At 36.9% G+C, this 72089-nt stretch overlaps 1 protein-coding gene across 1 annotated transcript; it reads left to right on the top strand.

The window, feature by feature from the left end:
* The first annotated feature begins 15030 nt into the window (after nt 1-15030).
* Dhx15 (DEAH-box helicase 15) lies at nt 15031-59697 on the top strand. The gene is made up of 14 exons (XM_003467407.5): nt 15031-15262; nt 21068-21503; nt 25744-25937; nt 37922-38081; nt 39892-40110; nt 42411-42578; nt 47394-47480; nt 48169-48318; nt 48675-48783; nt 49395-49586; nt 52275-52397; nt 55809-55999; nt 57779-57948; nt 59131-59697. The coding sequence occupies exons 1-14, from the start codon at nt 15192-15194 to the stop codon at nt 59246-59248; spliced, it is 2388 nt and encodes a 795-aa protein (XP_003467455.1). The 5' UTR covers nt 15031-15191; the 3' UTR covers nt 59249-59697.
* Nucleotides 59698-72089: the final 12392 nt, after the last annotated feature.

Genomic DNA, 72089 nt, shown 5'->3' with positions numbered 1-72089 from the left:
AACCCCCCCCCCTCCTCCAGGAGTGGCTGTGAGGGTGGCAGGCTTCAGTGGTCCAGGACGGGAGCCATCGGCACTTACTGGAACCCATGCCATGTGCTGGGAGTGCTGGGAAACCAAGCAACCCCTCCCCCACCTGTTTTGTTTTGTTGAACTTCAATATGCATGAAAGTAAGGACAGCAATTTTGAAGAGAACAAGAGACTCTACCACAGCCATTAATGACTTCCTTATTGTCTGGTTCTGAAGACCTAAAATGCCTTCCTCATTCTGTTCAGATCAGTTTTATACTATGTCGTTTTGTATGAAATCTTTTTATGTGAAGACATGGACAACTATTTGGAAGAAAACAAGAGACAGTACGATAGATAGTGAAGATCTCAGGTCATTCAACTTTGAAATTTATATCTCTTACATTGCTTTCTTATGTCCTATTTTATTCTGTTTTGTTGTGTTTAATTTTACCCCCTTTAAATTAAAAAGCTAGGTATGTCAAAGAATATTGATGTAAGCAGGCAGAAGCAAAAGTGAAATCACCATAAAAAGACCATAAGATGTTACTATACCTCGATTATGTTAAAAAGTCAAGGAATAGAGTAAATGTGTGCCAAACTTATTCCTAGGGATTCTAGAGGCAAATTTCCCTGATGAGTTTGAATTAAACTCTACCAAATGGTGTCTCTAGGACCCATTTTCAGGCCACTTCTTCCTGAGCCCAAACAGTACTAGGATTATTACCAAAAAAAAAAAAGCACCTTTTACCTTTTCACAGATTGTTGATTAAAGTCACTTAATGTTGGAAAACGCAACTTAATAGGCTGTATGTGAGGATTAAATTAACATTTCCTATTCTTCAATATTTAGATATACCCAGGAAAAATACATAATTACATCATTTATGCTACAGTTAGAATCAGCTGTCATACCAAAGCAGGCTAGACTAATGTTTCCTTTCGGAAATGAAAGGAAAACTTCTGTGACTACCGATTCTGTTGTGGACTGGTAACTGGTGGTCAACTTAAACACCAGCTGAACTGAATGAGTGTGGAGCATGAATGGCCCACCTGACAACTGCTGCCAGCATAAAAAGGAGACCTGGAGAAGAAGAGTAGGGTTGTGGGTTTTCCTAAATGTTACTGTTGTTTGGAGCTGTTGGTTCCCCGGGAGGAGCTTGTCCTTCAGGCTTCCCTTATATGAACTTGGCTGTTATCATGGGAGGAAATCAGGACCTTGTTACTGAGAAGTGTTGCAGTTCACTTTGGGGAGCTCTGGTCCTTACTTTGAACATCGTTTCCTGGCTCCAGAGGGGAAGATATATGCTGTTTAATTTCCAGGAGAAGTTTGTTACACTGTCTTCCTGACATGTACTCAACTGTTCTCATCATTGGAGGAGCTTGGGACTTCATCATCACTGAGAATGGCTGTGGTACTTTTCAGGGGAGACCTGGTCCTAATTTTGAGCATCGCTTCTTGGCTGCAGTACAAAATCTTCTGCCTAATGGCACAGATCCTTCACCTTGCTGGCACAGAATTTCTAGCTTCCACCACTGACCTTTGGGCCTTCCCAGTGCAGACCATGAAACAGACTTACAGACCTCATTGTCATGGGCTCTAGATTACTGCCATGCAGGCTACTGTGATGGAACCAGGCCCTCAGCTGGATTTTGCAGGTCTTTAGTGTTATGGACTGATTTCCTGCACTCTTTGCATTTGATTCCTTGGGTGACCTTTATAAATAACACTATAAATTACGTGTCCTGTACATAATTGTTCTCTTTTCAACCCCTGACTTCAACAATTATTCTTCACACTGAAGGCCAAACCAGAGCTTCCTTTTAGAAGTCAGGTACTGGGAATCCTTGAGACAAGGATCCTCAAAATGAAGGCCAGATTAAAGGGAAGTAGAAATAGGAATCTGCTCACTTGTCCCAAAGTTAATCACAAGATAAGATGTCACTCAGACCCAGAAACCATTTCTTTATTGAAAAAGTGAAATTGTGCATGGTAAATTGGCCATCTTAAGGTGGGGAAAAACCCAGGGATAAGACCTGGAACAAGAGACTCAGGCAGCTGGAAGGATTTGTCTTCAGGCTCTCTCTAATGGCACAAACCACGGGGGGAAGGTCTGACTGGGTTTGCCTCTGGGCTGGTTCATCAAGCTGTTACCAAACCGGGCTCACAGTTTGGCAATCAGCGAGATGACAGATTTTGAAAAGGAGAGTTTATTTACAAGGTGGCCAAGCACAAGAAGATGAGAGACCCAGGTCTCAAATCAGCCTTGATAAGGATAGGGTTTGGGAGTTTTTATCTGATAAGAAATCAAGGCAGTATGAAGTGTGGAGAACGGTGATCAGAAGTGAAGTAATCAGTGGCCTGTGCATGTATAATTGGTCTTCATGGCTCTTTATGAGATGTACATTCAAAAAATAGCAGCATTGATATATTTTGATCAAAATATGTGAAAGCAAAGGAGCGAGGGGACAAAGTAGATCCTAGAGGAAAATGATTAGAGCATGTTAGTCATTTACAAATATGTTAAAATGAAGCCCACTAATCAGTAAAACCAACATGCATTTAAAAAGAAAAATAAAATGGCAGCATTAGTATGGTGTCAGGGTAGTGTAGCTCCTGAAGTCAAGGAGTTCACGCACTCGGTACTTTCAGAGACTCAAAGGAAGAATCAATAGTGATTTCTTCTCCTTCTTTTTCTTTTTCTTCTTCTTCTTCTTCTTCTTCTTCTTCTTCTTCTTCTTCTTCTTCTTCTTCACCTTTTCTTCTTTTTGTTTTGTTCATAACTTTTATTGGTACATGTCTTCCATACATAAAGATCACATTCATGATAGAGAATTTGTACGTGTACATAATAGATCTTCATTTTTATTTTTTCCCATTCTCTTTTCTTCCATTCAATCCCTCTTCTCCTCCTCATTTACAAAAGCTTTGTTTCCATTTTTCTTTCCATTCTCTCATTTTTGCCATCCCTTTTCTATTCCTCCCCTTCAACTTCCCTTTTCTTCATTTTAACATGTTCCTAATAATTATCCTCCATTTTGCCCTTTGTTTTCTCTTTAAGTAAAACAAGGAAATGACATGATACATAGATTTGTGTGCCAGTTTACTTCATTTAAAATTATTGTCTAGTGATGATTTAATTTACCTAAAAATGCCTCAATTTATCCTTCTTTATGGCAGACTAGTAAGACACAATAGTTTCAACAAAAGTAACCCTCAAGTCCCTGAAAAGAACCTTAGCCAACTGTTATCATCTTAACCTAGGGAGGAAAATCAATGGCACACGCGCTGCAGTGGGCTCTTTGCTATCATTGAAAGCTCTAAAAGGTCCACCATCACTGTCCTAACCCAGGTCAGAGATGTTACCTACAGCAAGGCTAATGGGACATTAATAATGTATTTGTCAGCTCTGGGACTTTCATAATTAGTAATTGTTAAAGTCAGCTAAAGTAAAAAACTGAAAGAGAGCAAAGCTAAAAAGTTTATTCAGGGATTCCCCCAATTTTAAATTGATACTTGCCTAAGTGGAGAGTTTAACTTTCTTTGGGAGTTCCACTTGGCCCCACCTGCTACTATATGCTTAAATCCTGGGATGGGTCGTCAGTTTTCTCTGCCTTTTGGCTACAGGAGCTAAAAACCTTTTGGTACTCTCAGAAGTACCTCTTGAAAGGGTTTTGGCCCAGACAGGACACCGTAGCCAGGAAAGCCTCAACCGGAAGCAGGAACCCCCTATCTCCCCCGCCCCTAGGAATTTACCTGTGACGCCATCTTCCCGCCTCTGGAAATTTACCTATGGCATGAAACCTAGGACCAATGGGCTACCTGTACATCCCTAATGCCCGCCTTAGGTTCCACCCCAAACCGTGGCTACTTACATACCCCCACGCCACATGTCTGCCGGAGAGATCACCAGACGCCAGTGGTGGGGGGGTGCCAGTCATCTCTTTCCGTGTTCTCAGAATAAAGGCCGCTTTTTGTTTTATACTTCTCATCTTTTGGAAATATTTTTCATCTTTTGGAAATAATCCTATCATTTGGTGTTGTGACTCGATCAGCAGGCGATTGACTCCTGGGACACACCCAGTTGAGTCCCCAGCTGATTCACAAGCCACATAACATCCTGGATTAATTCCGAGCTTTTTCCTCTCCAGAGACGTCCTTGTCGCCAGCCACCTACACTCACCATCGGCCAGATTGATTTCAGGTGAGCACTCTCCGGGGAACTTTTGGCACTGGGCAGCCCCAGTCCACTGTTCACCCCATTCACGTGGGTCTGTGCATTTTCACGTCCTTAGGACAGCCCAGAGCAGGGTTCTTTCTGGGCGAACCTGTGTCCACACTCTATAAAATCTCTCACATTCTTTGGGTTCAGATAGCCCAAAGCAGAGATTTTTGGGACCGCCCACACTGAAAGGCCGTCACTTCCCTTAAACCCTCGAGCTTTCACGGGCAAAACTGTTACTGACCCCACATGGACTCCACTCATAAATCTCTCAGTGACGACTGCAATATACAAGTTTTTGGAATCTTATCCGCCATGTGGTGCCACAAACAAGTGACAGCTTGTTCTGGACCACGGCTTATTTCTTGCCTGAATCAGTCATGGGAAATGTATTTTCTAACTCCCAAAAGACACCTTTACAATGCCTAATTTCCAATTTATGTACTCTAAAAATTAAAACTACCATAAAAACTAAACAATTAACTTTTTACTGCCAGGAGGTCTGGCCAACCTACCCACTTATCAGCAAGCATTGGCCCAAAGAAGGAACATTTGACCCCTGCATTCTCAGGAATTTGTATGATTTCTGGTGACAAGTTATTAGAACTCCCTTATATTCAGGCCTTTCTTATTCTGAGAACATGCCCGTCTCTCATTAAGTCTTGTGCTCCCGCTCAGATACTTCTAGCTACCTCTACCACACTGCAAACTTTTCTGTCCTGTCCTTTGATGCTTTCCCGGCCGCCACCTCCCTACCCCCAAAAGGGTTCCTCGCCGTTATCTCCTGCTGTGGGATCATCTTCCCCTTTGTCTCCTGGGACCCATAACTCTCCCAAAGGCTCTAACCCCTATGTTAGCGCTTCCTCACAGTCTCCGACGACTTCTTCTCCTGAGAACTCTCTATCCCCTACAGCATTCTCACCGCCCGCCCACCATACTAGGTCTCGTTTGCTATGTCCTTCCAGCAGGTCTCATGATTGTTCCAGCTTGCGCCAGGAAGAGTCGTCATGTTGCAACCCTCTGCCACGTGGCATGGTGCCACCATGTTCAGGAGGGTCACATGGCAACAGGGCGCCTCCATGTTTGGGGCCACGTGACAAGGTGCCGCCATGTTCCCAGGACCCTCACTGTCAACGGGCGTCCCCTTGTGGCTCCTCTTGTGAACTGCAACAGCCTCCCTGTTGTAGTGCACATGATTCTTCATTGTGCTGCCGACAGCAGTCCTCTCGCTGCAGAGCACACAGTGAGACACCATCTGCCTGTGTTTCCCAGGGTGATCGGCAGCAGCTCTGTAGCCTCTCTACAGATGATTGCTCACATGCGCCTACGGGATGGATGGCTGCCCAATGGCCCTCTGCTCCAGAATCTTCTCCTCAGGCTCTGCTACCACTTCGGGACCAAGCTGGCCCCGAGGGACTTGTTAACATCCATGTGCCTTTTTCCCTTTCTGATCTATCTCAGATTACCCATAAGTTAGGTAGCTTCTCTGTTGACCCACAGAATTATATCAGCAATTTGAATTTATTACTAATCAGTATGATTTACATTTTAAGGATGTTTATGTGATTCTAAATACCACTCTCAGCTCACAAGAATGGAATCAGCTGTGGCAAGCAGCTTGAGAACAAGCTGATCACAGACATAAGGTAAACACCGCTGATAATGCCCCTGGGCCTATAGCTGTGCCAGAGCAGGATAAGCATAGTAACAATAACAAACTTTTAAAACAGGTCCAGGAGGCTAATGAAAACCCAGCTGTGTTCCTAAATTGGCTTTCTAATCCTCGCGCCCTGTGAGCAATTCCAGCTTCTCGTGCTGCATCAGGCCGCCTCCCTGCTCCTCCTCCATGCACCCTCATCTCTGCCGCCTTACACGTTTCCGGGGGCAGTCCCAGCCCACCCCTGGGCATCACGTCCCGACGCTCACCCCACCCCCACGCTGGGCGTGCTCGGCCAGTGTGCCGCAAAATAGCAGCTCTGTTGCTCCACTCAGGCATGCTTTTTTTTTTTACAGCTCCACTCAAAAGATGCTATTTTTTATTACAATTCTCAAACCATTTAATGAAGGTTATTGGCCACCTGATAATTTTACCAGCCTTGTTTATCATTCAAAGCCTTCACCAATCTCCTGTTTAACAACTAAGGTTATAAATTCCTTTTTGCTGGAAACCACTAGCTCTGTTCCAAGACAAGGGTTTTGCTAAAATTTTATTTGTCTTGGTTCATACTACTGCAAATAACAGGTTTAAAAAAAGTAAATGTGTTCAAAATTTGACAGTATTAGATCAGTTTTCATAGATTTATTCATAAGATTAGTAAACCTTTACTGCAAAATGTTTCCATTAAAATGAGATTATACTCCAAAAGGGGGAGGGCAGACTAAAGCCTTTTTTTGTTAATTCCATGCAACACCCTAAAAGCGATATGCCATCCAGATAAAGCCTGCTCTCTGATCTAAAATGCCAATATTAAATTCCTGCATACTTACTTAATTCTATAGTCCAAATCCCAAACAAAAAGGCAAAACTTGACCTTCAAACCTTAGAGAGATCTTAATATGGTTTTTCATATTTTTAACACTTTTGACACTTGGAGTTCTGAGGCAGGTAAACCTACACAAGGTGGAGCTGCCTGCCCCCCTCCCCCTCCCCATGGACCACACTCAAATGCAGCAGAAGACATTGGGCAAGAAAATGCCCCATCTTGGCGTTCTTTGAGACCTTACTCCAGGGCTGCTGGACTGTCCTAGCCACCAGAGTGTGGGTAAGCCATCCTAACGTCTAGCCCTCACAGGAAATGTCGACACCGCCAGATTCATCACCAACAGAAAATTGCTGCTGAAGACTGAGGGGGCTCAGGGCCAGCAGCCCCCTTTGTGGGTGTCTGTCTCGGAGTCCAAGTTCCACTAAACTCTCAGGTAAGACATTCCCTATATTTGTGGACATAGAGGCCATATATACAGAGTTCTTCCTGAGTTTTCAGGCTGCTATATTAAGTCCTTAATCTCTATGATGGGGTATTGATGGTCAACCTATGCCATTTATAAACAGGCCTATTTTGTGCAGGTCCCAGTCCTAAATCTTAAAATGCTTTCACTCCCTTGTGTTTATGCAGGCTCACTTAGACACACTGAGGCCTCGGCAGCTTCCACCTGTTGTCACTGGTGGTTCTCTCCTCAGTGATATAAGACCACTTCCTTCCTTTCTTATTCACCAATTTGTCAGACAACTCTGGTCAAGACTGACAGATACATTTTGTCTTCTCACTTTATTTATACTTTTTCAGGATACATAAAAGCCTTTCCCACAACCAGATAAACCGCTGATAAAACCAGGTTACAGTGACCCATGCGTAAATCAAAGTTGCTAGACTGCCATCCTGATTTCACATTACTCAGGCTAAGAGGTGCCCTTCCAGCCCTAAATCTGATTATTCTGAGTGGTCATCTTATCTTCTGTCACTCAACCATCTCCGTCTCACAAAGGTCTCACAGCCATAGTTAATAGGCTAAGTCATGTTTTGTTATCCACTTTGGTTCCTAATTTCTTATGTTCTATTAATGATCATTTTTAATCTTCATAATGTTCTATATGATAACAGTCACAGTCCTTTCTACCCTCAGCTGTCTGGTTAAACGTGACATCCCTGAAAGCCTAAGCCCTTACCTTCCCTATACTGGTGCAGCCACTGCCTTCCCTGAACCCCCTATTTCTTCCAGTTCAACTCCTGGACCAGAGACAAGTTTCATACACTCTTTTAACTTTTATGCTTTCAGATGGGGGAATCACCTCTCATAACTTCACTACTCCTAACCCCACATTTAATTTTCAGAATTCTGCCTTACCGTGGAACATGTCTAAATCAAAGGCACCTTTCCCTCTACCTCACCTAAGTCCTTAAATATGACAGTGCCATGTCTCCTCATAACATCTTGTCCCTTTGTTTTTCCAGTCTAACATACGTGCATTCACCAGTGAAGTTGTCCTGGCAAAACACCTGGCACCAGCATCTACCTGGGCATCAACCTTCATCCCGTCGACTCCCCTAGGCTCCAGTGCAGCGCCTGCTGCCAGCAGGAAGTAGTTAAAGAGAGAAATCTTCACCCTTTTTCATAATAATAATCATAAGATGGGATATGAAAGGGTTTTGGCCCAGACAGGACACTGTAGCCAGGAAAGCCTCAACCGGAAGCAGGAAGCCCCTATCTCCCCCACCCCTAGGAATTTACCTGTGACGCCATCTTCCCGCCTCTGGAAATTTACCTATAGCACCAAACCTAGGACCAATGGACTACCTGTACATCCCTAATGCCCGCCTTGGGTTCCACCCCAAAGCGAGGCTACTTACATACCCCCACACCACGTGTCCACTGGAGAGATCGCCCGACGCCAGCGGTGGGAGGTGCCGGCCATCTCTCTCCGTGTTCTCAGAATAAAGGCCGCTTTTTGTTTTATACTTCTCATCTTTTGGAAATATTTTTCATCTTTTGAAAATAATCTTATCACCTCTCATGTTTGTGTTTTCTGTCACTGTGACAAAATACTAGAGAAAATAATTTAAAGAAAGAAAGATTAATTTTTGCTCACATTTTCAGATGTTTTGTTCCATAGTTGGCTGGTTCCACTGATGTGGTCTGCAGTAAAGCAAAGTATCACGGAGACAGGGTGTGATGGAGCAAAGCTGTTGACCTAATGGCAGCTGGGAAACACAGAGGAAAAGGAAAACTGAGAAAAGTTACACCCTTCAAAGTCCCGCCCTCAGCGACATGCTTCCTCCAATGAGGCCCTACTTCCTAAAGGCCTCTTCAGTTATGAACTCATCCATGGGTTAACCATTGGCACCATCACATTTTTATATGTCTTTTAATCAAATCAAATTTACAATTAAGATTAACTGTTACATTTGTTTCTCACCCTTATCTCTGAATTGCAGATTAATCACTCTGAGCCTTTTATGCTTTTCTCCAGTGTCAGTTCCACGTGGTAATAGCATCCAATTCCAGTGTTGTCATAGTTACTGTTTTCCTTGTACTTGAGAACAGTGCATTCTCTTTTGTCATACATTGTATACTAGTTCCCTGTATGCTACAGGTGAAGGTTTTTAGTAACATTCCTTGTTTTCTTGGAGAAGCTATATTCTACGTGACATGACTCATTCTTTGCCAGCTAACAAGAAGACAACTCCAAAATCCAATGGTGCTGTCTGCATCCTGTCCTTTTATTTAAAAATGTTTTATTAGTACATGTTTGCAGTACATGATGATAATATTCATTGAGGCAGTTGTACATATGTTCAATACATTTCAATTCTTTTTTCTCCTCTTCCATCCACCTTTAAAAATTTTTTTCTTCCAGCATCAGTTTTATTTTTAAAATCTCTGTCAAGTTAATTATCAGTCTGTGTTACTATAACTTTTCTCTGTCTCTTTTCTCCCAGTTGTCTGCCATTAATTTTGCATATACATATACATATATTGGGTTTCTCATAAGCTATATGTCTAATTATTTCATTTTACATCATGGTCTCACTTTGCACCTACTTTCCTACAAATGACTCAGGTTTATCCTTTTTTATGATGGAGTAGTATTCTATTGTGTAAAATTCCACATTTTCTCTATCTATTCATCAGTTGACGAGCCTATAGTTATCATGAATTGTGTTGCTACAAACTGGGGTAGGCATCTATCACTATACTAAGATGTCTTTAACTCTTTGACAGGATAGCTAGAAGGAAAATACCTGGATCAAATGGAATTTCTACTTTTAGTTTTTTGAAAAATCTCCATACTGATTTTCATAATGGTGGTTCCAATTTACACTCCCACAAACAATGGTGAAGTGTTCTCAGCTCTTCATTCTCTCCAGCATTTGTTTTGTTTGATTTCTTACATTCTTCCTGGAGTGAGATAGAATCTCAGTGTTATTTTAATTTGCATTTCTTGAATGGCCAGCAATTATGATGATTTTTTAAAAAATTGTATTTGTTGGCCATTTGTGCTTCTTCATCTGGGAAATTTCTATTCATTTTGGATGCCCATTTTTTTTGATTGGGTCTTTCAGTGGGGGGTGGGTAATTTTTTTTAGTTCTTTATACATTCTAGACATTACCATAGTCCTTTGTCTGAAGAGTCCAGCTTCCTGAGCTTTAAGGAGTGGGGAAGGTTAGGAGCTGGGTTAGATTTTAGGACCAGTGATTCAGTCAATGATAGCTATATAGTGAAACTTCAGTAGACATATGGTCACTGAAGGAGGACATTGATGTGCAGGAGGGTCATGTGTCCTAATTCCACAGAGAAAGGGTGCAGAAACTCACATTTGTCTCATTCATGACGAAACTTTAATTACAGCTGAGTGGTGTCTGTGGGCAGCCTTCTGGCAGCAGAGGGAGGTCTCATTCTGGAGGCAAGCCATAGCACCCACTACATTTCATAACTATTTCTATCTCTTAAATTGTAGAGAGGGTAAGGGAATTAAAAATAGTTCTGAGAGTTACTTTAAATTTCTAAGCATTCTGTAGCTAAAGATACTTCAAAGAGGGAGATTGGTGGGTTGCTCCTGGCAAACCCTCATGAGCGATCACATTGTTTTCCCACTTAAATCCTCCTGTTGTCTTCTGGTTGCGGTTTTAGGTCCTCAGCAGGACTTCTTAGGCTCAACATGACGTTGCCCTTTCTTGCACCTGACAGACTGCTTCTTCTTCCTTTTGTTGCATCTATGAGTTGCACACAGTTTTTCTTTCTTTTTTTTAAGTTTCAGGGTCTTCATCGACATGGTTTCTTCCCTTTTTCGCCTGGCCAATTTCTTTTTCTTTTTTTTTAGATCCTTGTTTAAGTGTCTCTTTTCTTAGCGAGGCCTGCCTTCACCCTTAGCCTACATCATAGCCACTGGTTACATGCTGTCATAGCTCCAGGCATCTGTAGCTGAGCCTTGCAGTGCTTACCTATCATCACAGTTATTCATGTGTTATCTGTTTAACGCTTGTCTTTCCTCCTCCAGTAAGTTTCATAAAGGCCAGAACTACGCTTGTATGCTTCTTTCCTCCTTTCTTAGCACTTAACTCAGTGCCTGACATTGGAGCTAAAATTTGTTGCATGAATAGGTAAATGAAGTAATTAAGGGATGGGTAACAATGATGCGTTCAGTGGTCAACAATGTGGTTCTGAAGTCAGACTGGGTTTAACTCCTCCAGCTTGTGACTTGTGACCTAACCACTGAGAGCTCTGCAAATTAATTCTCCACTTGGACAATATAGAAACTTGTCAGTCCACATTGAGGTTGTCAGATTGGAACACTCACTTTGTAATGGTGGTTTATGGGCCCCCTCCAAAGCTGCATGCCTTTGGCAGGTAAATGAATTATGGGAATATCACAGCTGTCTTGGTTACTTTTCTTTCATTGCCAGGAAAAAATACCCATCACCCAAAATGAAGAAAGTAGAAGTTTATTTAGCTAATAGTTTGTGGTGGCTTCAGTCCATAATCCGTGAGATGCAAAGCAGGGCGGCATGGCACCGGGGCAACACTTCGAAGTAGCAGCCAGCAAAAGCAGCTAGAACAAAAGTGGGAAACAGCAAGCCTCTTTTCCTCCCTTATAATGTATGCAGGCCACCCCCTGCCTCCCAAGGCAGATGTAGCACCCACAAAATCTCTGTGGTCCTGCTCTCTTGCAGGGGATGAGGATATTTCCAAAATAAGGATCCTGACCCTTAATTACGCTTCTAAACTTCTCAAGTTGACACAGTGTATCAACCATAACAACAGCTGATTTGGTAGTTAATAGATAGGGCCTTGTCAGAAGAGACAGATTGCTGAGGGCGGTACCTGGAAGGGTCTATCTCCCTTCCCATTTCTTCTCTTGAGTCTCTGCTCTCTAGCCACTATGCACTGAGCAGCTTTCCTCCACCGTGCTCCTCTGCCATGATGTGTACTTTTGTATTGTTTTTTTTTCGAGCCAGCCAATGCTGGACTGAAACACAACCCAAAACAAATCTCTACTCCTTTAATTTGTGGGTGTCACATCTTATGCGTCAGCAATGAGAAAGTAATACAGGAAAATAAAGTGGAATCAGATGTGTCAAGCAGCAGCAGCAGCAGCAGCAGCAGCAGCAGCTCAGAATTGTCTTCTTGGCCACAATTCATTGTGCATCTGCTTCCTCACCTGTAAACAAGTGTAACTCATAGCACCTAACTTGATGTTGCCATAAAAATACACTTAAATATTCAAGGAAAAGCGTCCATTTTGTAAGTTTAAGATGGAGACATCACTGGCTTGAGTTCTGGACCTGGTCAACATCATAAGACCTTTTTTCCAGGTGACTTATGTCCAGGTCATAGATCAAATAAATGATCACAATGTTGTTTAGTAGGTAAAGAGTCAGAGTAAAAGCAACAGAATATTCCCTGGAAACACTTCTACAAAGTGTGTGTAGACTTGGCGGTGGTTCTTTACTCTAGGGATAATTAGGTCTAAAAAATCTAGGGTGGATCATTTAGACTAGAACTCTGCTCCTCCTCCCACAAAGTGTGACTGTCCAGACAGAATCTGGAGACAATTTCCTTTTATTTTAGATTGCAGAAAGGCTCCTGTCCTTTGGTGAATATGGGTTTGCTTCAGTCAATCAAGTTGTACACAACTTATAAATTGGTTTTCTTGCGATATACTACGCCCAAGGGGAAAGTCTTATTACCTTGATAATAAGTTTTTCCTTTACTGAGTTTCCTACACATTTATGATAGACTGATTCTTTTAGATTGGAACACTTCTGTGGGTTGAATTCTATTTTCCTGATTATTTCTCTACATTTTTAGTAATAGTAATCTTGAGATTGGGATTGGAATTGTTGGGAGTGAAATCTGGATTCTGATTCTGTCAACACTGACTGTGTGACATGGGAATGACCTACCAATCAAATTGCCTCATTTGTAAAATAAGGCAGAAAGAGAAAATTAGCTGGGAACTCTTTTCTAGGGTCATAATTTAGTGATTCCAAATCATAATCTCTAATAAAAGCCAATAAATGGTTAATATACATTTATGGTGGAATGCTGCACTGAATATAAGTAAAAAATCATTTTTATTTGTGTTGACTTTAGAATGTGGATTTGGTACAAAACTGAAAGCCTTGCCTATTTCAAAGTCTCAGTTGCGTTTAATCTTATTGAATGCAGTTCTGAGAATTTGCTATTAACTACTAGCATACAGAATATGGTCTTCAGGAAAGGCAGAGACACAGCATGAAAGATAAAGATTGTGGGCCATGTATGGAGAACAGAGCTGGCTTGGGCAAGGTCCTAGGGTCAGTTGACAAGCCTGCAAAAAACTAAAAACAAGCCACCCTTCCCCCCAAATTCCTTTACTTGGGTTAACACATGGATTATTTTCTTGTATACTTCTTCTAGGAATCTATGCAGTTGAGCAAGCAGATAGGTTGTAGAAGGAAAAGTCCAAACTCCTATTGATATTGGAGAAATATTACTCCTAACATGCTAATCTGTTAGATACTAGATGTGGCAACTTTGTGTCTCCTGAAATACAAGAATGAATTCCAAGGGTCAATAGAGGTTAAGAGTAGGAAAGGTTTATTTAAAGATAGTTCCTAAGAAACAGGAAGGGGTCCCTAGTGGGTGGCCATCAAAGCTCTTTGTCAGAGGAAATTTATATAGGTCACAATATAGTGGGTCAAACTATAACCAACCTATAGATTGCAAGTAAACTGCCTAGCTAATAATTGCTCCAGTAGTAAAGTGGGTCACATAGCAAGGATATACGGAAAAAAACAAAGGCATTTTTGGGAAGGGATGGGTATGGATGCTCTGGTCATCCACCTGGGTAACTAATGTCTAGCTGGACTTACTGGCCCAGATGGTGCTAATTACACAATAATTCCAAGTTACTGTTTAACCCTTAGGGAACTATGTAGGATGGGTTATTACATCTATCTTGAGGCTTGACTTTCTTCAGATGTGCCTCCATCCACAGTTCTGATGTCTTTATTTTTCATTGACTTCTGGACACTTTCCGGTGTCTCTCTGACTGCATATTAACGTCTATCTAACTTAGCTGCCCATATTATGGGTCATCTTGTCCCACCAGTTTGCTATCACATTAGATGCAGCCCTAATTAACGGTCATAAAACTTGACCTCTCTCATCCTTCACATCCACATCTATAAAATACCCTAAGAATGAAAATAGAGGAAGGACTAATCCTGAAAGTTATATGGCACACAGGAAAAAATTGAAGAGTGTCTTGACTGTTAATTGTCTGTACTGTGGCCAATAAAAGCATTCATATCTTGAGTACTTATTTGTGCTGGGTAAAAAACAAGGGTACAGTGGCTCATGCTGCATCTTAACACGTCTCACTTCAGTTTTCTCACTCAAGTGAGTGTCTCCTGAGATAACTGCAAGTTCCAGGTCTGGAGTTAGTTTAGCTGTAGGGGCTCTGCCACTTATTAGTTGTATGATCTTCATAGATTTCACAATCTCTCAGACTTTTCTAAAGCCAGGGTAATAGGATATCCTAAATAAGAGCAGACTTTTTCAGGTTTCCACAGCAAAAGGGTAAGGTGAGACTGAAATGGAAATGTGCAGACATGAGGTTCGCACCCACCCTAGCAGCCGCGGAAACGTGCGTAAAGCTCCAGGAAAAAGGAGGAGTCCGACAGAGCCTAGAGAGGTCTGGCCAATCCGGAGGCTGGCGGGCCTGGAATTCCCGCCTATGGGCAGCGTGCGCGCACACCACGCACGCACGCACGCTCAGCACGCAAGCTGCGGAAGCGCGCGCGCAGGCCCAGCCCTCGTCGCTGCCGCCATTTTAGCTCCTGGTTCCGGCCGCACGGTGTGGGTTCTTGTGGCGGGAGGGGTGGGAGTCCCCGAGAGTTAAGTAGCTGTCGTCCACTGTGCCCATACAGCCGCCAGCTTCTTTTTTCTTCCTTTCCTACCTCCTGTTAAAAGTGCGAGGATGTCCAAGCGGCACCGGTTGGATCTGGGGGAGGATTACCCCTCCGGCAAGAAGCGTGCGGGGACCGATGGGTAAGCCAGGCCGGGGGCGCGCGGCAGCGGCTCGGCTTTGTTGCCTTCGTGGCGGAGAGCGAGCTGGAGCTGGCCTGGTCGAGCGGCTCCCAGAGCCCGAGCCTTTGTTGTCCTTTAGGCTCAGTTCAGCAGCCACGGATCGGGGAAAAAGCCGGGCTAATTTGGCCCGGCAAGGGCGTCAGGGATGTGTGTGGCGGGGCCGCCGCTCGGGCCTGCCGAGAGTGAGAGGCCTATGGCGACCACGAGGACACCTCCTGTGGCAGCCCGAGCCGGCCAGAGTCACTTCGGACGGAGTCTGGAGGGCGTGCAGCGCGGACCGCGTGGCCTCAGTTCCCGACTGGGCCCCGGGGCCGAGACCCAGGATGGGAGGACGCGCCGGTGACTTCGCGTCCAAGGGCACCGGGCGCTTCCCGGCGGGAGCGCCGGGGGAGGAGGGGGTGTCTGCGTGCCGGGAAGGGGAGAGGCGGAGGGCGGGAAGCGCGAGGATTCTTCTGTAGGTTGGGGTGGGGGCGGCGGGAGTTGCGAGAGTTCCCGGGGGAAGGGAGAGAGGAGGCCCTTTCGGGAGAAAGGAAAACGTGGAGTATACCTGATGGGGCTGGAAACCTGGCTCGGAGCGGCCGGCTCGGCGGGAGAGACCGTGCTCAGTCCATTCAAACATTTCCGAGTAGGTAGCAGGCAAACTTCCGTTCTCTGCGCGCACTCCCGCCATCGCCTTCAGTTCCTGCTTTGGTTAAAATAGTGGTTACCGAGCACCCCAGAGCAGGCAGCAAGCAGATTCCTTTCTGTAAGTTTCTACTTTCTGTCTTTTTTCCTTCTTTCTTAAGTAACTTTTGAAATACAGAGATCCTTTTCAAAACCCGTTAATATTTATGGCTACATGTCATCCCGGTGGAGGTCGAGTAATACTGAATATAGTTTCATGGTGTTCTAGATTCCCTTTTCTTAGCCATTCCCTAAAGCTGCAGAGAAATTTAGCTATTAATTTAAGCATTTTTTTCCCAGTGCACGAACAGGTACTTCTGAAGTAGATCAATTAAGGGATAATTAAGGCAGAAAAGCAAAAAAATTTCGCGAGTTCGAATATCCATATAACTTTATATAGTTGTGGCATAGAATCACTGTCATCTGTATAGTTTTTATAAACTTTTGTTCACTCATTCTATGGGATTGATTTCTAAGTAACCTATGTAATCTCACTGCTAGCTGTTATCAGGGTCAATTCTGTAGATTTTTAAATCTTAACAACATTAGGCATTGTAATAATACAGTGACATAAGACAGTTTTCTCTTAGGCTGTCTCCCACCTCCACCCCAAATTAAAAATGTTAGTATGTTTGAGCACTGTGTATTAGATCGTTGGCGCTGCAAACAACTTCCAGGAGAGTATAATCAACCCACCATGGGTTGAGAAATGAGAGACCAGAGTTAAAGTTGCTTGCACACGTTTTACACAATTGATAGCAGATTCTAGAGCACTACTGTTTTCATTTTTATTCTTTAGCGCGCAACCTAATACTATGTTGAGTCTTTACAATCTGTACTCATGACATTTATAATGGGTTGGTAAAATTGGGAAGGCTTAGTTCTTGATTCCTGTGAAGTCAAAAAATTGCTTTTGGCTAAAATTCAACTGATGTCTCAAAAGAGGTCAGATTGGAACAAAGTATTTACACTGGAACAGAAATAGTTTGCTTATTAATATTTGTGTACCATTTAAAATGCTTTTCTTAGATTAGTGGTTCCATAACATTTCTTTGCTCTTGAAAATTACATGCTTCCAAAAACCAGCTTCACATATCCCATCGATATTATCTGATATTTGCCCAATATTTAAGGGAAAGTTTATCTGTAGAATAATACCAGAGTTAGAAGTTCTGGAGGGAAGTTTTTGATGCTAATTTTTGTGTCATTTGATTCTATAGAATTCTCATAGAATTGATTTTCTTTAGAAATTGGTTTAGTGTTTATTAGTGCTAACCATTTTTTAAAGGGGGATTCAGTTGAAGTTATGTTGATTTTTGATGTCTGTCAGAGTACCTGTAGTTTTGAAGAGCTAATAATCATTTTAACACGTGTATTTGTTTGACACAAACGGCCTGTCATTTTTTTGGACTGAGGTGTCAAATACCACTCTGATTTATCCAGTACCATGAAGTGGGAGTAATTTTGTGGAAGATTTCACCCATTCATGGTCCTAAACTAGGCAGGGGTTTATTTACTGTTGACATATTTTAATTTTGGAGTCAAAATTGAAGTTGTGTCAGTTACATACTGTCATCTTTCCATACATCCACAAAATCTTCAATATAAAGTTACTGTCAAAGTGACAATTTGCTGTGTGAGGTATGCAAAACTTTAAAGATAGGAACATTTTTATTCTAATGTTGGTTTTTGATCATACTTTCTGAGAGTTTTTCCTATTAATTGCATGGAAGTGAAGCTAATGTGTTAACAGAACAATACAGAGTATGTACTCTGCAGCACACATTGTCCTACACACTTTATGTGAATGCACCCATTATTGTAATCCTAGTGGAACATAAGAAATGTCCGTGCACAGAGGTATAATAAAAAAGGCACATTTTCTGAAATCTTCTATTTCTGAGGAAGAATTTTGGATTAACAGTTTTGGAGTTCTCTGCATATTTACTTAATTTGTAAACTATTAATCAGTGGGAGTTAATCAATTTTTCATTATATTTACATATTCAGATGTCTTTCTAATAGATGTTACTTTTTGTTTGTTTGTTTGTTTTTGAACCTGGGATGGAACTCATGACCTCGTGCTGGGCAGGCAGACACTTATGCCACTGAGCTAAATCCCCGACTCAACGTTATCATTTTCATTGGCTGTGTAATACTCCCATTTGCAAAGGTGTGTCAGAACCAGTATTCTGTTTATTAATGAAAAGTACAAAGAGTCTTATGTACACATATTTACATGCTTAGAATGAAGTTTCTGGAGATAAGGTTGCCAGATCTGGACTCAGTGGTATACACCTATAATCCCAGCTACTTGGCAGATTAAAGCAAGAGGATATTAAGTTATAAGCCAATTTGGGCAATGTAGGGGGATCCTGTGTCAAAAGAGGATGGAAGTTCAGTGGTAAAGTGCTTGCCTAGTATTGGTTCAGTCTCCAGCACTGCCGGAAGAGTAGAGGGCAAAAAAAATCATGTTTGTTTAAAATGCATATGATTCTCAATTGGAGTTTAATATAGTGTGCTAATCTTGAAAGATTTAATGATGATAGTATTATTAGGTACTTCCAATATACCAGGCAACACTTGAAGGACATTAGAAATACTAAATCTTATCAAGATTACACTAGACATTAATAGCCACATTTTGTAGACAAGGAAAGAAATACTGCGATATAGTTAATTTAAATTCTGAGTTGTGAACGGTACAGAACCATGTGCTTGACAGCTATGTCCGATGGTCCTTGCTGGTATTGTGACTTAAAATGACTATGAAGTTCCAAAGGCTTGGTTTTTATCACCTATTCCCCGCTAAAGGCAGATAGTTTGAGCCATAGACAACATTTCTAGGTGATGAATTAGTTTTCCATTTCCTCCCTGTTGCTTTATTTTAATATATGCTGCTGTTTTATTAGTATTTTTTAACTTCGCAGATTAGTAAGTTGAGATGTATGCCTTTCCTGTGATTATGTGCATGTGGTCCTTGTGCCTCTTTACTCTGTATATTGCAACTATTTTCATTCCTTGGTTCACAGCTAATCTTTGTGCATTTTTGTGGGTTGGGAGAGGTTTTTTGTTTGGTTGGTTTGGTTTAGTTTGGTTTGTAATGAAGATGTGAATGACATGGGTGACTGAAAACATGTTCATTGCTGCAGATAGTACTTCAACAAAATGAAACTGTGTAATATATGGTATTCTTTGTCCATCACCCCTTTTCCCCAAATACTAACTCAGGAAAATTAGGTTCTTGTCTGGGACTGCAGAAGTTCATTAGTCTTCCTTTTTTGTTCCCTTTTCCCTTTTTATTTCCGTGGAGAGAATAGTAGAAACGTAAGTTCTTATTCAGGCCAATCCTCTTTAAAGCATTTTTTAGTATTATGCTCATCTCTTTAAGATGTCTACCATTGTGGCTAAAGTGCATTTCATTTTGCTGAGTATATTTCTGTGTTCCCTATTGTAAACTATACCCTGTTGGCAATATAAATGTTTATTTAATTATTAAGTGCTTAGACCAGAAGTAGGATGAGAGCAACACAAAAGATGTTTGGTACTGTTTTTTAAAGATAGACCAGGACTTGTATTAAATGGGGCATAGTTTTGAATTGTGAGATTTCATAATTAGGTTCTTTATTTGGCTTTTCTTTAATTTTGGGGGGGGGTTGATGCAGTAAGAGGCTTCATTGGGTTCTGAGTTATTCTGTAACTGTAATGGGTGAACACTGGATAGAAGGGAAGATTGTCTACAAAATAAAGCTTTTACCTCCTCAGTAATTCTTTATGGACTACAATTACATTTTTTTTTTTTTTTTTTTTTTTATCGGTACCAGGGATCGAACTCACGACTGCCTGCTTGCAAGGCAGGCGCTTATGCCGCTGAGCTAAATCCCCAGCCCCTACAATTACATTTTAAGGACAAGATCAGAAAGGCTGTCAGCTTACCATTAATTGAAGCATTCCAACTCAGTGTTGGGTTTAGCAGTTCAGCTGCATTTTTCCAAGGGCAGTTTTTGTTCCCCAACTATGTCATCATGGAGAATGGGTTTTTCTGCTTTATCACTGATTCTTGAACACAGGAAATTTGTCCTATTTTCATGTATTATGATTAAGCCATAATGGTCCATTTGAGGGTTCAGTGTCAGCTCCCTGTTGCCATGCTTCGTGACACATTTATCTACTATAGGAGTTGTGAAATAAAACTGGATTAGAATGAATAGGCATAAATATTTTTTCCACCACTAGGCTTTGGGAGCCACCTTTAGTTGCAGCCTTCATCCCATGCTATTTGTCAGTTTTTGTACCATAAATTACTATTAACCATAGTAGGGACAAAGATTGTAACTCAGTGGTAAATTGTTTGCTTAACTTGCACGAAGACTTGAGTTTCAGTTCCCAATACTGGAAATAAAAATTATTGTATTAGGGTCCATCTAGAAGATCCCAGAATTGATCATTTAAACTTTACCTAATGGTTATATGCATACTTTAAACACGTTCATAGTGTTAAGTTCATTTTTAGTTTAGCTATATTTAATTAATTTATAGCCAAGGTATGTAATTTTACAGTGTATCTCCAGTGTCTTGCTAGTAAAGTTAAAATGCAAAAATAAACTGAAAACAAATAAAACTTTTAAATTTAGTTTTCCTTTTAAAAATTGATAAATACTGGAAAGAGAAACAATACGAATTTACCTACAGATATGTAATTCATATTTGTATTGCTTGCAAGAGCGGTATAATATTGTATTGTGCTTTTTACTTAGCATTATACCATAAAGTACAGAAAGCATCTTTTCACAGAAGTTTGAGGGAGGATCTGGGGAAGATTGTGATGCCATCTTATTTTGCCACTCCAGCTATCTTTTCTCTAACTCTTGTTCAAGTGGGAATATTTTTTACTTGCAGAAGACTCTTGGTTATTATGTTGCCTTATCTTGTATTAAAGGTTGCATAAGAAATTTGAGGGAAAGGAAGAGAAAGACATGTATTATCTTTGACCATTATGTCTGATACGTCAATGTATTCAATGGGTTGACATTTGTGATTGTTCATGCTCCTAAGAACATTTGCATAAAACTCAGAATCTGAACTCTAAATTTTTATTTCTAGGAAAGATCGGGATCGTGACCGGGATCGTGAAGATCGGTCTAAAGATCGAGACCGAGAACGTGATAGAGGAGATAGAGAGCGGGAGAGGGAGAAAGAAAAGGAGAAAGAATTGCGAGCTTCGACAAATGCTATGCTTATCAGTGCTGGATTACCACCTTTAAAAGCTTCGCATTCAGCTCACTCAACCCACTCTGCTCATTCAACACATTCGACACATTCTGCTCATTCAACACACGCTGGACATACAGCACACACATCACTTCCACAGTGCATTAATCCATTCACCAATTTACCCCATACCCCTCGATATTACGATATTCTAAAGAAACGGCTTCAGCTCCCTGTTTGGGAGTATAAGGATAGGTTTACAGATATTCTGGTTAGACATCAGTCATTTGTACTGGTTGGCGAGACTGGGTCTGGTAAAACAACACAGGTGAGTTAATGTGTACATGGTACAAATTTTACTAATTTACCTAAGTTTACCAGGTGTTTATTTGTCCATTGTGTGTGTGTCTTGTGGGATACTTTGAAGAATAGTTTCTTTTATATTTAGCACTTTTTAGTGACTCAATAGAAATCCTTTAGGGAGTAGCTGTTTTCCTTGGGCCATAGGAGAAAATAACAGTGCTGGTTTTTTCTGTTTCATTATCTTAAATGTGACAGTAATAAGTTCCCACCTAATTTGACTTTGGGCTAGATTTGGTGGGGAACACAAAACTTTGTGTGCTGGTGGCTGGGTGGAGAGATGAGCCATTGGAGTAGTTTCTACTATTTTGAAATACATGAATATTACCAGCTTATTCTTTGAAAAGGAACATAGAGAAAAGTATACCCATGATCTCCATCCATCATACAGGACTAAATACTGTTGGTGGTGTTTTGTTAAGACATATAGGACATTTCTCAAACATGGATGAGCTATTATTTACTAGATTTCTGTTGGCATCTAGTCTGTTTCTAATAGTTTTACATGGTCACAACATTTGTAGAAGTGGAAATTATTGGGCCATGATATCATTCATACTTACTTGTGATATACATAACCAAATAGCCTCCTACAGAGTATATCAATTTACCCTTCTATAAAGGAAGGATACATGGGAACATAGGTGGGAAACCGTTAGCTTGTATTCTTGCATTTTATATTCATAATGTGATAGGGGAAAAAATCATTTGTGTAATTTTTGTGTGTGAGCCTGAACTACAGGTAAAAATTTCATTTGAATAAAAAATCCCTGGCTATTAAGGAAAGTTCAGCAAAGTATTGAGTTTAATAGCTGTTACTGTACTGAAATAATTACTCATGTTGCATTTCCTGGCTTATTTTCTATGATCATGTACCTATGATACATATTTATCATAAACATGAAATTGCATGGGCTACACAGGAATTTGAGTATTTCATGGAGACATTTGAAAGCTGCTAGAGCAACTAAAATTGGAACCTTTTACTACTGACTGAGCTGTAGTGAATACTAGGTTAGGTGAAAGAAAACAGTTGATGTTAGGAACAGAATCAGTTACATTTTTTCTACTTACATCATTGTGATTTTTAAAAATTAAAACATATAAAAGGCAATAACAAAAATAGGGCAATGACAGTTTTTAGTTCAACTCCCTTAGTAGTGAGCCTAGAGGTTAGGTTGTATGGTATTAACGCTTGAGTACAGCCAGGCACTATGCAACTCTGCAGGAAGATAATCCATATAGATGAACCAAAAGAGGCTCAGATTCATGAGAAGTTTGTAGAAGTTTAGTGGATAGCCCTGGGTTACATGGTTAATAGATTTATGTGAGTTCAGCATTAAAACTTTGGCCCTTTTATCTTTAACCAACATTATATTCATGCTGTTACTCTGGTCTGATGTGGTCTGCCTTATTTAACAAATTGCTGGTGATTATTTGGATTAACATTTGGCCCTTTTAGGGGTGCTGCTTGCTATGAATATGTAAGGTTGCAGGGATTTTGGGGAAAGATAAACAGTGAATTTCATCCAAATGAGGTTTTTTACACTTTTACCAGTAAAACTTTGACTTATATCGCTAAAAAGTAGCAACTAATTTTTTAGTTATGTTTGTGACTCAGAAAATAAAACCATCCAAACAAAATGTTTAACTTTGACAACCACAGTAAAGACATTTTGCTTTGCTACTTACTATGCATACTATACACATGAGAATCTCAGAGTGATTCAGCCAAAGGAACAACATCAATAAAAGCGAGAGTTTAGAGGAAGGAAAGAAAGGGTTGTGTACTGTGGCGAGAGTGAGTGCAGGGTGTGAGGAGCAGTGGAGCAAGTGAGACTGGTGGTACAGGTTGGGCCTTAATGTATCTTCTGTTGATAGGAAGGTCATCAGGGCTTTTAGTTAAAGCTAGTGATGGAATTTTACATCAATACCTGGTCTAGGGAGGATGTGATGTTAGGCGTTTAGGAGGTAATACCAAGTTTAGACTTTGCACAAGTCAATGGGAATGAAGTATAAAAGGAGGATTAGGGTTAAGATGTTAACCATGTGTTGGGGAAGAAATTAAAAATACTTGAAGGAAAATGAGAAATCACAGCTTTTAGTTCTTTTTTTCATGGCAGCAATAGACGTCAAAACCAGGGCCTTGCATATGCAAGGCAGGTGAGTATTGTACCACTGAGTTATGTTGCTGACCTATATTTTACTTACAAATTTGTTGAATTTGAGATATCAGTAGTATATTCTTGAGATAAAAATGACCACTAAGTCGCAATGATTGGAGTTTGGATTGACATTTAAGCTTAAGTACTATGAGAAGTACAAAAAATTACTTAAGTATATAAAACAAGAAGAATAGAGGATTCAAGATTAGTTTTTAGAAAGTTGGCTTCAACTGGAGCAAGAGAAGAAGCTGAATGGAAGAGAAATAGAAAAACATACCTGGCATGAATGAGTCAGTAGCCCACATAGAGTATTTCAGAGCCTGCTTTCTCCTGGAATAATCTCATTTTACTTAGAATTAACTGAGGAGTTCTCCATATATTGTTTGGGAACCATTGAAATACCAAAAATTTAGTTTGTATATTTCAAACAAAATTAAATACTGCAACACAGTAGAAATAGATAAGAGTAGCCAGCTATCTTCTGTTAAAAGCCAAACATTTAAGATTTGTAGAAGTTCGGAATAGTCTGCACTTAACAAAACTTTGGGTATGAAAAGTATACTTTAATATGTGTTATTTATGTTAAAAAGATAGATTTTTTTAACTAGGAATTAATACCTTTGCACCTTTTAAGTTGCATTGTACACATGCAGTAAATTTGTAAGTTGTTTAACATCCTCAGGTTTTTTTTTTGGGTACTGGGGATCAAACTTGCCAGACAGGTGCTTATGCTGCTGAACCAACTCCCCAGCCCCATCCTCAGTTATTTTAAGACTAAAGTCCTAAGAGTCTAGCAGCTCATAGTCAAAACCAAGACTTTTTTTTAAAATAAAGGCAAACCATTTATGTGGAGTACATTAAAAATCAGCATTTTTACCTTAAATCTGAATTAACTTTTAAGTATTCTTTGCTAGTCAGTGCTTTTGAAGCTTAACATTTTAGTTTGTCTTTTAAAGTACATTTTGCCTTGGAGGACAGTTGGTGAAATGAGAATAGTTATATAAAACCTTACTAGAAATGTTGACAGGGCAACGGAGATACTACTGTTATAGTTTAATATTTTTGTTCCTTGAGATACATATTATGTTCTCAAAGAAGCAGCATGACCATTTCCCATTTGGCTATTTGTCAGTGACAATATTTACGTTAAAAACATTTACCTTTAAATTGCACAAGTGTGATCTAACTAAAATACTATAATGATGCAGCAACCAACATTCATCAGTTACCATTGTAGAACTACAGCAACCCCTCACATGGTTCCTAGAATATTAGAGTGGCCTTTGATGGAGAAAAATTGTCATTGTAACGACAGTGGATTCCTAGGTAATGTGGTAGGCTTTTGCATTTTTTCCTATGGTCCTTTTCCATTATAATCTTAATAAAATTACTCAGTAACTATGGGTAACAATGAAGAAATGTACTATTACGACAGTCAGCTTGAGGTTTGGGCTTTCTTTTTTCCTTTTCTCTTGGTTTGTCCTTCACCAAAGTGCTGCTGCTCTAAGTCCTAAATTTGAGAGCAGAAAGTGGTAACAATAGACTTTTAAGATGATAACTAAAGTGTTGCTGAGAGGAGCAGAATGGAAGTATTAGAGAGTTGATGTGCTAGGAGTTTCCTTCTGCTGGTTTACAACCAGATTTGAATAAAATTAAAAGACTTACAGCTCCAGGAGGGTGTAAATGTTTACTTACATTTTCTTACTCAGATTGCATGTATGTGTTTCAAGGTTACATGCTTTTCTTAGAATGCTTTTGGTAGTTACTTGTAAGCTGTATTCTTTTTCATTGCATATATAAATGGTTAATCATGGGACAATTTACACTTTGACATAATGAGCAAAAACCTCAGGGGTCCCTACCCACTCAGGAGTATAATCATGCTGTACCAGTGTCATATGTGACCGTTTTATGGCTAAGTTATAAATAATTTTGTCATTTTCTTAAATGAATTTTATTTTAAATAATTAATGAGATCATTAGTTCATGTTGAACAGTTGATATGTAGAGTAGAACTAATTTCAATGTGAAATTATTTGACAGATTCCACAGTGGTGTGTGGAGTACATGCGATCATTACCTGGACCCAAGCGAGGAGTTGCCTGTACCCAACCCAGGAGAGTAGCTGCAATGAGTGTGGCTCAGAGAGTTGCTGATGAAATGGATGTTATGTTGGGCCAGGAAGTTGGTTACTCCATTCGATTTGAAGACTGCAGTAGTGCAAAAACCATTCTTAAGTAAGTACTATTAACTTTTAAAATAAATGTTTCCTGTGTAGTTTTTTACTGTTAGTCAAGAAACTTAATAGTAGAAGCTCAAGCTATCCAGATTTAGAATATAATAGTTCAGAGTAGACCTTCTTAGACATGCCAGATGATTTAATACGGGTTTATTTTCTTGGCATCAAATGCATATAGCTATTTAGTAGAAATTGAATTTCAAAAGTCACATTTTAATTACTTGATGCCGTGTCTCAGGAAATGTTGCTAATATAAAGTGTGACTTTTAATAAGTGATGCCATTTAAAAGTAAAAATATATTAGTGAAGGTTACTTTTAAAATATGTGAACTGACATAATTAATTTGGGGTTGAAGAGACTTTTAGTGTTAGTTATGGAGACTTGCTGTTCATACATCATGAACTAAAAGGAGTCTTTAGTTCTATGATGAACTGTTGGTACCCCCTCAAGCGCCTGTTTTTCTGGCTGTATTGATTGCACATGTACATTGAGTTTCTAACATTGTAATTTGTCTGGTTTTTTATCTTCATCTTACTATTGCATTCTATATACATAGTGACATATATTGTTTGGTCATTCTTTCAAAAAGCTATCTTTTATTACCTCTGCTTATTTATATTTACATGACCTTTAAGTCATTTTTAAAAAATGATTTCTTTGTCATGGATGCAGTTTCCATGAGGTGGTTTGAAGGTGTTTGGAATAAAACGTTTTGTGGGCAGTGACATGATTTTAGTGGCAGACAATAATATAATTACTATTAGGAAATAAATGAGACTTTTACCTCCTTTGATTTGTAGAAATTCAGAGGTAAATAGTATAGTGAACTTTTCATGTATTTATCACCCACTTTCCCCTGTACTATTCTTTTTTTGCTAGTAACCAACATTTTCCTTAACTCATTATTTTGAAGTAAACCTTAGATAGCATATATTACATCTTTAATATTTAGTATCTGATAGTTTCACATAATGTATCACAACTTGTAGAATATTGTTTAATCACAGTATCTAGTTTACAAATTTCTTGTCAGTTTTTGTTCTTTGATACTTAACTTTTTTTGGAATTTCATATCCAGTTTCATGTGAATTGCAGTTGAGCTTCAGGACTTCAGAGACAAGTTATAACTATGTAGCTCATACTGGCCTTGAATGAAGTTTGTGGCCCAAGTTGGCTTCAAACTTGAAGGGCTCCCTCTGCCTTTGACTCCTAATTGCTGGTATTACAGTTGTGCAACACGAGACGTAGTTGCTTTAAGTCGGTTTATCTTCATGCTTTCGTGTCAGGCATATTTCTTGACTTAACATTAATCTTCATTGGAAAAATCTTTAGTTATGACTACAGATCACCTGTACCTAGAAAGTAATTGACAAAAGTCACATAGAGTCATGGCTCATTTTTGTGCTATTTTAAAATAAAATAATGTCAGAGACTTGGAAAATGAAGAGCAGATTTTATTTATCTTGTCTTGTTTATTTATTTATTTTGAGTAGGATTATTTGTGAATTTTTTCACTGTGCATCAAGACATTTTTGTTGAAGTTGAGTAGAGAGAACAGAATTTGGAAACTGAGATGTGGGAAAATGTTAGATCTCTATGTGTATATTAAGAAATAGAGCAAGGGTAGACTTTAAAAAAAATGTATGCCTGTGAAAACTTGGTTCAGTTAATAGGAAGTGACTAGTAACATCAATAGTTGTGGTAGCCCAAAGTGACATTATGAGGATTTTTGACATGAGGATTATTTCAGACAGGGTAAATTTGTTGGCATTCCTTCTATAGAATCTAATAAACTAAATTAGTTTTGTCTTTATTTTTTCAGTAAGCTACTTTAAAAAGAAATTTTAAAAAATTGAAATTAACTCTTTCCAATTTAATAGGAAGAGAATTAGTAGTTTTATTGGTAGGGATGCTTTGTTAAAAACAGTGTTTTGTGATCCTTAGGTATAGTTAATATAATCTATATTTACTTACTGAGACTCTAGGTGTTAAAATCAGCTAAAGCTTTTACTTACTGTCAAGATGTCACGTAATTAATTAAGAAGAAAATATCCATCAAAACAGCTGTGCTTACCATTGTATAGTCAAGAGTTGCTTTTTCATGTGGGGTAGTAAAGAGAGCTAACTTCTGAAAACTGCTTGAAGACAGTGTATAGCCTTAGTTTTGAGACTATTTTAGCTAAACCAGTGTGTGTATTAGTTGCCTTTGTGCAAAAGAAGTCTAAACATAGTTTCTGCAGTGCTTGTGATATGTTCTCAAATTCTAAGTCTGATATTAAGCTAATTTCAAAGGAGTGCTCCAGAATAAATTAGTGTGCACACTGTTATGCTACTGTTATGTTACTCAGTTGCCAGGGACAGGTTGCTAACCACAGTTTGTCAGATGTTAGTTTATCCCACTTTTCGAAGCCATTCCTTTTAAAGTATGTTTATTTTTCTGTTGCTGTCTTGAAATTAAAATTATGAAAAAGAAAATAGTGAGGTAATTAAGGAAAAGCAGACTAATCAATAAAAGATAACTGCCTTATTTATGGTGGTCAGTACCAAATCGTGATTCATTTTGATCATTGTAAGGGAGAGGGCACTGCTGACTCCCGGGGATCGAACTCACAACCATGTGCTTGCAAGGCAGGCGCTGATGCCCCTGAGCTAAATCCCCAGTCTCGGCACTGCTGATTTTAAGAAGCAATTCGTCATTCAGGATATAACAGATTTTAAGAAATTCATTCCTCAGTGGTTGAGCTGGTAATTTTTAGGGAAGAAAACGCTTTGATGATCTTACATCTCTGGAAACACATATTTAGAGTTAGTTTGGTAGCTGTTTTCATAGTCATTTTAAGTTACATGCTTTTTCTCTTGCCAGCTGCAAAGTTAAGATATTCAGATATTGAGGGAACCCAGTTGTCCTTCAGTTAATTGGCTACTTTTGTATCTCCTATAGTGCTAGGTATGGTGTCTTAGTTACTTTTCTCATTGCCGATACAAAATACCCAATAAAAAAAGTAAATTTAATGCTTTTCCCCATAAAAGAAATTTAATGTAAAATTGAGTGTTGAGTTTAGGCTCAACACCGAGTTCTGCTTCTTCTGAAACAATATTGGTGTTTCAATGAGAGAATAATTTGAGAATTCAATTCAGATTGGAAGAGAAGTTGGAATTTAAGTCAGAAAGCCTGACTTGAACCCAGTAGTTATCTCTTAACAGTTTTTAGGGTACAGAATGAGAGCATTTCAAATACCTTTGACAGTTTATTCTTTTCCTCCAACCCCTCTCTTTCCTTTTCCCCTTCCCCTTTCCTCCATTCCATGTTCCCTATTCCCTGTCCCCTTTCCCCCTTTAGTTTCTGGGTCTTATGTCTTTTGGTATGGGGGATAGTTGAGGCAGGATCTCATTTTCTAGTTTTCTAGTTTGAACTCACTATGTAGGCCAGGGTGGTTTCAACTCCAGCGTTTTCCCTGGCTTAGCCTCCTGTGGGTATCACGCCTGGCCAGTACTTGGGATTGAACCCACGGCAGGGTTTTGCCTAGGCTGGGTGAGCCCTCTGTTACTGAGCTACATCCTCAGCCCTTTTAATTTTTGACAGTCTTGCTGTGTTCAGTTTTCCACACTGTCCTCAAACTTGCGATCCTTTGGCCTTAGCCTCTCAAATATGTAGTGGATTATACTGGGTAGCATTTAAAGAAAAACTTTCTGAATGGAATAATTGGAACTTGGGGAAGAAACTCTTGTCTGTTGTTGGGTGTACACACCCCTCCCGCCTCTCCTAGTGCTAGGGATTGACCCTAGTGCCTCCTGCATGCTGTGAAAAGTTCTACAATTGACCTAAATCCAAGCCCCAGTTTATATTTTCTTTAAGCATCTGACTTAGTATAAATTAGAATTTTCATGCTAGCTTGATTTTAAGATGTTAAAGGACTAACTTACAGAATTTATAAGACAGTGTACAGATTATCAAAGATAATTTTTTTAATCTTTCTGGCCTAATTGGACCATAAACTTGGTATAGGGCTTGTGTTTACATACCCATATAATTGCTGTGTGTGCATAACTTGTTTTGTTCTTTAAATTTGAGGAAGCTAACAGGATAACAGTGTGAAGTTTTCACTGAGTGTGGATTTTGAATGAATCTTTGAAGCATAATCGTGAAAAGGGGATGGGTTATTCCTGTACAGATACTTCCTCTGATTTTGCTAAAACTTCATTTGTCAAAATAGTATATGGTGATGAGGTAATGTAGTGTACATGATTTGCCTTTTAGTCTTCATCTTTTGAATATCAGATTCACTTTAATTTTGGAATCTTAGAAGGATAAAAGTCCCAATGTAGGATGATGCTATGAAACAGAAAGTGTGTTTGTTTTTAATGGACGCATAATAGTTCTGTAAGACTGTATTATCTTGAGATGCTTATCTGATACACAATTTGAGAGCAAGCTTCTAGAAAGCCAAAAAATGTAAGTAAGAAAACATGATTAAACTTTGACAGAGAGAAATGAGCAGTCTTGGATGTGATAAACTGCCCTTTGTAAAGCTTGATAGAGATAAGATTTTAACAAACCAACCAAAATGTGCTTTTCCATATATAATCTGACTCATAAACATGTAGAATTTTTTAACCTCACAAGAAAAATGCCAAAGTTTGGACCCAAAAGTATAACAAATGTGAAATTGATACAGATACTGTTACAGTAAGAAACTGGATGGTAGAGAAACTTTATAGCTGGCACAGGGAGGATTAGCAGGTATTGCCCTAGCAGATTTTTTGGGGCCCCTAGAAGCACACTGAAGCAGTGTTTGTATGAGGTGTATTCAGAGATTCCAGAGAGGGTATCCAGCAAGGCATCGTCATTTAGAGATAGATTTGACAAGAGAGCTAAAAGAAAGTGCAGTAGATCCCAGAGTACAGCTTTAAGAGTAAGTTCGGAGTTTTGAACGTGGGATCTATATATACAGTGAGTACTACTCTACCATAAAGGATAAACTGGAAGCATTTATAAATAAATGAGCCCAACTCGAAGACCATAATATACAGTGAGATAAATCAGATGCACAAGTTTAAATATCACATGGTTTTTCTTATATGAGAAACCCAAAATATAAGTAAAGAGCAAAATAAAAGATAATAGGAAGTAGGGAAATCTTTTTCAGGTGGGAACAAGAGGGGAGTTAAAAGAGGATGGGAGAAGAGAACTGAAAACATGGAAATAGAGCTTTTGCAAACTGACATGAAGTAGGAAGGGATGGGATGGGTATGAGAAAGAAAAAAGAATTAAAATGTGCTATATACATGTAACAGTCGCCATGATAAATGTAATCATTATCTACAACTAATGTATACCAATTAAAACAACAAAGACCAGTGCTGAGTTCGCTTCTAGCTATGTGGCTTAATACCGTGTCTTGGCTATGTTGGTTAACCTTCCTGTGCCTACTGCTTTTTCAGAAGGTAGGCCTGACTGTACCGCACAGGGTTGTTTTTTAAGTATTACATAGCTATGTGTAACTTGCTTCTGACACTCAGATTAGTAGTGCTTCAGTGCTGACTGCTTCTGTTAGTAATGGTAGTAGATTTCCAGTTTAGGAAATAGATGATCTTATTAGCCAGCCATAGTTAGCCTTGTAAGAGCAATTTAATAAAGTTTCTTTTGGCATTAATGAGTTAATAATCGAGGAAGATTAGCTTGAATTAAACCTTAACATTATTGGTCACTATGGACTGAGTGAATCCAAGTATTCTTTAGAGTTGGAGATAAGAGGTCAGAATATGGGTGGTACTTTTTAGACTATTAATCATATGAACTAACTTAATAAACATCTGTTATATGATAGACTTTGTTCTAATTCAAGTATAGGGCTTAAGCTGGATAAGTAGAATGTTATTGGCTTTTGCTAATTCATGGAAAGCTAATTTGATTTTCTGCTTAAATTATTACATTGATTTGTATTTATACATAAGCATTTGCAAGGGATTAATTATGGAGACTATTTATGCAGTGCCAGTATCTTAGAAAACATTAAGTGGAGCCTATATATTTATGTTAACTTCTTTAAATGCTATTGTGAGGTAAAACAGTGTTTCTTTTGTGTTGTTTTTGTTTGATTAGGTGTCTAAATCTGAAATACATACTAATTCAATTTTAGCTATTTGCCAAAACAGTTATGCATTTTGGTGTCTGTTCTGCAGCATTTCAACTAAGAATAAATTTGCACATGGTAGAAATGGGTTTTGAGAATTTTTGTGTTTAGCTAGTTTGTTGTGATCAGAGGACATAAAAATAGACGAAATAACAAAATCCTGTGTATTTCCATCCATGTGACCTTTTACAGCTAGTAGGTCTCATTTTATCCAGTGAGATGCTCTAAGTGCTTTTTGGTTATAATAAGATGAATATTAGCTCCTATAGTGTAATATTGTTGCTAAGAATATATCAAACTGAACTTAAGTATGTGTAAGTCCTGGAAAGTGTAAGTCCTGGAAAGATTACCATCTATTGTTGAAATGCTTAACTCCCTGGAATAGTTGTGGAGTCCTGTCTGTTGAGTATGGAAGAGTAATATAAATTGTGTTTACATCGTTAAGAACATATTCTTTGTGAGATGTAAGGGTTTTTTAACCAATTGAGTCTGTTTAGATACCATTTTCAGTGACCTTCGTTTCATCTGTTGGAGCTAGCTGTAGACGCTAAGATTACATAATATTTAAAGTAGACTTATTGGGCTGGGAGTTTAGCTCAGCGGCGCAAGCACCTGCCTGGCAAGCACAAGATTGTGAGTTTGATCCCTGGTACTCCCTCCCCCCCCTCCAAAAAAAGTAGGCTTATTTACCTCTGCAAATGTTTAGGATTATATGTAGACTAGTGATGGGGGATCTTAACATTAAATATTCTACGTTTTTGTAAATGTTTACATAGATCAGATTTGCTTGAAATTGTCATAATGTCATATATGATCTAGTAAGCTGTCATAAGTCAATACATGTATTTAATATCTGAATAAAACTATCGTAAAGGCCATTCATCCTAAAAGGGAATTGTTGGTACCATGATTCCCTCTTCTGATCTAGTGGTTTCTGCTTGAATTTGGCATTCTCCTGTGCCTTAGTATTGTCATTCAGAAAGTATTCTCTAGCTGATGGCTTTGTACAAAAATGAGTTATATGGTAAGGAAAATAAAACTGAATAAATGGTTTTTACACTGTATGGGTTCTGCATCTCTGAATTCAGTTAATTGCAACACTGAAAATCTTTAAGAAAAAATTGAGCATGTACATTTTTTTCATGTCATTTAATATAATGCAACAATTATGCCAGGTAGCCCATGCCTGTAATCTCAGCACGCAGGAGGCCGAGGCAGGAGGATCTCTTGGGCTCCTGTAAGTTCAAGGCCAGCCTGACCTACAAAGTGAGTTCAAGGCCAACCTGAAATGCATAGTGAAACCTTGTCTTAAAACAACAAAAATATAGCATTTGCCTTATATTAGATACTAAAATCTGGAGATTTTTTAAAATAGCTGTAATAGGAAGATATTTTATAAGATTTGCGCATCTGCAGATTTATCTGCTGGCAATTTCCCATGACTAATGGAGGACTGTACTTTCTTTTGATTAGTGTCCTTCAGAAGTGTTGATTCATTTTTATTTCAATGAAATTACTGCATGCAAAGTTGTTTGTGCAGGCACATTAATGTGGGTAAGGCTGGAGATGCTCATTCAAGTTGACTAGATTGTAGTGAATTAATCTAAAAATTTAGTAGTAAATACAAAAATTATATGTACCTTAAACCAGTGATGGTGAACCTTTTAGAACTTTCAGTGATAAAAGATAGCTGGTTGTGGCATATATGTCATAGGTTTGCCACCACTGCCTTAAACATTTTATTAACCATTAACATTATTTGTAACATAAAATCTGTAGTCTGTTGGATCAATGACGTTTGATTAAGTACGGGCCTTTTGAAGTTCCATTTTGCTGTAAAAAGTGCCTGTTTAAGTTGAAACAAACACTTCGTGTTCTTTAAAAATACAAAAGCATAGATCTGAAATTCAAAAGGACTAATTCAGTCTTAACAGCTTTAAAATCCCAGACTTATCTTAGAATTATCTCACATTTGATAGTTCCTTATGTATGACTTTTTCCCACATTTTTCTAAAGCATCTGTCTGAGGGTTCATATATACAATTCTCATTTCTATGCTCAGATTTTATCATTTCGTGTTGTGTCATTACCTTGATTCAACTAGTGTAGACAATGACTGTGCTAAAGTATGTTGTATATATGAAAGCATTATCCAATGAGGTATGTCAAGTTAGTAAACAGTGTGACATGGAGTTCTATTTTCTACCTTATTTACGTTTTACAAATGAACTATTGGAGATGTTGCAGTTGTTATCCCAGTTCAGACACCAATAGGAAAATGGGGACTTAGCTTCAAATTTTTCTTAAGTTACATGTTCCCAACTACCACATATTCTTCACCTCATTCTGTGTATTTGTAAAGCTTTTCCTAGGAAGTAAGGTGAGCAGTACTTCATCTCTGCCTCTGTCTTCATGTGGCTTCCTTTGTTTCTTACATTCCCTTCTTTTCCTGAGAATACTTGGTCATTGGATTTAGGGAGTAATCTAAATTCAAGGAAATTCATTTTAAGTTTTTAACTTGAATTGTATCTAATTGTATCTAAAAGCCCTTTTTTGAATGAGGCTGTATTCAAAATTGCCAGGTGTTAGAACTTGAACTGATATTCTTTGGGTATTTTTTGTTGTAATATATACAGATACAGTGTGTCCTTTTTTTTCCAAATCTTTTTGTGGTAGTACAGATGGAGCCCAAAATGAGGAATCTGTTCTGCACATTACCTACTTGTAGTAAGCTAAACTGGTTTTGATATGCTGAAATGGTAACTACTACTATTTAATTGGGAAAGTAGCATATTTTTGTGTATTTTAAGAGACCTGAAATTTAGAATACTATGTTTAAATGACTAAACATAGCAAAGTTGACAAATTAAATGATGGTGCAATAATATGAGTGATATCTCATGAGGATCACTGAGCAATAAACTAATATTCAGACATTAGGAATTAATCTGAAAGGCAGTGCTTGACCATATAGCAGTAACTATGATACAGTAATTAAAGCATGACAAATAATAGTTCCATTAACTATTTTGTGGTCCAGAAATTTTTCTTTCAAAAATACAAGAATGCCTGTTTAGTCATTGCCTCTATATTGTGGTTGTCTGAAGATTGAGGAGTGTGAGGAGAAAACATATCAGAGAAGAATGACTTTTTAATAAGTTTTTAGGTTAACATTTTTGTAAATTTTATGACTTCTTGTTTTTAATGTCTGAAATCAGGTATATTTTAAAATCTGTGGAAGTCTTTTAACTTGTGGCAGATTGGAGGTTGCATTGTCTGTGAAAGCTTGCATTTGATCCATGTACATTTTGCATAAGCAGTCCGAGTTGTTGAGACTAGCAATACTGAATTAATTTGCTAGTTAAAATGTCTTCAAAGCCGTGATGTTTCCAAGCAGAGCCAGGGAACTCCACCCCTAAGCTATAAAGGTGATGGGAAAAAGAAATGCCCTCAAAAATATTGCACCAGGATTCTCTTGAATAGTTATGGAGTATTCAGAAAGGCTGACAGAGTAATGCGGTGTAACCAGTCCACTTTTTTTAAACATGCAAAACCATAAACAGGGGTGCTTGTGAAGCTAGGGGAGATAACCCGCAAATGAATTAGTTTGCTGCTGGGATAATGGCAGGAGGATTACCTTTGTCAGTAAAACCTCAGATAGATTAAAGAAATACCAAAACATCTAGAGTAATGATGGTGAACCTTTTAGAGAAGAGTGCCCAAGCTGCAACCCAAAACCTACTTATTTGTCATAGTTCCAGCACTAGTTACACCTGAATACTGAGGTTTTAGATTAGAAAAACAGCTCATACACTAACATTACATTTTTTGTTTAAAAGAGAAACAACAAATGCCATAGGTTTACTACCACTGATCTCTAGGCTGTAGTGTCACAGGTTCATGCACTTGTGCTGGATTGTTAAGACATTATCATAATTAGTATTTATTTTCTTTTATGATCTTAACATAAACTAATCATGCAATGGGTACTGTGGCTTGAGATGTACTTAACACTGTACTATAAAGGTTGTTCTGGAACAGTTAAAAAGATTGCTTTTTTTTAAATAACTGCCTACCAATTGTGGTGGTGTCCTAGTTTGCAAACTAATGTTATTGATGGATGCTTAGATTTGTTTTTGCTTTTACAATTGGCTGTCATTTAACACCCTCTTACAATATTTCATGCACATTTTTTGACACCTTCTCATCTGTGAGATAAATTCCTTTCAAGTGAAGTTGGTTAAGTTAAAGGGGATGCTTGGATTTTTATCAGTTTTTGCCAGGTTGCATTCCATGAAGATTTTATCTGCTTCCATCAGTGAGGAATGAGCAAATGAGTACCTTTTTCTTACCTTTGCAGACATGGTATTGCTAAGCTTTTATCTTTGTCAATCTTGTAAGTGAAAAATGGAATCTACTAAAGATTTAATTTGCATTTCTTTTGTGTGAAATTGAACATCTTTACATGTTTGTATTAGCTATTTGTATATTGTTTTGGAATCTGAGAATAGTTTATTATCATTTTTCCAAGGTTTTTTACCTCGTTGACAGTGATGTTAGTGCTTCTCAATTTCAAGTTTCATTTGAGAAAATGTGCAGTATTATAGAATTTGATAAAATTTGATACCTGTTCATATTTCTTTGTCAGTCTTAGAAATGGTGGTTATTTTTTAAATAATACTGCAAAAAAAGGAAATACATAAATGGAATGAAAATGGACTTAACGAAGTCTTGATAAATTTAGAATTACATTAGTTGAATTAAGGCAGGAGTTCACTTTTGTTGTCACTGTCAATTTACTGAACTTACTGTTCTAACAGATGGCATTGGCTAAAAATAATCAAGTTGGTCCATGAAAGATTAGAGTAGACGAATCCTGAAGAACAGCCAAAATGAAGTCATGTCATGTTTTTTTAGACTTTTAAATCTGTAAACAAAACCACCAGCTTTTAATTGAATGAGCTGTGACTTCAGTATTTAAGGGTGTACTGTGTTTTGTCCAGGTGCCAAACTAAGGTTTTTATTAGAGTAGTAACCAGAATGCAGTGGACAGAAGATAGTGGACCCATATGCTCTTGTACAAAGCACTCTTGATTTGATTAATGAATCCACATGATACCTCTCCCATGAAACCTGAATTCCATAATAATAGCCTTTTTATTGAGGCATTCCTTAGCCTAGTTTCTCTTTGGGTTTTTGATAATCTGATGTCATTTTCCTTTATCTTCCATTTATGTAGCAGCATTTCCATAATGTTGGCATTGGTCCAGTTATTTCATAAATGAATTCCTTGTGTACTTTTTTACGGTCATGTCTTCATCCTGGGGTGGGGGGAAAGTGGCAGGCTTAGACTGCTAGGCTGTTGTAATCCATCCTGTTGTTAGCTTATTAAGTAAGGAATTGTTAAAGCTTTATTTATTTTCAGTGTATACTTACATATGGTAACATTTTAGCAGTTTGAAGCAATTTAAGTGGTTTATTGGTATTGTTTACCGGTTCAGTACTTAAGGTTTTTTAAAGAAAAATTTAAGTAAAAATTTGGCATTGACATTTTTGTGAATCTATGTGCTCAGTATATTCTGTAATTCACACTGTTATGTTTCACAGTGCATTGTAGTATTTAACAAGGTTTTATGATGTATCACTTGTTCAACATACACCACTCCTAAACAATTTCTTGATGTCTAATTTTGCACTTGATTGTGAAATCATACCATATTTATTTTGGGCAAGAGGTTTTTGGGGGGTTTTTTTCCTCACCTGATGTCTTTGTTTTATTTTTCTTATGGACTTCAGTTTTTAAATGACCCAAGGAACTTTGACGAATAATGTTTTCTGTGAATGTAGGTATATGACTGATGGGATGTTACTTCGTGAAGCTATGAATGATCCCCTCCTGGAGCGTTATGGTGTAATAATTCTTGATGAGGCTCATGAAAGAACATTGGCTACAGATATTCTCATGGGTGTTCTGAAGGAAGTTGTAAGGCAAAGATCAGATTTAAAGGTGAAGTGATTTCTTTTATCTACCTAGTTCATTGTTTACATGTATAAAAGTGAGTGAACGTGTTCCTCATAATCAACTATTTAAAAAACTGAAAAGAAATATCCAAGTACCTATATTATTTGTTCCTAATATACTTTGTTATTGTCTGCATTTTAGACTCTATTTCTCCTTTTAAATTTTTTAAAGTAAAATCTTTCCAGTTTCTAAGCCACCTAGTTCTTTCATCATATAACATACGTGTTCCTTATAATCGACTATTTAAAAAACTGAAAAGAAACATCTAAGTATCTATACTATTTGTTCCTAATATACTTTGTTATTGTCTGCATTTTAGACTCTATATTTCTCCTTTTAAATTTTTTAAAGTAAATCTCTCCAGTTTCTAAGCCACCTAGTTCTTTCATCATATAACATAATCTAACAGCTTTATTGTTTGGTAACCAGAATATTCACTCACCCTTCAGTAAATACGCATAAAGACCTCCTTTCTTTAAGGAACAAAGCTTTGTCCTTCATATCCATACCCTTATCCCAACACAAATGAATTCAGTCAGTGCTTGAAAGTGGACAATAAACATCCGTGGAAAAATTGGCTCTTCAGAAGTATATTTACTTAGCATGTTGTTGGGTTTTTTTTTTCCCCCTATATTGATTGAACCTTGGCCAATGTCACTGTTGCTAAGAGGTTAAATCTGACAGTTTATTAGGGTTTTTGCTTTGATGTATATCATTCTTTGGGACTTAGACTCATCATCAGTACTTTCATAAGTACCATGTAAGATCTGTCATTATTTATATTTTTTGAGGAACTGTTACAAGGTTTTGGGGAGAAACTTCATTGAAAGAACAAATGAACTCTAGTAGTAGTGTTTTATGAAAACTTGACTTTCTACTTAAATGTTAATGCTTTATATGTGATTTACATAGAATATGGCTAGTCATTATGGCACTGTACCCAAACAACCTTTTTTTCTTAATAAAAAAAGGTTTTTTTGCCAATAGTGGGGATCAGGTTCAGGGTTTTGTGCATACTAGATGAGTGTTCTTTACCACTGAGCCATATTCCTAGCTTTCTTTATTTTTCACTGTAACCTGATACTTGGCCATCTTCCTGATGAAGCCTTCCAACTAATAGATATTATTGGTGTGTAACTCCATACCTGGCTGAAAAGCCACTTGTTTACCATGACACTGTGCGGCAATATAATAGATGGTGGTTATTTCAAAAAATTTTTAAGTGAAATTGTGCATATTAAAGATTATTTGGATAAAAGGATAAAAATGTACATTAGTCTACTAGTTGATTGTTGAATTTTCTGATTTTTGTCCATATGGAAAGTGTTTTGTCTTAAAAAAAAATAGTAATATTACTTAATAATACTGTCCTTTACCAATTTATTCACATATTTCTAAAGCAGACCTAATAAAGGTAATGTTGCAGATTACGTATTAGACATTTTCAAACCTTTTAGGTAGAAATAACTTACTGCAGCTCAGCCTTTCTGTGTTATCTCCTCACCCTTCAGTATTTGAGGTGGAACTTTGGCCTTTACCTTGAGGTACATCTTCAGCTTTTTAAATTTTTACTTTGAGACAAGGTCCTGCTTTGTCGCTGAGCTTAAAATTTGGGATCTTCTTGCTTCAGCTTCCCAGCGTAGTGGGATTATAGTACTCTGCCCACTTTTAATCAGTTTATTTAAAGACTTTTATCACAAGTAGCTTTGTAATTGATACGTACATAAAGCAGTGAGGTGGGTTTTTTTTTTTAAAAACCCTTAAAGGCAACTTGTATTAATTTGTTTTGTTTCAGGTTATAGTTATGAGTGCTACTCTAGATGCAGGAAAGTTCCAGATTTATTTTGATAACTGTCCCCTCTTAACTATTCCTGGACGTACACATCCTGTTGAGATCTTTTATACTCCAGAACCAGAGAGAGATTATCTTGAAGCAGCTATTCGAACAGTGATCCAGATACATATGTGTGAAGAGGAAGAAGGGGATCTCCTACTTTTCCTAACTGGTCAAGAGGTATGGTCATTATTTGCTTCATTGTTTAGCCATTGACATATTATTTCTATACATAACAACTTCCAACTTCAGAATGTGACATTGAGAAACCCTGCATCAAATGAGCCACAAATCATAACAACTTCAAAGAAACTCAAGGCTAACTTGGTAACTCAAAGCATCTGGTCAACCAAACAGCTCTATAGAATCCAAACACTTATTGTAGTGTCTGTACTTTGCATAAATTTGAGTAGCCTGCATGAAATTTAGTAATGTTAGGAAATTTGAAAGTAAGAGGTTTTTTTTAAGACATTACTATCTCGACCACATTCTTAAAGGCAGTTCTGTAACAGTAAAGGGTAGAGCATAGTTTAAATTTGTAAAAGGTTGAGGAAGATTTAAATTCTTAAAATGTTACTGCTATTTTAACAATAAAATACGGACCTACAATTAAAATTCAATATTGCCTAGTGGAAGTCTTTAAGGAAGCTATACTAAGTAAATTAGGTAAGAGCTCATTATGATTTACAGAAGGGTGCTTGAAGACAATAAGACTGTTCATTCCTTAAGCAGCATCCTTTTTTTTTTGGACCTAGAATCAAACTCAGGACCTTGTGCTTGGCAGGCAGGCATTGTGCCACTGGGCTATATCCCGGGACCAGCAGCATCCTCTTTTATCTGTTTGCATATTAAAAGAATTTTCAGCATGCAATGATTTCATAGTAAGATCCAAATTAACATATTGACATTAACACTTGGGGAGCTGAAAATCTTTCCTCAGATTATAAGCTCTTGAACTTTTTTTTTTAACCTGCATTCTTGAAACTTCTGTGGACTAAATTGATGGCTAAAGTCCATTTCTTTTCTCTCCTTGTTTGTGTTTATATTCTGCTGAATGCAGATGACCTTTGTGACACTAATGATATTTACACTGGAAGGTTGTTAACTCACGAGAAAGATTTTATTGAAAAACTGTTTCAACTTTTGTTTGCATAGAAAAAAATGATGGGAATTTTTGCTTTAGAGGATGTCTTTATATCCTTTGTAGTCATCATTTTGTTTTAGCACTATATACATGCTTAGTAGCATACTGGTTAGCATAGCTTTTAAAAGCAACTATAATTTGGGCACTAAGTTTTTTAATAGTTGAATCTGTTTATTAGTTGAAATCTAAATACTTATTTTCCAATTGTGCATGAGGTAAAATGGACAAAAACTGCAGGTGTTCTTAATACTAGGAAAAAGACTTTATTATGAAAGGTTTTTTTTTTTTTTAAACACTTGTAGAGATACTAATTTTGTGATTACATGCCAGCAGGGGGCATTCTAATCTAGGTAGATCATTTAAGAGCATTTTCTTTCTAAAAACATTTGCTTTCTTAATATTTTTTGATTAGCATTCTATATTCATTTTCTTCTAGAAATTTGAGACCAAAAAGAAACTACTAATTGGATTTAGAGGGAAAATAATTCTAGATTTATAAAAATTCATTTGGCTAAGGTCCCTCCTTTAGTATCATTCTGTCTTTTGAATAAAAATAATTTGATGAACATAGCCTCTGGTGATTGGGTCATTCATCTGCCTGGTACTTAACAGACACTCTAATGTACTAACTCTTCCAAGTTTAAATTATTGCTTCAGTAAAATTTAAAAGCTGTTTGTTAACTGTATACTCTCCATCTTTCCATTTTTAAGTCCCTTTGCCAGTTGCAGAGCTGTCACTCTTCCCTTTCAATATTCTTTTTTCCCCTTCCTTTTAAACTTTCATTTGAATGCAAATGCACTGGAATATTTTTCTGTGGTAGGGAAAATTTTGAAACTGCTATAAGACATTTGGGTTACCCTAGTTCTTAAATAGCTGTGTTGATACTGTAAAGATGTTTGTTCTCATTAGGCACAATGAAGCAAATCTTCCATGTAATTGCATTAGTGATACGTGACATTAAAGCCTAATTGGCTTATTTAAAATATCTAGCACATCAATTTATTTTAGATTCTGAAAATTGAAAAGGTCATGAGTGCAGTTAAATATTCCTGGGTGAGAAATTTGAGTTTTAGTACAGTTTGTTGAGAATTAAGATAAGGAATGTGAAATGCAAATAAGCAGTTGTATAATCAGTTGAATACAGAAATGAAAGTTTCTTGGGTGGTTTCAAAAATCTTACTGGATTTTGTTAAATTAGTTTTGGTTACTAAACTGAAAATAAGGTATCTATGAAATAGAAGTAGATTTCATACTTTAAATAATGGCATAAAAGTAGGGTGATATTTAAAATGTTTAACTGTTTTGGTTTTCAGAGTCAAAACTTTTATTTTGTAGGAAATTGATGAAGCCTGTAAGAGAATAAAGCGTGAGGTTGATGATTTGGGTCCTGAAGTTGGTGACATTAAAATCATTCCATTGTACTCTACGCTTCCACCTCAGCAGCAGCAACGTATTTTTGAGCCTCCACCTCCCAAAAAGCAGAATGGAGCAATTGGAAGAAAGGTAACATTAGAAATTTATTTATAAACATTGCCTTAGTATAAAAAAGAATTGGGAGATGTCAGGCGCTATGTTCAGTTTTAAGAACTAAGTGTGAGTGTGGGGATGTTGATTTTATACAACAAAATAGTTTTATTCCAAAGTAGGTAGACTAAAATATAGTGAAGTAGAGTTTTCTGTATATTTTGATCCTAGCAGAAGAAAGTGTACTACTCTTCCCTACTTCCTTGGCAAATGGAAGATTGATTAGGGCAGGTCAAGGAAACAGGCCAAAGGCTGGGTTTCTCTCATTAAAGCCCTTGGGAAAACTAGGCACTTTTTGGGGTGGGGGGTGTTTTGGCTTTTTAAAATTTTTTTATTTAAGATGTAACCAAATTTGTGTTTATAGGTATGAATTGTTGATTGTGCACAGATTTCTAACAACAGTAACACTCACTGCACTGTGTAAGATGGGTTCCTTGAAGGCAGGACTGGAATCTGTTGGAGATGTGTGTGCTTGGCATAGACAAAGCAACAAGGTTTTTCCAACCATACATCTTAGGTACTTTAGAGGAATGAAAGAGCTATTTTCCAGTAGGAAACAGCAGCTATATTTTTATTTAGTTTTTAAGATTTGGAGATCCTAGCAGGTAATTTGAAAATTATAATGCAGTATTTTCAGCAGTTTAACAGCTAGTGGAATTGAGCCAGCTTGACTTTGAAGCCAGATTATTAAGTTATATAATAGCTGCTTGTGAATGCTGTTAAGATTCTTAATCTATGATCTTCATTACTTGGGGTATTGTTAAGGGTTAAGCCTAGTGTATATAATTCCTCAATGACCAAGTTTTTTTCCTTTAACTAAGTTGTTAAATGAATTGGTCACTGAGAAATTGTTTATAATACGTACATAGGAATATTAAAACAAAGAAGTGGTGAAAGGAACCTTCAACTTGATGACTTTGATTTTATTTGCATAATTCTAATGTAGTGCTGTAATGTAAAACAATGTAAAATTACAGTATTGTAACTATACAGTACAACCAACAAAAGTTTCAGTGCTGTATAAAGAAAGTATACTCTATAAAAAAGACAAGAAGATGTACAGAATTGTATAAAAATACATTGGTGGGTTGTGAGCATCAGGCCATATATCCTAACAGTATTGCCTAGAACAAATGGCTGAATTGTTGTTAAACAGGTAGTTTAGTAAATGAATATCTGTGCATGGAAGGAAGTAACACACTACTGCTATGAGCATCTCTTTTTTTTCTTACAGAAAAAAACACTTCACTGAAAATTTTTACTCACAATTAAGGTCTTTTCTTCTGTATTGAGGATTTGCAGACTCAGCCTTTTTGTTGCCTTTTCCGATTTTGGGGCTGGTGGTGGTAATATTTTCAGTGACTCAGACAATATAAACTACAAAACAACATTTGACAGATCAATAGAAAAAAATCAGCTTTTGAGATTTTCATAGGTCAAGTGTAGTAAATACACTTTGGGGAAGTGGTTTAATTATAGTTCACTATGTTGAACTTCAAAAAAAATGGTTTTTTCGCCATAGTGCTGTGTCCAGAACATGTTAAAATGTTTTTCTTGAGTTATTTTGTGCTCATCCTGAACTTTAGAGAAAACTTGGTTTTTTTAAGTGATAACCTTTAGTACGTAATTTTGAAGTTGACTGGAAAAAATACATTCTCTGTGAGCTAAATTACTTTAGCTCTCAGTTCCACAGAGGATGCACATGATGTATATGCATACACATTTCTTAAACCGTATGTCTACATTTGTTTTCATTTTTAAAACATGTTTCTTTACCATTGAGTGAAATTGGCATATGGCGTAATTTGCTGCTTTTGTCCATCTTTTCTTGTCTTTCTTCTCATTAAGATACTATCTTTTACACCTGACCTTTGTTAATTATTGGAGTATTAGAAATTCACATTTCATTTGGTGCTAGTCTGACTTACCTTTTGCAGAATCTACAATATAAGCCTATGTATAGACTAGACTTTCTTTTTTTGTGTTATAAATTCTAAGAATGTTGAGGAAGATTCTGTCTTAGTGAAAAGAATGACTCAGCAGTGGATAAGATGCTCACCCACCTTTGGCTTATTAGTCAAAACTAAGGGCCACATACCACTTGGCTGTCCAGTGATGGATGGTGTTTCCTGTAGCTTGTAGTGTGAAGAGCACTGTGGTAACCCCTCTGTGTTTGATCCTGGGGACAAGTGAGGCAGTTGCTGTATTCTCATAATGGGGAAGAACTCTGAAGTCCACATGTTGAAGCACCCTTAGACTCCCAGAGTTCATGTATTACAAACAAGTAGCAACATACCCTGGACATTTTTCTGCATCTTAAATTTAAAATACTCTCTTTGAGTGCCAGTTGTCTTATCAATAATGGTACAGGGCTTTCTAATCTGGCTTAGTCACTTTATAATCTCTGACTTAAGCAGAGGAATCACCTTTATTTCTCCATAAAGTATGACCAAATTTGTCGTATACTTTAAGTGAAACACATGCTTGCACAAATGAAATTGATTTTGCAGAGGTGTCTATCCCATAGTTTTGCTCTCTTTGGTTTCAGTTATGTAATCAGCCATGGTCTGAAAATACTAAGTGGGAAATTGCAGAAATGACTCTTTTAAAGTTTAAATTATGTACTACTGTATGTTGAGTGACAAAATCTTAAAATACCCATCTCAGTCCCACTTAGGATATGAATCATTTTTTTATCCAACTCATCCATTGTGTATATGCTACTCACCCTTTAGTAACTTATCAGACTTACGTGATCCAGTCTTAGAACTTGAGCATTGTTCAATAGTGCCTGAAAGTATAAGAACAGTCATGCTGGGGTTTTTTGTTATGTTGTTTTAATTTTTCTGTATTATTCTTACTCTTCTGTGGCTAATTTATAAGTTAAAACTATTGTAGTTATATATAGGAAAAACTATGTAGGGACTCTTATAGTATTTAAAGATAATGAATCAGGGTATTTAAAGATAATCTTAAGTAGTAGTTCATATCAAAAAAGTTTTAATGCATTTCTGTTCTAGAAGTATGTGAAATGTTTATCTTTCAAAAGTAACTTTGAAAAACTATTTAGAAAGTAATTCCTTCCATATTTCATTCGGATTTATAATTTTCACCTCAGATTTCTAAAAAAATCAAATTGCCTCATATCACAAGCATGTAGGTAAGTCTGTATAGTTTATGGGAGACTTTTTAAAGCTAATCTAAATAATATGCAAAGAATTCTAAAAACAAATTGAAGCATAGATGTATTAAAATCTTTCCACTACTGCTTATCAATTCAGGTTTGATTTGGACTCTTCCCCCATCCCTATATTCATTGCTCCTTTTTATACATAAAGGTATATGAAAAGTCACCTTTATGTATGAAAAGTGACTTTGTAGGCAAATACTGCACCCAGGTTTTACTTAAAGCCTGCCTATTAACCTTGTGTATTGTTGGCCTGATTGTATTGGTTGTATATATTATCTAAGTAGGCTGAGTAATGTATTTTCATAATACTAAATCACATGAAGTTTATTACACCTTTGCTATTTGTCAGTCCTTCTGTCTAAAAAGGTCAGCTTTTTTGTTTTTCCCCCATGAGTGATCGTGAGATACTATTAGATTTCAAGATTTCCTCTAGTATTTTGAGTAATTTCCTGTTCAATAGATACATAATCAAAAGCAAAGAACTTTTAATGTTCTATTATTTCAAGTAAAATACTTACCAGAACAAAAGCGTATGGATTTTTAAAACCATTTATAAAGAAAGTGTGTATGTGTGCACGTGTGTGTTTTCCCAAAAAACAAAAGAGCAGGAGGAAATACAAGACGAGTAGGCATTCTTGTGCACATCCCTTAACTGACTAGTGCTGTTCTCCTTTTGGGAGGCAGTCTCACCTTACCTTTCAGCTACTGTCCTAGGGGTCATTTTCTTAGGAAAGTTTCTCTTTTCTTTGCTGTGGAAATAAACTCCTTTTAAATCTCTCAGCACATCTTTGGTGTCGTTTACACTTTCTGTCCATGTCTAATCTTGCCTTTACAAACTGTAAAAGCAGTAAGAGTAGACTATATCTGATTCATCTTCTGTGCCAACTGCCTTCATATATATGCGTCACCAACTGAGTGTCGGTAATCTGTTCCTGAAAATCAGATGTTTTGGGTAAAAACACCAACAGGGAATACCTATTTCCCTAAAAGGAGAAAAAAATCATAGGTAGTATCTGTAATTCTTAAGTCTTTAATAACCATTGTCCTAAAACAGCTAAAATACAGCAAAACATGTACGTGCAAAAACACGCTTATCATGTTGTAATGGTATATAAGTGCTTTGAACTTATTCCCTGTCAGTATATTGATGGCTTTTTAAGTTACTTTGTATGCAGTGTCACATTGCATATTATCCTTTTGTGATTGTACACCTATCAGAATATCTACATTTGATTCTGATCTTACTAAATTGTAACTTGAGTTTCCCCCTTTGCACTATTTTGTTTAAAAATTTTTTTATGATATAAATGTGATTTTCTTTTGTAAATTTTGATGAAAATATTGGAAGTTTGGGTATTAAGGAATTCTACCTGAGGTATGGTTTATCAGCATTTTGAGGCTGTTTGTGTTAGAATAATCAAAATGCAGTAATACAGCTTTCTGAAATTGCTATTGTGGTCAACATTTAAATTTAGCTTGTCTGTTCAAACATCACCTCTAATATTTAATTGATAGTTCTTATGTTACTGAGTCAATGACTAATTGAAAATATGATAATTCTATTTGATTTGTTATATAATTTTATGTACTCTATTTTTAAACAGGTGGTTGTGTCAACTAACATTGCAGAGACATCTTTGACAATAGATGGTGTAGTGTTTGTGATTGATCCAGGATTTGCAAAACAAAAGGTACGTATTGTTTTGTGTTTTAATTAAGTACTTTAATAATTATTTGCCTATTTTCAGATTACCATCTGAGCCTTTTGTGTTCTAGGTGTGTAATGCTAGGTTTTGGGTTCCTTTGCTATCTTGTTTCATTGTACTACTGGTGGGAATTTTGGCTTGTATGCTGAATGAATGAGAATAGTGCCCAACAGATCAGTCACTTTACCAGAATGATCATTTCTGCTGTACAGTAGGCATGCTAAAGATACTTGTTTTATTTTTCACACATCCATCAAATAAACTACATATGGTAGATGTTATTGAGAGAAAAATTTCCTGTTAAACTAAAAACATGTAGCTGACTTCTTAGGGACTAAGTTCAATGTATTTTACTTGATGCTCAACCTTAATATCAGGTGTTGAAGTTTCAGGTTTCTTTTTAGGTATATTTTTCACTATCTTGCATGGTAAAAGGCAAGTTACTTTAAATTCAGAGGAGTAGGATTGTGTAAGCCATCTGTGTATTAGATAAGAGCCTTTTCATGTTAAGTCTTTTGAATTGAGTCAGAATACCTGGAAGCTAGACCCTATGTAATACCTGATTTATGATGATATTCAGTACTGTTTACTATTAGTTGTGGGCTTACTGATTCATGTTTGGTTCTAGTTTGGTTTTTAGCAGAAGATTCTTATGTTATTTTCATCCTAATAGGTATACAATCCTCGAATCAGAGTTGAATCTCTTTTGGTGACAGCCATTAGTAAAGCCTCAGCTCAGCAAAGGGCTGGTCGAGCTGGACGTACCAGACCTGGAAAATGCTTCAGACTATACACAGAGAAAGCTTACAAAACAGAAATGCAGGTAAGTTACATTGAATGTATTACTGGAAGAAATTTGCTGTTTGCTTTCTCTTTTCTGTTAGTCATAAGATCCTTAGTTTTTTCCAGAGTGAGATTTATGGTGCAATCCACTAGTATAACTCACTTTTTTCCCTCTTTGGCATTTGAATGGAATTGCACACCACCAGACACTTTGAATATTACAAAGGCAGTTTGAGGAAAGTGTCTTGATTTCTCTGTGGTATGGCTCATAATCTTCCCCTGAGACAATGGTGTAGAAGTAATTCCAAAGCAAATAACTAAGAAGGCTGGAATCTGTAGGAAAAATTAAGGAATGTTAAGTGTAACAAACAAATGATTTTTTTTTTTTTTTTTTAGGATAACACCTATCCTGAAATTCTGCGTTCTAATTTAGGATCAGTAGTGTTGCAGTTGAAGAAACTTGGTATTGATGATTTGGTACATTTTGATTTTATGGATCCACCAGGTATGATTTAATCAAAGCATTTTAGCAGGTCTTTTAATCAAACTGACTGCATTCGATTGAGTGTTAGGTGTTAAGTACATTAAAATTTTCTTCAAATATACGTCAACCTCCCTCCCCCTTAAAAATAGCCTCATTTAATTTTAATAACAGTAAGGGAATGTATATCCTTCAAAAATGACAGGTTAAAATGAACTCTGTATCAAGTCTTATGTAGTAGCATTAAAATTAAAACTGGTGACAGATATCTTGCACATATTACCCTAACCTCTTTAGAAGTTATTCCAGAAATTCAGGTTAATTGAATTATCTGGATTTGAAAGTGTGAGACTTAGACTTACTTTTCTTACAGAAAAATAGTTTGATAAGCACATAGATAATTAATTTATATTCATAATGTTTTGGGGTGAAGACAGTTTTAACTACAGAAAAGTTTTGCAATTTTGTGTGATTCATTGTTTATTGTAACTGTATAATTGAGTTTGATGGCAGTTTGAGTTCTGAGTTAGGTCCACTATAGAATGAAAAATGAGATTGCTTATAATAGTTTGTACTTTGTCACATATTTGCTTGCTGAAGACAGCTTGTCTTAATAAATTGCATTTTCCTCCTAGCTCCTGAAACTTTGATGAGAGCCTTAGAACTTTTGAATTATCTGGCTGCTTTAAATGATGATGGAGATCTGACTGAATTGGGGTCCATGATGGCAGAGTTTCCTCTAGATCCACAGCTGGCTAAAATGGTTATTGCAAGTTGTGACTACAACTGTTCTAATGAGGTCCTATCTATTACTGCTATGTTGTCAGGTAATAGAGGGAAAGGAACTAAAAAGAGCCCAGCTCTTCAGAGTTTGGGTGGACTTCACTTTGGTTTCTTAACATTTAATATGATAGTGGATTTTATAGATGGTTTAAGGAACTCGTTTTGTTTCCTAAATAAATATCTTGTGAAGATGATCCTAATGACCTAGTTAGTACTTAACACAAAGTCTTTCTGCACAACACATAGTAAGACATTGGCTCTCCTTTGAGTGCAAATAAAAATTACAGTAAATTTGAGTCCGGTTGTAACTTAATTTTTCGATAAGGCCATCCCCCCCATGCTAATCTTCAAGGTTTATTACTGAAAGCAGAAGAATGTTGTTCTAATACTTGGCACAATTTATTGAGCCTATGATACGTTTAGATTGAGCCTTTTCTACATGTAAAAATGTGTGTTCCAGTGACAGTCAAACATGAATTTCAAATTTAGTATCAAGTAAATAGAAATAGCAATGTCAATTTTAGGCTTAATAATTAGTACTGATATTCTTTTACACTGGCATATAAAAAGGTGGTAACAAATAGCAAAAATTGATCATTTTCAAAATTGAAATACTAAGTTAAGGAAATAGTACTGTTTTTAATAGCAATAAAAACGAACAGTAACTTGGAAATTATAATTCCCAGAATCAAGGAAGAAGCTTTGTTAAATGGTTCTTGACAGCAAACAATAGGAAATGAATTTTCACTAACAACATACTCTATGCTACTGTTTTCAGTATGGGAGAAACTGATTTCTAACCACTGAGTGATATATTGCATTGATTATTTAATGCCACAAATAGTGTCCTGTGGGATTAGAGGATAAATTGAAATTTTCTCAAAAGTATGGCATAGTTTAGATATATGGTATATTCTAATGGTGTGGATTTTTATTTAAGAAGTAGCTAAAATGTTTTCTTGCAGAGTTATGACTGATCAGACTCAGAGCAGATGGGCAGGGCAGTATTGAGTCATTTTAATTAAATTGTAGTCTTATTTGCGGAGGTGGTGGTAGGTTGATGTCTGCCTTTCTTACATATTTTACTAGATTCTCAGTTCTAAGATTTTAGTTTTTAGAGGGAATGTGGGGAAAGATTTAACCTTTTATAAGATATATTATACAATTGTTAGAGTTTAGAAGATTAACACTTTAAAATTTGTCACCATGATGAGGTTGAAATTTCCTACTATATATCATCGTTATTTGTTACAGTTACCCAAAACAGGATTTACCGTGGTTACCTTAGGGTATCAAGAGAACAAGCATTTATCTGCAGTAGTTTTAAACAGGCCATTTGTCGGAAGTGTCAGTTAAGAATTTAGGAAGAAGTTGTAGAACAAAAAGTTTATTGAGCTTAAAAGCCTGTGACACTTAAAATATTTTCTGAAGTTTTGAGGTGCAAATCAGAGGCCTTGTAAGACACTTACTCTACTTAACTCTGGTGTGGTGCCTTCACATGAACACTTCAGTTGGCAGAAGTTCCTGTATTTTATGAATTACCTTGCTTCAGTTAAAATAAGCAAGACCTTAATATTCACTGTGATCATGTTTTGTTGTCTTTATTGGCTACTTTGACTTCTTTAAAGGGGAAACTGTATGGGAAAGAGTAACATACTGTATTTGATCTTGCTGTGGATTATTCCCATTCTCTTTTATCTGAACTGACTTGAGGTTTTTTCATTGATAAGTTTTTAAGAGCTCAAAAAATGTGTTGAAGAGGTCCCAAGTTTGTTGAACATTTATTTTCATATTGTTTTTTATGACTATGGAATTGCTAAAGTAAAATTAAGGAAAGTTGTATTTCAAAAAATGTAGTGCACTTTGTAACAACTTAAAATTTTTATGTAAATTAATATTGAGGCTCTAAACATACTGTAGTTATATTTTGGCAACCCTTGAAATATTGACTGCTTCAGACTAATTGTCAACTTTTTAATTACTGGATTTTGCTTTTATATTGAGAGTTTGATTCAAATAATTTTTTTAACTTGGGGCTTAATTTACTAATCTTATTAAAATGTTGGAACACTAAGCTGAGGGTCCCAGCCTTTTTGGGTTCTTAATTTTAAGGCGGTTTAACCTTCCACCACTACTGCTATCATCAAACCCAGGTTTTCTTGATCCCTTTTATGTTTACATATGCTTCTGCTCACCGGTGCTAATAGTGATACCCACCAGCTGATAATAGCCACAGAATTAGGGAAGAAATCCTAATAGGAATGTGGCAGTGGACTGGTTACAAAGTTTTTTAGTCCTGCAGTGGGCAAGTGTAGGTTCCTAATAACTGCACAGCCATTCAGTGGGTTGAATGGATGGTGTTTTGAAAAATTACAGTGAATGAAGAGGCCGTTGATGCCACAATTCTGGTCATTGGTAGAACTATCAGCACTGGTTTTTTAAATAAGTTCAGCTTTCTAGTATTTGATGGCCTTCAGAATAGCTGTTTTGATGCCTACTTTTAGATCTAGTTAATCAGGTACTCTGTAGCTTTGAAACCCTCTTGTCTTGCAGATGTGGTTAGGTGTTGATGTACCAAATCAAGGTAGTAAACAGTCCAAGATGCAGTTGGAGGCCATCCTGCCCTGCCCTATGCTCTGTGAACTGACCTAGCTAGGCCTTGTTCCTCTGTCTGTGAATGCGTGACTCATCGATATGGGCGTTTGTGTTGGGCCCATACCAACCTTGTTTAGTCCCACAGTGTTTTGTTCGCCCCACGGAAGCCAAGAAAGCTGCAGATGAGGCCAAGATGAGATTTGCCCACATAGATGGAGATCATCTTACACTGCTGAATGTCTACCACGCTTTTAAACAAAGTAAGTGTAAATTAGATTGAAGGCACTCTTTTGTCTAACTGTCACTTGCAGCATAGAAGATGTTTCTTCATCTCACTTTCATTTATTATCTGTGACAACTTTACATTAGAAACCCAGAGGTCCTTTAGAAAAACTCCTGACTAGCATTTAAAATAGAAATTGCCAGTCTTTCAAATTTGTTTGTTTATAATCAAGGGGAAACGTACCTATTATAAAAACTTAAAACACAGGGTGATAAAAATGAAGACTTACATGAATTTGTGATGTACATCTTATTTTCATACATTTTACATTTGTTATGAATAGTTTTTATTGTTAATTATACAGTCATTACTCGACATTATTACCAATAAGTAGCTTTTTATGTTAAAGTAATAAAATTAGCAACAGATTTGAATAATTGTTCTCAGGGTGTGATTGGTTTATAAATATAATGGGGGGATCAACTCTGCTGTTAGTGTGACAAATGCTTTTTCTCATCTATAAAATTGGTAAAGGTTAAAGAAAGGTTAAAGAAAAAAATATTCCTTAGCTGTGTGGAAGTAGGTTTAGTGGAACAGTCATTCACGGGAGGTAGGAATATGAGTTAATGTGATCTATATGAAAAGCACATTTTATGTTACCAGTCTCCATAACCTTTTACCCAGAAATAATTTAGGCAATTATTTTTCAGTCTTCTGTGCACACAGATGTGCTGAAAGATTTTCATCTCAGAATTATTTATCATAGTTAAAAGTTGATAACTACCTAAATATTCAGCAACACAGTAAGATAGCACTATAATAAGTGCTATAGGCACATGGTGAACTATTTGAGCTTTAAATCATGTTACCATTATTTAGCAATCTGAAAAATACTTGCCAGTTACTTTTAAATGAAGACGGATTTTATAGTAACCACAGGCTTTTCTGCTACTTTATTTGCAATATACCATTTACAAAAATTAAGTGGTAGGACAAAAAAGGACAAATGAATTTATCAGAATCTGAAAAGCCTTGCCAGTTTTTTTGTTTTGTTTTTGTTGCTTCTTTCTTTCTTTTTTGACTTGCATATTCTTTGCATAACTGAATGGATGATACATAATCCAAGACTTGTAACCAGGCATACATCAATACCTTGCATCAGAAATGTGAGGTTATAAGTTGTTGTATAAGTTCATGGTTTCTGCTAAGAAGTTGTTTCTAAGTTTGTAGAGTTGACATGCAAATTTTACAGTTCTTACCTTTTTTTTGAACTTTCGATTTCTTTTTAGCTGAAGGCCAGTGTATGGTTTTACTTCAAGATTTTTGTCTTACCCCTCATTCCAATTATTGATAATGTATAATATTAAAGTCCCCCTGGTCAGTTACACAAACCCTTCATTCCTCTTCATACTCGGTGAACAAGAGTCACATTTGTTCCCAGGCTATGAAAACTTGTTTTTAAGATTAGGGAGGCCTTGATAAGGAACAGGTTTGTGTCCATTTTGTTTTTCAGAATGTCCTTTGATGTTACTATGATGTTGCTTTAAGTAATCAACTAAAAGATTTTGAAGGAGCAGTGTGGTTTTCTTACCAATTTTCAGGACATCTTAAAGATTTCTTTTAAAATTAAGAAATTATTTGTCATTTAAACTTTTGAAACAGTTATATTTAGATTTCATAATTGTTTGAAAATGAAAACTTAGGATTCATAATATTTTGAAACTGTTCCTGTTTTAAGTATGGACAAAGATAGTGTCTCAAATCAGATTTTAATATATCAGATGATTAAATTACAAATAATACTTGTTTTTTCTCTATATTTAGCCTTTTGAAGCATTTTGTGCCAAAGTGTTAAAACAGTAGGCATCTATAAATACCTTACTGTATGTCTTCTAAAACCAACAGTCAGAAGGAGTATGTCAAATTTTAACAGTAGCATCTATGTTCTAGTGATCATCTTAACATTAATCCTTACCATTTGAATTCTAAAACTTGAGAAAGTAAAAAAGCTCCATTAATTTAGATATATTTCCATAACTTCTCCATGACTAATTACAACTCATTTGCAAGTGTATACACACATTGCTTGTAATGTACCTATGTGTGTATATTATCTATATACATTGTAGGTACACTGTCCAATTTATAGTTTGACTTAATTATTTTTTCTCTTCACCATCATAAGAAAGTGATATTTAGTGTATCAGCAAGCAATTCAGTTGCAACCAGAATTGTGCAAAGAAATTAAGTTTGTGAACCAAGGTACTACTGTATTGTTGCCTTTCAGCTTGATACATAGCATCAGTATAAGCAAAAAGTATAACTTCCCATGGATGTATTTTATTTCTCATGCTAAATGTTGTAATGGACTTTGAAATTTATCAGTTATAGTTTTAAAAGGAAAGATGCATTTCCAATTTCTACTCTTAATTTCTGAAATGGGAATGTGTTTTGTAATGGATACAGATTTATCATTTGTTTCTCTGAAAGTCTTTTAACATAAAGTTGTGCAGTATTAGTAGATTCATAGATCTCAGGAGAAAAAAATATATATGTCCCAGGTAAATCTTTGTCATAGTAATTGAAGAAAGATAAACATAGTTCTGACTTTAATGCTTCCCTCTTCCATTTTACAATAATCCTCCCAAGTTTCATTTATCAAACCATCTATGATGTAAATGATGCAATTTTTTACTGTGACCTATCTTTGAGACATAAAAATGTCACTAAAGTTTTCTTCACCATACTACAATTTTAACTCTTTAGATAGGTAACACTGGGTCAGTTAGATTATCAAGGACCCATCAAATACTTTTGATAATGCATGTACTGAAATTACTCAATGTGCATATAAACAGGCCTTTTTATTGAACATGTGTAAGGCTTCTAGACGTCTTTGTAAACTTGATTTTTATTCCAGATTTAGCTTACAAATTGCTGAGAGATTTGTGTCACAGTCACATTTCTACCTGTAAAATTAAGGGATTGTAGCTCAGGTATCATTAGAGAATAGTACACAAGTCATTGGAAGCTATGTTTTATAGCTTGTATGTTGTATTTGATTTTCTTAGTCTAAAGCTATGATTTTTTTTTTTTAATTGAGAATGAGCAAGACCTGGCATGTTATTCCCCCCCCCCCCCAGTCTGTGAATCTGTTGGAAACCAGGTGGATGTTATTGGGTAAATAATTCAATTTATGAAAGCTAGTTGATTTAAAAATTTGGGGGGGGGGATCCAGTAGCGAAAAACTTTTAGTTTTGTTTCTCATTTTGAACCTCAGTACAGACTTCTAGGAAAGGTGATAGATAACATTTAAAGAAAATAATGGGGGTATATCTCCCCTCAGAATTACTTAGCTTTACTCTATAACAATTTTCCTTTTTAATTAGAAAATACTGCTATGTAAATGATTCATGGTCCTCCTTTTTTCTTCCCTCTAACTTTTTAGATCATGAATCGGTTCAGTGGTGTTATGACAACTTCATTAACTACAGGTCCCTGATGTCTGCAGACAATGTACGCCAGCAGCTATCTAGAATTATGGACAGATTTAATTTGCCTCGTCGAAGTACTGACTTCACAAGCAGAGACTATTACATTAATATAAGAAAAGCTTTGGTTACTGGGTATTTCATGCAGGTATGTGGATAATACAGGATGTATAATTAGTGTTCACATGATATGATTTCTAATACACGCAATATTTCTGTTAAAATTATTTGAATCCACTTAAGTGCAAAAGTGAGCTTCAGAGTATATAAAATGTGATCTTAATGATGTTAAATCTTGTTTTTTTGAATGAATTAATATACTCAATTACTTTTTTATTGCTAGAGCCTTTATTAGGTACTTCTGCTATTTTCAGATAGTAATAGAAATTTCAACCGCTGGTTTTTGGTAAATTTATTAAGGTTTCCCCAAATCTTGATCTTAATTGGATGTACTGCGTTAATGGTGGCGTACTAAAAGGAAGCAGTAGTTGGTGGTGAATCCTAGTTCCCTTTATCTCGAAACTAAGTACAGCAAGTTTAAATATTCACATAATAGGTCTTATTTCTGGTTCTGAATAATGGTCATTTGTATTTATAACTAAGGTCCTTGGATAGTGCAAAAGTCAAACATACATTTTTTTGAGATAAGCAATAAAAATCAAAAATTAGTACAAATGTGATGTATTGGACACTATCAGAACTGGAACAAAAAGTTTTAAATATTGTCAGCATTTTTGTGAAAGGATATAAAGCAGAAAGTCAGATTAAAAAAATCAAGAAAATCTTGTGGTAGTTATTATTTAAAATACAATCCCTTACTTGGGATTGGTTTGTTAATTGTCTGCTCTGTCTCCTGCTTATTTCTTTTTGTCTCTGAGTATGACTGTGTGTATTAAGCAAAATAAGCAATGGGCTATTTTACACTGTTCCTTAGTATATAAAATGTGAATCCAAACACACTTAAGTTCTAGAGTGAAAAATCAGCAGGCCACGAGGTATCTTTTTTTTTCATTAAAATACCAGCAGGAATATTTTTTTGTACCATTTGATCTTCTGCTGTATTATTAAGTTTGTTGAATACAGTTGAGTGTGACATTTTTCTCCAGGCTTTAAAAATACTTAATTCTAAATTTGACAGTGTTCTTAAGTTTGCTTTTAATATTAAAAATGACAATTTATTCTAAACACAATGCAGTGTAGTACACTAGTTGATACCTAGAAGTTTATTTCTATTAAGTGAATTTGAGTTCATTTTTTGTTATTCACACACATTCTTTATGCAGAGTTCTGTAATTGGAAAGAGCAGACTGTCTTCTGATTCTGTGTTTGCTATTGAAATACTGAGTGTCATCAGTCAAGGTGTTTGATTATTAAAAGAAATACAGGAAAGAACTAAATCCTTTTGTTTTAAATTACTATTTTCCTTGGGTTTTTTTGGATAGGTTATTCATTTTTTGCTTTCCTTAATTTTCACTTGAAACGAGGTGTTGTACTGATCTTCATAGTTCGCACGTGGTACTAAGAGCCTATTCTAGTCTAAGACAGAAGGACCTAGTTGTAAGTAGCAGGCTCTGTGAATCCATTAAGTCCCTATCACAACTTTTCAACTCTGCCTGCTCAGGTAATCTGACAGCTGCCATAAACAAATGTGCCTCTGTTCTGATAGAACTTAGGAACATTGAAATTTGAGTTTTATGTGATTCATGCTTCACAAAATATTTTTTTAAACTCCTTATTTTTCAGTCATTTAAAGATATATAAAACCATTCTTAATCATTTAAAGATATATAAACCATACTGGCTCAAAGGCCTTACAAAGACAGACAGAGGTAAATAAGATTAAAATAGAATATAAAGCAAAGTATGAGGACATGCTTTTTTTTATGTAACTAGCACATCAGATGCATTTTATGTACTCTGTTTTTAGGTGGCACACTTAGAACGAACAGGACATTACTTAACTGTGAAAGACAACCAGGTGGTTCAGTTGCACCCCTCAACTGTTCTTGACCACAAGCCTGAATGGGTGCTTTATAATGAGTTTGTTTTAACAACAAAGAATTACATCCGGACATGTACAGATATCAAGCCAGAATGGTAAGCGTAGTTTTTGTTTTAATATTTCTTATTATTTTGCTCAAAATAGGCTCTGGCTCTATTGAGAATCATTCTGTCTTCCCTCATTGAGAAGCTTAGTTTTCTCCGGAGCTATGGATTATTTATTGGCATGTGTCAGCATGGGGGCTTGACTTTCCTTTGGGAAGAAGATAGTGGGGATGTTGGTATAGTTAGATTTGGTTGTGCATAGTGACAAGAGTTTCTTTGGAGCCATATTGCTGCTATGCTTAACTCAAGTCCATAGAGCTGTGGTTCTAAATGTGTCTTGTGTTTTTTATTTGCTTTATTACAATTAACTATTATTCTTTGGTATGCCAGCATTAAAAATTATATTTTGTTATCTGAGTGTACTAGCATTTTTAGAAAATCTAATGAGAATAGTCTTCTGCACACTTAATCTCACTGCTGTTATGTTCTGTGTTATTTTTCTTTATTGCCAGAACCTATTTGATAAGAAATGAAGGGAATTGTCAGCCAAGAGTGGTGGACTGAAAGCACTTCCTTTACATAGGGGTTACTTGCTTAATGTTGTGCAGGTTTTTTTCCCCCCAGTATCAACTTAAGGCTTTTGACACTTAAATTTGGTAGAAGGTTACCATTTTTATCTTGAATGTTTTGTTAACAAAATATTATTACTGGTGACTTAAAACCTTAGAGAAGCAAGTCCAGAGAGTAGTATGTGAACATGAAATCAGTGAATTAATATAACAAAATATATATATTTTATGTATAGCAGAAAATATTTAACAAAAATATAACAAGAGCCGAGCGTGGTGGCTCACGCCTGTAATCCCAGTACTCGGGACGCTGAGGCAGGAGGATCATTGCGAGTTCGAGACCAGCCTGGGCTACAAAGTGAGCTCAAGGCCAGCCTGAACTGCACAGCGAGACCCTGTCTCAAAAAGACCCCCCCCCCCAAAAAAAAAAAAAAGAAATGGAAGAATGATTAGGAGGTTTTTAAATAAAGTCTGTGATAAATTCAACAGAACGTTTATATTGTACTAAGCATAATCCTTAATGAGTAGCATTTGCAAAAATTTTAACTTTTGTGTTATCAAATGTGGATTTTATCAGTATATTAATGATTAATGCCTACCATAATAGCAATTCTGGTACTTAAAGTGAATGTTAATTCGGTAATTTTTCCCCCCTTCTGGACAGGTTGGTGAAAATTGCCCCTCAATATTATGACATGAGCAATTTCCCACAGTGTGAAGCAAAAAGACAGTTGGACCGCATTATTGCCAAACTTCAATCCAAGGAATATTCACAGTACTGAATTCAATGCTTAGATCTGAAGTTATTCAGTGGACAGCTTTAAAAGATGAATGAACTCAAAAGTTCAAGTTGTGCTCTTCATGTTGGTTCAATAATGGCCTTTATTTGAAAGCTTTTTAATTTTTCTTTACAGTAAATATTCCATTCTGATTTCATAAATTAAACATTTATGCCTCCCTTTTGTGTTGACACTGTAGCTCATACTGGAAAAGTCGATCAATGTTTTGCAGTTTATTGAAAGTAGTTCTATATATAACAATGTTATGAGCATTTCTTTAGAAATGGTTGAAAATGCTTCTAAAATGTGATTATCGACCATGGTATGCATGATCGTTGTAATTGTTGACATTCCTTTTAGAAGTTGTGAAATGTTACAACTTGTGCTTATGTAGACACAATCTTCTGTCTCAGTACAGAGGCACTGACTTCAATAAAGTCTATTTATACTAATTTTGGCCAAAGCCCTTTGGTATCTTTATTCTAATTTCTATAAGTCCAGTTGCTTTTTGTCCCCAAGTGTGAGGCTTTTTCTTTTTTAATTGTAATTATACTATTAAATATTTACGTCTTTCTACAAGGAGTACTCCTTAGATAAAGTAGTCATTAAAGCAATATTTTTAAGTGTAGTGTACTGCTTTGTTAGTTTAATCAGTATGTGATCTAATAGGATGAAATCTATAATATCTTTAGAAATTGGATCCCCGAAAACAGAACAGTGAAAGAATAGTTTCTCATATCTTTCTTAAAGTTCCTTTCATGAGGCTAATTTATTGTTACCACATTTGGTCAGGTGTTTATTATCCTGAGGTTAACATTTTTAGTACTCTGGCCTCTGAAACATGTTAATTTGTATTAAATATTGTATTTTAGATCTCAATTTTACTGAATTCTCATTGTTGGAAGTTCTATGCAATATACAAAACAGATTGTGTAGTTTGTTAAAAAGAGAATTTAACCTTCAGTTTCCTATGACTGAGAGTAGGCAAGTTAACCCTTTTGAAACTAAAAATGAAATGTTTGATGTGGCCCATTACAGATGCTATAATAAATCAATTGTTTTCACTTGAAAACCACATACTGTACTCATTAATGTCTGGACTTCTCCTTCTCCCGTTTTAAGTTTTTTGTTGTTTGTTTTTTTAAGTGATACAGGAAATTCTGTGTGCCTTTGAAAAATACACCTGGAAAAGTATTTTATTTTGTGACATGGGCATGTGGCAAATTAACTGTTTGAGGCTGTTAGAATAATTTTTTTTTTATATGAGTAGGTGTTGTTCCTAAATGAAGCAGTGGTTTAGAAATGTTGGTGTATTTATATAAGTGCCTGAGTTTGATCACAGTTTACAAGTTGGGGTAATACTTCATGTTACGTGAATTCAGGAATTGGGAGTGTTATTTCCATTTTTTAAGTGATGAACCTGCATTGCAAACAACTGAATGGGAACAGCAGAGCAAGCTGAACTTGTCTTCCCCGTTGCACTATAAACGCACAGCCTCCATCTGTGACCTAACCTGGGAGTTTCTTATGTGTCACTGGCAAAGTTAAGGCTTTTAAAATTTGTGATTTCCAACTCCTTTGTCTTACTGATTTGGCTGGCAGCTGAGTACCAAACAAGTGAATATTCTCTTGTTCATACAGAGTTCATATAGAGTTATGAATACCAACTAATCCTGTTGAGGTTTAGAAGAAAAAAATTAAGTTTTAAAATAACCTCCAACACTACTATTTGGAAAGTCATTTTGAAGATTATCTAAAGGGCCTCAGAGGGAGGGTTGGGCTGCTGGGGATCAAACCCAGGTTTTTATGCATGCGAGGGATGAGCCCTAACAACTAAGCTAATGACCCTGGTGCCTCTTAAGAATCATGTTGAAAGGAAAGAAGGTCACCAGTAAAAAGAACTGTTTACTCTGCAAAACTTCATAAAACATAGGAGAAAAGCAGCTAGATAAACCATACTTTATATCAGTGGTGGCAGGCGTGTGGCATGCATGCTGCCCTGTAAGCTGTTACCGTTGAAAGTTCTAAAAGGCTTACCATCACTGCTTATATTTATTTTACCAAAATTGATAAAAACAAAAGCAGTCCATGTACAACTTATGTAGAGTATGACTCAATTTTAGAATTTTAGCTTTGTAAGGTTACCTACAAATGTGTGGAAATAATTTTAATGGCCACTTTTCTAAGAGGTTTTAAGAAAAACAGTTCATTACCTCTGAATGTTGCATAATGGTTCTACAAATGCTGAACTAAAAACATTTATCAAAAATAGGTTGGTTGTGATTTTTTCCTTCTGAAGCATAGTTTTAAAGACTGTTGGTCATTTAGGTATTTAGAATTAACTTTAATCTTTCCTTATTCTTATTGGATTAAGTAGCCTGATTTCTTTTCTCTAGCATGGTTCAGGATATCCTGAGCATTGCAGGTTAGCCCTTGCCGCTGGTTCTCTTGATTTCAATTCAGATTGTGGTGGAATTGAACTTGTTTCCCTGAGGACCAGGTCTGCCACTGCTTCTGATAATGAGATGTAAGATTACATTAACCTTTCAAGCAGCTACAGCACACTTTGGTCTCCTACTAATTTTACTGTAAATTTAAAGCACCTAAATGACATAGAAGTTTTAGTCTTTGGTTGTCAAGGCTTCACAGACCATTTTGGTGACTTAATTCTGCTGGTATCCCAGCAGTGGTTGGAACTCGGAGATACTCAGAGTTTGCTTACTGTAAACTGTCTTGCCTTGGACTCAATATAACTGTTTGTGTCTAGAACATGGCACTCAACCTAGCAAAAGCAGTCCTTTTTTGCCACCTGTGTTGTTAATTAACAAAATATTAAACCTGTGAGTTACATATTTGGCAAGTGTCTTGGAGTTTTGTTTTTTATTGCTATGGGGATTTTTAAAATGGTTTTTAAAGTGCTACTTTTTCAGACTATAATAGACTGGTAAATTGAACCTGATTGAGAACTCAAGTTGTAAACATGGAATAGTCACATATGTGTAATGAGATAATTTAAAAAAAAAAAAAATTTCCCCTGCGGGCAGTTTTATTTTTCCTGTTGGGGGGTAATCTTCCATAGAATTTGTGATTTGATTAGTGATTCTGACCATTGTTCATTTTGTGAAAGAACTCTTAGTGGCATTGTGTGAGGTAGTTTAGGGGTTGCCAAAAATTATGATCTAGTTGGGAATTCTAAATAGATACAAAGAACTGTAATGCTCTGTATAGCAGGGTATGTGAGTATTTTTGAAAAAATGCCAAAAAAATGGAAAGTCTGAAAGAAAGGTAATATTAGTTTGAGTAAGACAGGTCTTGAAAGTTCACATTCTCATGGCTGCCAAAAAAATGCTGTAAGTGGCTAAGTCAAGTGGTCCATTATGAGCTATTGGAAGTTGAATTTTCCTGGGGTGAGGTAATGTCCCTGGCTCTAGTCAACTTCTGTGTTAGTGTGTCTGGTTATTTTTGAACAGAGCTAGGAATCCAAATTTATTTGTATGATCTCCCTACTTGAAGTTTTTGGTGATATTTATTTAAAGCTGAATTCAGGGCTTTCATTAGTAACTTCTGGATAAAATAATTAGAAATTCTGTGGAAAAGGTGGTGTTTTGCAGACAATGTGCTAGGATTCCAATAGGTCTTAAAGGATTATTTGGCAATTACTAGCATATTTTGCCGTGAGGTAGGGATTTAAATTTTAGTGTACTGACATTTGAACTCAGGGCTTTCACACTATATTCCAACCCTCATTTTCCCACTTCCCTTTTTTGAGACAGGGTTTTCCCAAGCAATCAGGCAGGCTAGCCTTGAACTTGTTATATAGCCCAGCTTGGCCTCCACCTTGCAGGAATCTTCCTACATCAACCTTCTGAGTGCTGAGATTACAAGTGAATCACCACACCCAACCCCAACCCAGCCCTTTCTATTTTTTGTCTTAATGTACCTCTTACTAAATTGCCTGGGCAGGACTTGAACTAGTGATCCTTCTGCTTCAGCCTCCAAAAGTGTATACTGTCATGCCCAGCTGTATGGTATAATTTATTTATATATGCCTTTTTACGTGTATAGTTTGGTAAAATGTGACAAATACATTCAGCTGTGTAATTAGTCCACATTTTTGTTACCCCAGAAAAATCTTCCTGTCCCTTTGCAGATACTCCCTTTTAAATAACTTGGCCCACTGAACATCCTGTTACTTTAGTTTAGCATTGTCTAGAAATTCATAAATGAAATCGCATTGTATACTGGCTGTATTCTTTTTTTGGCGTAATGCTTTTGAGACTTCCTGTACATATCAGTACATTCTTACTGGTGAGTGCTCTTTCATTGTCTATATACTGAATTTGTGTATGTATCAGTTACTAGAAGTAAACTTTCTAGCTTTTGACCATTACTAATAAAGCTGTCAGCATACAAGTTTTATGTGGACACACTTTCGTTTCTCTTGGGTATATAACTGAATCACAGTTGCTGGATTGTGCTAAATGCATGTTTAACTTTATAGAAACTGCCAAGTACTTTTTCAAAGTGCTCTTCCATCAGCAGTATTGTGTTTCAGCTGCTCTGCTTCCTGGCCAGCATTTCAGAATTACTGCTTTCTTTTCAGATTCTAGGCCTTCTAGTAGGTATGTAGTTGTGCCACTTTGTGGTCTTGTTTCATTTTACTTACAAATAATAACTGTCAACTCTTTTCAGGTGCCAGTTTGCCATTGGTATCTCTTGGCATAAATAACTGATCATAGTTTCTACCTTTTTCAATTATTGTTGAGTTTGAGTTCTTCATGTGATCTGATATATTCTGTGCTTTGAATCCAAGACCCTATGAGATATGTGTCCAGTAAATGTTTTTCAGAGTTGTCACCTTCTCTTGCAATTTTCTCAGGAGTTTTTTTCAAAGAGTGGAACTCTTAAATGTTGATGAAATCCTGATTTATTTGTTGTTGTAAATGGTTTATACGTGTTGTGTTAAGCCTGCTTTTAGTGGTGTGTTAATAGGGCAGTTGAATGTCTGTTTGGGCAGCACGTGACTTGTGTCCTGTGTAGGGTAAGCAGATGAGGCTGTGACTTCAGGCTGGGACTGAGTTGTGGAGGATTTTGAAGTTCAAGGTTAAAAGCGGGTACCAGTCAGTGTACAAGATGAACTGCAGAGGGAAGGGTCAGTAAAGCCACTTAAAAAGATACCATCATAACCCAGGTGATAAGTTTGAACCAGAATACGAGCAGAAGAGTAGAGAGAGGAGGTGAACTCACAGAATGAAGCAAGAGTCATCACAGATGGCTGGTGGTGTAGGATATGTATGAAAGCTGCTAGTTGTGCATCTGAGCTGCAGCTTAGTATTATTGGATCTCTAGCTGCTCCTCCAAATGAATAATGGTATAGATTTCAAGATCATAGTTTTATAAGGGAAGTAGGTGGAAGTAAGACCAGAAAAGAAAACAGTTTAGATAGAGCAGTTTCATGCTGCAGAGAGTAAAAGTCATGAATCCAGAGGGCCAGCTCATCTTACAGTTTGGTTTTTCAGCCAGCCAGGTTTTGGAAGTTCAGGGTAGAAGCTACAAGTCAGAAGAGCCAGATTCAGTTGTCCGTGTTAATTTTTCCCATGATCCTCTTGGCATATTTTAAACCAAATACAACTGGTATTTAAAAATGGAGAAAAATAGTTTTCAAAAAGTACACGTTTAGCAGGTGAGGTCTGTATGAAGTCTTAACATCACACAGTAATCTGTGTTGGGGTCGTGGCTGCTCTTAGGTGCACATGTGTTCTTCAGTTTGCCAGCACCCTTTCCATGCTGTCATTTTACTCCATCTACCTGGCCCACTGGAATTGAGGGCAAAAGAGATTTCAAAGACATGCACATTAGGGTTGAGATTGAGAGGAATACTTTGAAGATTAGAGACTCTCTCTGCATACTTTCAGACAAAATTTAACGTGTGTCAAACTGGGATTGCACTGGGCATGGCAGCACATGCTGTAATCCCAGCACTCAGTACCCAGGCACAAGGATGACCCTGAGTTTGAGGCTACCCTGAACAACCTAGCATGACCCTGTCTCAAAAAAAAAGCAAAAGAAACTATACATGCTTAAGATTGAGGTCACACTTGAGAGAGGTATAGTTGAAACCAAATCGGTGCTAGCCCTAGAAATAAGGAGAAATTTTTCTTAGAATAAAGATAGAAAAGGTTAAGGGACCTCATTTCAGTGGCCTGTCATCTTGGCATAGAGGAGTGGCTCTGTAACACAGTGTGAAGAGGATCAACTTTAGTCTTGAGGCGAGTAACTCCTGAAAAAGACTTTGAAAGTAAGACTGCTTCTTGGAGATGGCAGGATCAGATCATGTTTGCAGAGGTTCGTAGCCTGGAAACTTGAACAGAAAGCAATGGCTAATGATGGTAGGCATAGGGAAGAGTGGTAGTTTATATTTCTTTATACAGAGTTTAATACATTCCTTGTGTTTAGATTTGCATGTATGGCAGCTGTGTCTGCAAGTGCATCTCTGAATTTTCCTTAGATCTTACACCTCTGTGATCTTGGGTTGCAGGATTGGTGAGTACATTCTATACTACTTAGTATATGTGCCGTTGTTGCTAAGAGGAACCTTCATTTCAACTCATGTTTTCTGTTTTTGTAGCAAAAACTGTTGTGTAATTTAAAATAGAAGTTTTGGCTAGGCATGTTGGTTTGGGCTTGTAATCCCATCTCTTTGGAGGCTGATGCAGGAGGATCAGTGAGTGCGAGGCGAGCCTGAACTACTACATAGTGAAACCTTGTTGGGGGAAAATTTTTTTTAAAAATTTGTTTTTTTACTTAGCCAGTCAAATCTGAGGGAGAAATGTAAAATGAGATGAGCAGTTTTAAGGACAGACCTCTTAAAATAGAAGTTTATTTTTTTTAAAGCAAATAAAACAAGCAGAATAAAACCAATGAAAACAAACCAGTATAAGTGACACAGTACTTCAAAACAACAGGAAATCGACAATGGTTACCATAATGCCTCTTGTCTTCAGAAGAGCTGCAGATACCTTCAGACATAGTAAAAATCAAACAGAATAGAACCAGTAAAAACAAAGAATGCAGTAAAGGACTTCAAAACGAGGTGAGAGTAAATCCAAAATGGCTACCATATCTTGTTACTTTTGAAATAGCTGCCATTGCCATTAGATATAATAAAATCAAAACAAAACAATACAACCTAACCCAGTAAAACAATGAAAATGATACATGACTTCCAAGATAACAGGGAAGTAACAGTAGCTACCACCTTGAGAAGGAAGGAGATTGCCACCAGATGCCCCGCTGTCAGTGAGACATTAAACACTACAAGCATTAAATTGTATTTTACTTCAGCTCTTATCACAGCCTGTGTTTCTTGGGATCAGCTGTGTTTCTTGGGTGTGGCGGGGTGTGGCTCTTGTTTCCCAGTCCGTAGGCCAGAAGGAACTGGCATTAGGCTGTCACCAGTGGCCTGCACATGGCGCTGATTGGCAGGGAGGGCTTGCTTCTTGGTGACTTTGTGGTCTTTTTTCCCCCACAGTCTGTGCATGGCACTGGCTCATAGGGAAAGGTTGGGGTCTGGCTGTCCCACCATAGCCAGCACATGTGGTAATTTGCAGGGAGGGCTTTTTAGTGACTTGTTCTCTTTCCTCACAGACCATGAATGGCCTGAAAGTTTATTTTAATGATTACAGTTTTGTGTCATTATGGATTATGTGGAAATGTATACTTGCTAAGACTAGATGCTGGGAAACACTTCATCTTTGACACTGCAACTATTGAGGGACTTAGCAGAAAACTTCATAATGACTACATGGGCAGAACTCAGCAGTGCTAGTGTTAAGAAGGAAAACTAGATTTTTAAGGAATGAATAGACAAACTTACAGAGTAAAAAAAAACTTTAAACAAAAAAACCTAGAATGTCACCTGATTCATGATCGTATGTGATTACTTCATTGTTCATTAGTTAATGTGCAGTCTCGGTTCTGCTTGTTACACTGCTGACTGGCAAAATATTTAGCATTCTTAAAGATTGGTATTTGGCTTTTTGTGTGATCATGATTTCTCAGCAAATTCTGTTGCTTTCAGTGAAATACTGTGTAACTTGAGCTATAGTTTACATTTCACTTCCTTATTCATCTTAGGGGCTAGCCTGATGACTTTAAGATATTTTTTAAAACTTTAAATGTGAAAGTCATCTTACCTTTAAATATGAAAGAGACTTAATTACTTTTGTGATAGTAGTTTCTTCGAAAAGTACTGGCTGATTTGAAGGTGTTTCCTTAAAGTGTTCATGTGAACTTCGGTAAAAGTTTTGAAGACCGAATTTCCCACTTTGTTTCTCTTGCGTAGAGAAATGTAACATTGGGTATGTTGGTATAGAGGACTGTGAAAAGGCACTGGTAGCTCTTGGGTAGTCACTTTTTAAGCAAGAAACAGAAGACTGATGGCAGTGTAGATGATGATCAGCATAGGGAAGGAAAAGAGAAAGCACCAATAGTAACTTGTGTGAATTATAGGAGGTCTTCCACATCCTTGATCAGAACTGACCTTCCTCTGTAACTCGGGTAGATCACATTATTATCCAGAACAACCAAGGCCCACAGCCATGTGACTATTGATAAGTAGTGCTGACATTGCGACTGGCTGAGTGGTTTCTGAGCCATTTTCCCTGAGCTAGTCACACAGAAAAGCTTGGGTAAATAGACCCTGGTGGTTGGAGTCCTTGATTAGCTGTCCTAGATCGGGTTGCTCATTCTAAGTCTTTGGGGTACCTGCATCTTTCTCTAGGGACCACTGTGGGCAAGGTATTTCTAGTTCCACACGTTAATGTTCACAAGGTCGTAGATAGGAAAAGGGTTTTTTCCTGTGCCCTTAGTCATCTGTCAAGGTCTGGCAGTAATCTTAACTGGTGACTTGCTTCTTTATAGTACAGGTTTAGTGTTGTCACCCTTGCTTTGTCCTTTTAAATAGAACAGTGGTGTGACTAGCCAGAAGTGAATATAATCTAGAAGTAAGTTGCTCAGTTTGTTGGTCTGAAATATCCCCAAAATGAACTACACAATTCTGTCCTGCTTATTTACTGTAAACTACTTTTTCCTGTGACTTGGAGCCACCAGTTTTTTTTCCATCTCTGCACTTTGAGTCTATTCAAGTGTTCAGGACTGTTTTGCTTTGCTAGGCCCTGTGTTCCTTCAGGAGTTCCTGGCATGTGTGTGTGTCTGGTATAGCACAGGACTGGTCTATGATGGGTAACTTCCCAACAGCTCTTTAAAATACAACTGCTAAGGCATTCTTGTGTTTGCTTTTTATAGTGATGGTTCCCTCGTAAATCCTAGCCTGCGCCATACTAGTAGTAATATCCTAGTGACTAAGCCTGAAACTGCTTTTTCCTCTTCTGTGTGTGGTGCTGGGTGTGGACCAAAGGTATTGTCCACGTGAGATACCTATTCTACCACTAGCCTGGATCCCCAGCCCCATGCTGCTTCATTTGAAGAGAGGAGATCAAGTGTCATGACTGTAGCAGTGCCTGGATTCATTAACATAACCTACACCTAATGTGCTGGATGCTAGTCAGTGGTAGCTTTTTCTCTTCCATTGTTACAGAGAGCATTAAACAGGCATTCTGGGGTCTGAGGAGACTAGTTCTTTCAACAGACTTTGAAATACTGTAATTTCCTGGAAATCACAATAATCTCTGATTCTTAGGATTCTTAGTTGAGGTCTTCTGAAGAGAGATCCTGTATATAAGTGTAGATACTGCTATGAATATAAGTAGAGGGTTTAACTGAAGTATGTTCCCTTCCCTGATTATATTTGAGCTAATGCTGAAGGGAAGTGTCCAGAAAGGGTGTATTGAAGGGAGTCACCATGTTCTGGAGAACCCACATCTCATGTATGAGGTGACTAGTATCTGTGATCCACAAAGTCAGTGAGTGATTACAAATAGATAACCTAAGTTATCTGTGTTCAAGGGAAATTCCAAATGCTAAGTACTCTCTGAGGGTTCGGTTTAACTTTTCAGGGACAGGCCCCATTTGCTTTGACTTCCATTTGCTTCTGAAGGGGTTTCAGTCCACCCAGCCCAGCAGGATCAAGTGCTTAGGGTCCCATAAGGTTTTGGACTTGTGACATACATCAGCCTGTTTTCTTCTGTAAGATCTATTTTCTAGTTCCATAAAGAAGAGAAAAATAATTTAATGACCTAGGTAAGGCCATCAGCTTGTTATGCTTCCTATTAAGACCCACAGATAACTTCTCTATACATTTTTAAAGATCATTTTCTTTATGAAAGAGTATTTTCTGCCTTAGTAGTACTGTTTTTCACTTGGTAGTTACAAACACTGTCAGTCCTATTTTTATATCATTGAATTAAATCTGAACTATATAAAGACCCACTGGTGTGATGTATAAGTTTTTCATAGTCGTGAAGTTTTCTATAGAATTTGTAAGTCAACTTTTGTAGTTTCAAAATTTTTGCTCCTTAGTGGAAAATAGAAAACCAGAAAAACCTGACAGCTCATCACTTTCTCCCCCATTTATTTCCAAGTCATTATCTGCTTTCTTGGTGTGGCATCACAATCCTGATTCTTCACTGTTTGTGCACTGAAGCATTTGCTTGCGATAAGTTCTCGGCATTGAGGAACTCCTGGACCTGGCGGTGGGGGTTAAAAGACGCACGGTGACAGGCTGTGAAATAGTGTTGTCCTAACTTCCAGTGGCTGGTAAATAGGCTAGTTGCCTTCTGACACCGTTTTGAGTGAAGGCAGTTTAATTGCATTGCTTCTGTTTAGATAAGCGTTTGGAATCCACAAATGTGTGAATGCTGTGGGTAAAGTATTTCTATTACATAAAGATTTCGATTTCTTAAGTGATTTTTTTCTTAAATTCCACTTTTACATCAAAAGTTATTTGAAAAATGTCACTCACTGTGTGTGTACATCGAAGAAATTAACCTACCAATGTATGTAAATCCAGTGATTGTAACAAATTGGAAACTTGCTGACACTTAACTGACAGCTGATTTATCCCCCCTCCTCTGCCTGTGACCCTTCCGCATCTTGTTAAAATAATAATTAAAACAATCTGGAATTAAGGATTTATAATTTTTTAGCTGTGTTATTTCCAGTTGGAGAGGACTTTCCCTGTTTGAAGATTAGTTTCTGGGCATATCACATTCATGCTTACAGCCTCATTGCTTCTTGCAGCATAAACAATAAACACTCAAACCACTAAGCATTTGCCAGGATCCTCATGGAGGAAGGCTGCAGCCATTTGAGCTAATTTTTGCATGCTTTGTCAATTTAAATTTTCTACTAGGTTGAAAATCTACTTTGGTTTGCAGTGGTGATGGGTTTTATCCTCTGATGAGTCAACCTTTTCGATTTTTGAAAGAGAAGAGTTTTAACCTTTGCAGTCATGTAGCACTTGAAAATTCCAACAAGAAACTGACTCTTTGACTCTTAAAATGATAACTGTATGTTTTGTTTTTCTGGAATGGGAGGGACAGTTGGGTAGTTCCTTTTGCAATTGCAATAACTGTCATAAATCAGAGAAAGTGCTGGGAGGGTCCTCAGGAATCATTAATTTCAAATGCGCCTTTTCAAAGAAAACCAAGGCCCAAAGACAACTTAAATTCTTTTCAAGGTCATCCAGTTTGTTACTTGGTCCAAGTAAGAGCTTTTCCACCGTATGCAGTATATTCCTAGTGGCTTTTGTAATCCCACTTGGTTTCCTGCTTTTTTCCAAATCAAAACTTTTGAACTATGCCAGTGGCATTAGAAAAATGGGGACATAAAACTTGATGGTGGTTATAAAATAACATCTTTTCCCCCACTATTATCTCAGTGATTTAAGTAGTGAGGACATTTTAAACCTTTGCTAATTCCAGACTTTTTCCTAATCATTTGATTAGCTTCTGATGAGACTGAAATCCTAATTTTTTTTCACAACTAAAGATGAAGTTAATTTTTCATTAAATTTGAAGCTAATAACCATATCCTGACCTTTTTTTAAGGGAAACTTAAATTCTAGGAATATTAAAACACATTTCTAGTTTTGATTTACCTATGCTATTTGTTTAGGCACAAGTGTTTTGTTGTTGAATACTGTGCTGGAATACTTAATGTGTAGTGTTACTTGGTCCTTTGCACCAGCCCAGCTAAAACAAATGAGGCTGTGTAACCTGCCTAAAGACAAGGACTTGAGAACTGGCCACACACTGGGAACAGAGTGTGTGTGGGGAGTGCAGTCCATGGTGTCCATATATGCTGTGCAGCATATACATTGCCTTTAGTTGCTGTACCCCCCTCCAGCCAGTGCAGAGTTGACGCTTACCATTCTTACCCCACACGCCCAGGCTTTATTTATAAATCTCAGCTCTTCACATGTCCCCCTTCCTACTAAATTTGGCAGATGTCAAAGTGTACCAACTCACATCACCCTTACCATTTGAATTTCACTCAGATGTTTCCCTCTTCCCAGGTGAACTGTATGTGTTTGAAAAGAATACAACTTTTGTTTGCTTTCTGTGGCTCCCGATTTTCGTTGAAGGGAAACCTACAACGTAGAAGTTGACCAACCTTTAAATCAAGAGAAGGGACTGAGGTCATACCACTGGACTGTCTAGTGACTATTTGTTCGTATATTTTTAGATTCAGAGTTTAGTGAGCTTTCCTTGACATGCTTGGGCCAGCTGGCTTTCTACCCTATAGCAAATCTCACTTCTGCTGGCCATAATTAAATGAGGTTCACAAACTTTATTTTTATATTTTCCTTTCCCTGAAGCCTACACCCAGTGGTCAGCATTTGGAACCAGAATATTCCCATGGGAGCTAACTTAAGCAGTGTGAG

Source organism: Cavia porcellus, unplaced genomic scaffold, assembly GCF_034190915.1.
Source record: "Cavia porcellus strain 051 isolate PalLab524CR breed Dunkin Hartley unplaced genomic scaffold, mCavPor4.1 scaffold_30, whole genome shotgun sequence".
Taxonomy (NCBI): Eukaryota; Metazoa; Chordata; class Mammalia; order Rodentia; family Caviidae; genus Cavia; species Cavia porcellus.
The sequence above is the reverse complement of the archived record's forward strand: the minus strand, read 5'-3'. Positions and strand labels throughout refer to the sequence as shown.

What these genes read in the sequence shown, in the direction of transcription:
- Dhx15 (XM_003467407.5), top strand. Translation starts at nt 15,192, where the DNA reads ATGTCCAAGCGGCACCGGTTGGATCTGGGGGAGGATTACCCCTCCGGC. An exon ending in CAGGATTTGCAAAACAAAAG is followed by an intron (nt 47,481 to 48,168) that starts GTACGTATTGTT and finishes TCATCCTAATAG; the next exon opens with GTATACAATCCTCGAATCAG. An exon ending in ACAGATATCAAGCCAGAATG is followed by an intron (nt 57,949 to 59,130) that starts GTAAGCGTAGTT and finishes CCTTCTGGACAG; the next exon opens with GTTGGTGAAAATTGCCCCTC.